At 40.0% G+C, this 60,293-nt stretch overlaps 2 protein-coding genes and 1 long non-coding RNA gene across 3 annotated transcripts; 1 reads left to right on the forward strand and 2 right to left on the reverse strand.

Annotated features, from left to right (window-relative positions):
• Nucleotides 1-4,603: 4,603 nt before the first annotated feature.
• Nucleotides 4,604-7,137, reverse strand: OTUD1 (OTU deubiquitinase 1). Its single transcript, XM_052693997.1, has one exon. The coding sequence runs from the start codon at nt 6,922-6,924 to the stop codon at nt 5,785-5,787; it is 1,140 nt and encodes a 379-aa protein (XP_052549957.1). The 5' UTR covers nt 6,925-7,137; the 3' UTR covers nt 4,604-5,784.
• A 10,394-nt stretch (nt 7,138-17,531) lies between these two features.
• Nucleotides 17,532-52,985, forward strand: CUNH10orf67 (chromosome unknown C10orf67 homolog). Its single transcript, XM_052692304.1, is given in 16 exon segments — nt 17,532-17,724; nt 18,578-18,710; nt 20,125-20,190; nt 20,193-20,282; nt 21,104-21,178; nt 22,770-22,919; nt 29,771-29,915; nt 31,061-31,119; nt 34,523-34,588; nt 45,779-45,819; nt 45,821-45,859; nt 45,953-46,012; nt 49,289-49,376; nt 50,252-50,332; nt 50,894-50,922; nt 50,961-52,985. Coding segments are annotated over 16 exon segments (1,368 nt in total). The 5' UTR covers nt 17,532-17,617; the 3' UTR covers nt 51,100-52,985.
• On the reverse strand, nt 23,270-25,193 carry LOC128085960 (uncharacterized). Its single transcript, XR_008209180.1, has 3 exons — nt 25,139-25,193; nt 24,097-24,142; nt 23,270-23,396 (listed from the first exon to the last, which is right to left on the reverse strand). It is a non-coding gene; the product is annotated as an uncharacterized LOC128085960 (long non-coding RNA).
• Nucleotides 52,986-60,293: the final 7,308 nt, after the last annotated feature.

Consider the following 60,293-nt stretch of genomic DNA (forward strand, 5'->3'; position numbering starts at 1 on the left):
GATCACACAGGTGAATTGCCTTCACCTGTGCTCCAGGACTGACTCATTGCTTGCCTCAGGTGATCAATCAGAGGTTCAGGTCATGATTCAACAGTTCCCATACAGCTATGTGTATGGATGACAATTGTGAGGACTCCTGAAAGAAAATACAACTGGAAAATATCTGGAATGTTGCTATAGAGGATAAAAATGATAGAGAATTACTGTAAGCCTGTCTAGCCGTTTTAGACAACATTTTGCTGTAAAATATGACATTCTTTCATTTTTTTTGCTGAAACAATTTCAGTGTGGCAACAAAATGCCTCAAAGAAGCAGTCCTAGGCTACCCCAGCTGTTTGCTTTGTGATATCAAAGTTCATAATGCTTTTCAGAATAACTATCTTAAGAAAATATATTCTTCAGTTTACCTAGCAGGGCCCACGTTTGTCTGTCTGTCCATTTTAAAATACGTTTGTTTCTCTAGCCAGAACTATATAAAGATCCTCTACAAGGAGAGAAAACCTGCTATGGAACACCAGCTGAAAAGTGGAAATCTACCAGGAATCATAGGCACAAATGTTTTATGCAAGTTGCTGTGAGTTTATACAAAAGGACAGCTATCTAATTGAGAAAGCATCCATAAATATTTACTTCCTGATAATGAAGATAAGCTGCATGCCAAAAATATAAAAAGTATTCCGTTCACTGCAAAGAGTGTGTGCACTGCTTCTCAAGTAAGTTCCAGCTGAGATTACACCCTTCTCATAGCGTTCTGCAGTATAAAACACAATCTGTTAGCCAAGGAAACTTCACTTCTGGGCATATTAATCAGAAGTAAAAGGTTTTATCCTACATTTACTCAACCTATTGGTTCAAATAGGATGCATTTCAAATACAATGGGCACAAACATTCATTACGTAAAGCTAAAGATTTCTTTTCCTTGATGATGGGAAATAAAGGAAAGGAAAAAACAATTTCTTCCTGGCTCCTAAAAGCAGAATATTGTTTTCATTTTCAATCTACCAGTCTCCTGAGTTTTCATTTTTTTTCATTTTTATTCTAACTAACAAACACGAGTGCATTAAAGGCTTCAGATCAGCAGTCACAGTGCTATGCAGGCTGACATAACCATCTTTCAGAGAAAAACAAGTTCTTTCACAATGGCTTCATTTTAGGCACTACCTTTCTCTCCAATTACATACAAGCAGCAAAACAGCTGTCAACTCATAAACTCATTCAGATGTCTTATTTAATTAGGTTTTATTGTACAGCAGAACTAGTTTCTGGGGTTAAACTTGGAAGGGTAAATGATCAGTGATCAACAACAAAATTAAAGAGATTGTAGGTAGGATTTGCAGGAGTCATATCAAATTATGAGGATAATTAATGAGACAATTTTATCATCACTCCTACCTTAAGCTACAGAAAGTAAGGTCAGCCCTGTGAGTAACTTGATCCAGTGGAGCTGAAATTTGCTAAGGAAACAAGACGCATAAATACGTTCCTTAATTGCTTAGTCAAAGCTCAATCTCTAAGTCTAATGACAGATAGATAGAAAATGCATTGTATTGTTTATTTACAAAAGGAGTACATTTTGCTCACAGGCTCTTTCTGAAAAAAATAGCAAAAGAAGCTCTGCTGGAGTTCCAAAGATCCTGTTATTTCTTAACTTGAGCAGAGCATCAACGATGGGAAGAAGCATTGCTCTTAGCCATATTAGGTTAAAGGGACAGAGGTCACCAAGCTCTGGACCTCACCCAGAGATCTGAAACCACGTGTTTTCTTGCCCAGAAATGTTGGTTTGCTGAATAGCCAAAATATGAAAATATAGAAATTTTGTGCAGGAATAATGCTGGGCTCTTGTACATGTGAGAAGAGTATGGTATAGATAATGAAATTAGTCCTGTCCACTAATCCCAGCATAAGAGCAAAACCAGCCAGAAGAAACATTCGGATGCAGAAAATTTTGTATGCTCACAGGGAGTACTGAAATACACCTTCATGTACATGTTTCATTAATGTCACAGATGTATTTTTTACACATTTGGTGTGCTGGCAAAGTACAACGAGACCCTCACACCCAGCACCTGGTGGTAGGCAACCTTTACACATCCTAGGAAGTTACTAAGCATAGGCAAGGATCCACTCAGCTTTCCAAGAGGAAACACTCTGCCTGACATGAAGGACAGCAACATTTGAAAGGTCTTCCCCTTTCAACTTGTACTTTCCCATTTTGGAATGTTCCTTTTACATGCAAACCATTTCCATTCTTACAAACCTTGCTTTGTGTTACAGCACCTGTTCAAGACACAAGAAAATTACAACATGGCTAACCTTCCGTGACAAAATGGCATCCTGCAACCTAAGGAATTCCTGACATGAAGCACTCAACCTGCCATCTAACTCCCACTTCTACTACAGAACACAAGTGAGGATGGCATCACCAAGTTGCTGTGCAGCCTAGAGAAGCACACTCCAGTTCACATTTGCTCAGTTTAGAATTAAAACATATTCTATCTCACTTAACCACACAACTGAACACTGGAAACCAAGATCTCCTTCTCACTTATTGCCAACAATATGAGCCTGTTTCCCACAGTCCCCAGACATGTCTCAGGATTAGCTGGGTTATACAAGTGATTACCCAGGGTTAAAATAATCTGGTGCTGAAATTATGAGCAAGGGCAACATTTGTCCTTCCATAGATACTGAGTTTCCCTTACTAACCACTGAGTAAGGGAAAACTTGCCTCTACTTGTACTTTTGCTGGGAAAGTTTGTCTCAAATGGGGGATGGTAAACAATGCCCACTTTTGGACCACTGTCATTAATAAAACACTCCTGCTCAGGCAAGATGCTTGCAGCTGGACTCTGTCTCTCAGCTGAATTAAAAACAGCAGCATTACAAAAACAATTCAGTTTCCACATGCCTTAAGCACCTAACGTACTATTTATCCATTTTCTTCTGAAATCTACACAGTATGTACTGCAAGCCACTAAAGTACTCGTTACGTGCTTCAACAATACATCCTTAATGGCTTTTAAAATCAGTTCAACAGTTTTAATTCCTTAAAGTCAAATGTGTGCCACTGACATCTGCAATGGCATCAAAACTCCTAGGAACCCTCTGGGAACTCATCCCAGAGTTCAGTGCTGTTCATTTTACTGCTACTTTTTTGTTGATATTTTAACAGGATTTTTTTTTTCTCACACAGTGAACACTTGGCAATGCCAATCCTTCTCTGCTCAGCTTACTCCATCAGTGCTCCTGAGCTTTGAGTACGTGCACAATTCACAGTACAGTTGAAACTAATAACTTTAAAAGACCTAAAGTAAAATCAGTGTTTTAGAAAAAGTATGAGATACTGACAACTTTGAACAAATTCATAGTATCCAACTCAAAGCTATCAGACTGGACGCAGTGTTTTTAACATGAAACACATCCCTGATACTCAGCAATGCTGTATCAGTACTTCCGTGCTCAGTCAGCTGTTTTCCTCATCAGCTCTCTCTCTTCCCCATGAACACAATCGTGTCTGCATCTTTGCCACATTCTCCCCTCAGAGTTCAGCCTTCCAGGGATTTAGTTAAGGTAAGGCACCAGTGGACTAACCGGCAAGACTCCTTCTTCCACCACTGTTTGACTTTTAAAGATAAAGCATGATTGTGTGTGAAAAAAAATGGGGAAAATACACTCTGAATTTAAATCAGGACAGTTTTGGAAATGACATAAGTTTCTGATTTCCTCTTTGCATCACATAAGGCAAACATACATGCAGTCAGTCCTGCAGCTCATTATCAGAACACACGTGCTCAATTAAGACTGCAGCATCTCAGCTACTTATCTTTAATCCTAATTTTAAGCCAGCGCTCTCCTGTTTGTTTAAAGATGACCTTCTATTTTTAGAGACAGGCAAAGATTGGTATGCAAATACACACCATGCTATTTAACAGCTTACAAGGCATTTCACTTTTAAAAGGAAAGGCAAAAAGCTGTTATTTCCTTATGATACGACTTCCATCCAAGTTAACTGAGAGAAGTACAGAGGGAGGGCTAACCTAAAACAAGCCTGGGAACGGCTGCAGAATAAAAGCTACCAGACACAGTCCACAAAATGGCTTGGCTTGGCAAGGACCTTACTACCCACCCAGTCCCATCCCTCTGCCATAGGCAGGGCTGCCACTCATCAGCTTGAGCTGCCCTGGGCCCCATCCAACCTGACCTTGAATGTCTCCTGGGATGGAGCATCCACAGCTTCTTTGTGCAACATGAGACCGAGCGAACGCTTGCACTGCCCAGCAGGGCTCTGTTTCACCACAGTCCATGGTACCATTCCCTGGTACAGACAAGAATCCCTCAGGGCTTTCTCAAGGGCAAATATTTATGCTAAGACCACTTGTAATTACAAAAGAATTGAAATACTTGTCATTAAGTGTTTGCTTTTCTTTCACACCTCCAGACCACCCATAATATCACTTGTTCACATTCATCAAATGTTATGTCCCTGCTTCCCCCCCACTCACTGGGGAAAGTAAGGCAAAGAAGGTAAGTAACGGCTCTTGGGAATGAACTTCCAGTTCCTCATGCCAGGAGCACAAAGCATAGAAAAAAAAAGAGCACAAGTAAAATTATATTCTTTATTCATTCCATTTTAGCTGAGAATATTCCTATTATACAAATACTGTATAAATTCCAAAATCACAATATATTACAAAATAAAAAAGTACAAACTGCAGTACTTAATAAATATATCTAACAAGTTAATCAGAAAGTAGAAGAAACAGAATTTAGGTTGGAAACATTTAAATGTTTGACCCAGCAAACCATACAAATCTCAATTTAAATACTTTTTAACGCAGAATACCATTCCTGATTTCTTATTTAGAAAATAACATCCAATGAATAAAATGTTGTGATCAGATAATGATTTGTTGGTGCAATATAAGCGCCAAAACAGAAGCAGGGCTCATACAAAAGACACCATAACCCCAGAAACAGGAACACAAACACCGAGGTGCAGCCAAGGCAATTACTGCCAAAGCGGTAGGCTATTATCTAGTCACAACATTCTATTGCAAGTTAATGTTCTGTTATTACAGATAAATAACATAAACGGCGCAGAGGGTGAGCCAACCAGGCAACGAGAGGCCAGTTTACTCAAAACAGTAATTAAATACAGAAGAGTCAATTGCTCCCCACGCGGTGCACATGGAGCTGCATTCCAGCCGGCTCAGAGGACCTGTTCTGCACTCAAGGCAGAGAAACCAACTGTTCTGAAAGCAGTCTTCTCCTACTTTGCCGCACTTGAACAAGAACTATTGTTTTGCAAAGAATACCCAAGTTTCTTTCACCAGTTTGGGAGGGTCGCTTGACATTGGCTTCATTTGGTAAAAATATAAGGTTTATGGGTAAAAAACACAGCAAAAAATAGCTGTTACATCATAAGCCTTATTTACAAAAATTGTTACAAATGTTTTTGGCTATGCAGCTCAAAGCCAGATACTAACATGAGATGTAAAAGACGGACGTAACAGTTTAAAAATGTGCAAAAAATACATTCTCATAGAAAATAGAGAAACGGTGAGGAGGGGAGACACAAACATACACAGAGAACCTGCTGGCAAATAATCCGAGGCTAAGTTTCTACAACAGAATACTACAAACACGCCTGGAATTATCCCCCACGATCTACCGCTCGTCTCAGTCCGGGGTGCTGCTGCTTCATTAAGGATTAAGGCATCACCATCACGGCCAGCGCACTTCCATCTGTCCATCTGTCCCTGCAGCCCTGCTCCCGGGCGGCCTCACGAGCAGGCGTTCTGCTCGATGTACATCTTGGAGAGGGACACAGCCATGGACTTGGCCAGCTCCTCGTCCCGCCGGCGCTGCACCTGAGTCTGCCTGCACCAGGCCTCGTACTCGGGGTTGGGGCAGACGCGGTCCAGCACGGCGTCGTAGTGGCCGTTGCTCAGCCAGCTCAGCCAGATGCTGGGCCGCGTCGGGTCCTCGGGCCCCAAGTAGTGAACCATGGTGGAAACGGTGGGGCTCTCGGGCCGCCCGCCCGTCGTCAGGTGGATGTTGACGTTCAGCATCTGCCCCATGGCCAGCAGCTCAGGGTAGCCGGCCCAGGCGCCGTCCTGCGCGGCGGCGATGAGGAACTCCCCGACGTCGCCCTCGATGATGGGGCCGAAGTGGTCCAGGTGGTCGGCGATGTAATGCACCGTCTGCTCGCGGAGCTCGCCGTGCAGCCGCTGGTCCCCGTACACCGCCTTGCAGACGGCGCGGTACAGGCAGTTCCCGTCGGGGATGATGTGGAAGCGGAAGCGGCCCTTCTGCCGCAGGTACCGGTCTTGCTTTTCCACCTCGGCCAGGTACAGCGCCAGCTTCTCGCTGCGCTCCGCCCGTCGCGCCCCGGCCGCGCCGCCGCCCTCCTCGTCCTCCCCGCCGCGCTCGGGCTGCGGGCCGGGCTGGCCGGCGGCGGCGGCCTGCAGCGCCTGGCAGTGCTCGCTGAGCCGCAGGCTGCGGTTGCTGGGCTCCTCGGCGCCGCTCTGCACGACGCCCTCCAGCCAGGCGCGGCCGTGCGGAGCGGGCTCGGGCCGGGGCAGCAGGCGAATGGGCACCACGCGCTCCAGCGGGCGGCGGCGGCTGACGGTGAGCTGCGCGCAGGAGCTGTACTGCGGGCCGGCGGCGGCGGCGGGGCCGCTCGGCATCACCTCCAGGCAGGAGGAGAAGGCGGGCATGGCGGCGGCGGCAGGGCCCCCCGGGCTCGGGCCGTCCTTGGCGGGGCTCTCGGCGGTCGGGCTGGTGCTCGGCCCTGCGGCGTCGCTCGCTGCGTCGGCAGAGGGGGGTCCCGGCGGCACGGAGACCTTGAAAACGGCCGCGGCGCTCGGAGGGGCCGTCCCGCCCGCGGGGTAGTGGGTGATCACGGAGCTGTAGAGCTGCATCCTCGGCTCCCCGCGGGCGGCGCTTTATAGGCAGCGCCGCCGGAGCCGGGGCGGGGAGCGGCGGCGGGGGCCGCGCCGGGGCTGCCGGAGAGGATGAGCCGCCCGGGTAAAAATAACCCGGGGCATCGCCCCCTCCCCGCCGCCCCTCCCCTGCCCCGCGCTGCCCGCTGGGCCCGGCGGCGCCCGCCGCAATTCCGACTGCGCCACAAGCGGCACGGCCCCGCCGCCAGGTCCCGCCCCTCCGCGGGAGCGCGCGGCGAAGCGCTGAGGCGCTTCTGGAAGCTGCTGGGGGCGGGGCGGGGAGGCGCCGTGTTTACCTCGGGGCCCGCGCACGTTGGAATGCGGGGGGCGGGGTTGCGATAGGCCACGCCCATCGGCGGGGGGACGCGCCGCGGTGAGCGACTGTGAGAACGGCCGGAGTTCGGCTTAGGGAAATGTGGTACGAGTACATGTGTACATAAAACTACGATATAAGTCATCAGCTAAAGCGTGGTACATATAGACGTGTACATAAAACTACGATATAAGTCACCAGTTAATAATTGGAGAGGAGAGATTTAAAATACATTCCCAAAGATCATGGGCAATTGGTTTATTGATGTCGGTGGCACCTTAAATCAGCACGTGTCTTTTTGCCTTAGCTGTGATATAAATAAAGTCGCATCTCACCCGTCAGACATGAGCAGTGACGCTATCTGCACACACTGGCTGTGGTTACGTTATGGCAGGCATGTTGAGTAAGAAGTCCCACTTCATGCTGGGTTAACACAGGCATTCAGTCTTACCAGAATGGAAAAGTGGATATTGTGTTTAAACTTCAAAGTGATATAGGGAAAAATAATAGATTTCAGAATAAACCTAGGGATGAAAGGTTTTAGCTTCAGTTCTGCAATCCAACCAGAAGAAAGGAGAAAAAGAGCGGGTGTGGTGGTGAGTAACCAACTCCTTTTTTATCTTCTCATCATTTGTTTTCCTTTGTTCTTGTATTACGCTAAAGAAAAAGACATAACTGACCTCTTGCAGCAGACTACTATGTTAAAAAGAACTGCTTCTCTGGATACGTGTTCTGGGAACTGAGCCCTATCCCCAGTCTCTGCAGCTGGTTCCTTGGCTACCAGCAATACAACACAGTGCCATTCTCTTCCATGTTTTGATCTCTTTGATACCTTGGCTAACCCACGTGTGGAATGAAAAACACTGAAATTCTCAATACTAAAAACTGTGGGTACCTAAGGGAACAGTTTTCGCATTTGCTTTCCTTCTTCATTTTGAATAAAATACAGCATCTAATTCCATGCATTAATGGGAATATTTCAATTGAAATGTAAAGAATCAATACGAATCCAAAATTATTGCCTCCAAAGTTGAAGTGTAAGAGGTACATCAGATATGAATCGGGCTCTACGGTCCTGATTATCCACCACAGCCAGAAAGCTGATACCTGTAGAACAAATGGTGATGTGCATTAGCCAGAAGCATTTCTGGCAGCCTGTTAACAGGCGGATAAAGTATTACAACTGCTCTGAAATTACAGAGTGACTCTCATGTGTCAGAATGTTCAGAACTTTGTTTTAAATATAGTTTATGAGATCAGTCAGTGAATCTTTATTTCTGGACAAATCATTTCTTAGAGAGTAAAATATACCAATCAAGTGGTGCTAAATTGAAATACTTTTCAAGCAAAGGCTTGGGGCAAAAGAAAAATTCCTGCTTGGTTTTACTTGTTAATCAAAACCTTACAAGGTACATTTCCAAGATGAGATGCATTCTAGTATATTCACAGGTGATCTAATGTAAAATCACTGGAAGCTGTCCCTTCCCAGAGGGTTTAAAATGTGCCAATAGCTGTTGTGACCTTTGTCATTATAATAACGATGTATGTTACTTTATTCTCACCAGCTCTTCTGCATACTTTTTTTTTTTTTTAGTTTAAAAAAACAAAAAAACAAAAAAACAAAGATCTGTATATTTTTGCTTAGTGAATTGTTCTGCCTGCAAGTAAATGTCAGAGGTTTATACTGGGTGGTGGGTTTGAAGTCTGAAATAGTCTGGTAACAGGAGGAGGGAGTATAGAGGAAAGAGGCAGCTCTTTCTGTTAGAGAATAGTAAATGGATCCAGCAGAATAAGAGCATTTCTGTTAAAAACGAGTGCTGCTCTTTGAATACTTAATGCCACAATTTTCTTTCTACTAGGATGTTACAGAAACTCCCAGTAATGACTGTTCTGTCCCTCCAAAACCACTGGTTATTTGGAACAGCAGTACAATAACAGATGGGCAGCTGTGTTATTCTGATTATTAGTATTATTAGTATTTGAGAAAAGAAAGAGATTTACTACGTATTCCCAGATTTCCATTGTGTTAGTACTTCAATGCTGTGCTTCAAGATATTTTGGAGGGGGAAAAAGGTTATTTATAGCTGAACAAAAATCCAAGGAGCATCCTGAAATGCACACTAACTACACTTGCAGCTTTTGGTACAGTTACCAGATCATTCTACAAACAGGTATCAGTAACATCATTCCCATGTTTTCACTTAAAATATATGTAACCTTCTTAGTACTGTTAAAATACAATCAAAATCTGTTACTAGGTAACTGAGCAACATAACAAACAGTTCTACCATTGTATGAGAGCTAATTGCATATTGCTTTTAACGTACTAATTATCTCCCATGTGAAGGAAATAGAAAGAAAAGTTCACCTCAGCATATTTTACCTGTGTTATTAAATACTGACAATGTAACATGGCTAACATTTTCTGTGACTGAGCGTCTAGAGTTAGTCACACACATTTGGCCTGGGTGGAATCCAATATTTCTAGAAGTCAACAACAAAAATCCCATTGTACCTCTGCAGCACAAGCATTTCATGGCTAGTTTTCAGCTTTCATTGTAGGAGTTGCCAACAGTCAGCACTTACCTGAAAGGTCATTCAGTAAATGTCTGACATCTGTTTGCAATAATAGTAATATCTTAACCCATGCTTTGATCCAAGATCACTAGGTGAAGAAAAGGGTGGAAATAGAAAGGAATGATCAAGTCCTATGAATAAATTCTTGTGAATATTAAATTTCAGAGAATAATTTGAATTTCCTTAATACAAGACCATCTGTAAAAGGAAGGAGCATATTGTGCTTTTGGTGCCTTTTGCTGCCAGGAGGTGCTTATTTGCTCTGAGTTGCATGTAGAGCAGCCACTGGGGAAAAACTGAACTTTGCTTTACAGCATATAAAAACTGGCTAAAACACAATGCACAGATGGATTGCTTCCATAAATTCCTGTTTTGCCATTTCTGTCACTTCTGCCTGCATACTCTGTCACGTGGGCATTAGAAGGCCTCGCAGAGCAAGCAGAATGTACTATGGAGATGCCTTTCACTGTCTTCTGTAATGTTCCCAGGCCTCTGGTTCATTCAGTGTAGGCAAATGTAAACATTTTGCTAATGCAGAATAGATCTTAAAGCAATCCTTGTGGTAACAAAGCATAAGCATCTCTTGAGGTTAAAATTTCTCCTGACATAATCATTACCACTGGTTACACTGCACATTCCAGGAATGGTTTAGATTGTTTACAAGGCAAACCACAAGCATAGAAACAGCTGTGGAAAAACAGTGGCATTCAGTGACGTAAAACTGGATGCCTAAGAGTGGAACTACTTCTAACTTTAACGAACAAATTAATTACATCAGCAGGATCATTTATTAGTGAAGAAGGAGAGAGAAGGTAGCTGAAGTGACGTATTGAATGACACTGAATAAGCATTTCCACAGCTTTTTATTTATGCTGATGTATCTGTACTTCAGCCAAAGACATTTTCTGTCCGAAGTATTTCATGAATTGATAGCTCTTTGTATATAATTGGATGATGGATTTATTTTATTTTTTAAAATAATTTGAAGTAGTATACCAAGGGAAAAAAAATAGAAAAATCAAAATATCTGTGTGTGTATAATGGATACATACCAAGGATCTTTCAATGCTAGGAAGGAACATCATAGAATGGCTTGGGTTGGATGGGCCCAAGGCTCATCAAGTTCCACCCCCCTGCCACAGGCAGGGCCACCAACCTCCAGATCTGACACTAGACCATGCTGCCCAGGGCCCCATCCAACCTGTTCTTGAACACATCCAGGGATGGAGCATCCACAGCCTCTCTGGGCAGCCTGTTCCAGCACTCACCATTGTAAAGAACTTCACCCTGGCATCCAAAGAAATATTAGCTGGGGAAAAAAAAAAAAAAAAACAACAACAAAAAACTTCTTGAATCATCTATCTTCTCTTTTGTTGCCTGCACGCGATCATATCATTCCTTTCATAAAGTTACCAAGTTATAACCTGAATAATTTACCCTTAGTTAAATGAACCTGTGTAGATAGAATGGGCCAACAGCACTGACAGATTCTGCTGCTTCCACTTCCGGTCTTTTTTCCTACTCCATATGCCAGTTTGGTTTGTTGTTGTTTTTCTTTCAGTAATGATTTTATATTTTGCTCAACCCTTTCTGTATTACTAACATAAAATGGAAAGTAAGCATATCAGCAGCTACTTTTGAGGTAAACATACAGTGCATAAAACAAGAGATGTGTCTCAGACAGTTTTGACTCACAGTTTGTTATTTCGTTTCTGCAATACTCTCAGGTTAAAATCATATCACTGTATGGGTGCACTGGGCATTAGAGATGTAACATACAGTATGACATCACATGGCAAGACTGGAAAAAGTGTTGCTGATGATAAATATAGACTTCCACTCACACCTCAGGGTCTTGGATTCACATCCCATTTGATAAGTGAGCCTCTAAATGTGAGCTGTGACGCAGGTCAAGTCTCTCGTTTCTACTCAGTGTATAGATGGTATTTGTGGTGGTCATTGTGAATAGGGCCCAAAGATGATATCAGAATACAAAAAGGAATCATAAAAGCTATTTCCTCAGAGAAAAAACAATTGTAATAATGCAATAAGCAAGCTCTGTAATGCACACAACATTTAAAATAAGCTATTTTATATATTTTAATAAACCGTAAAGGATATAAAAGTGCTTGCAATACCCATATTTTGTTAGCAGTTATAGGAAGTGAAATAGTTGCCTTCCCTCCCTTCCACGTTGGTTAATGATGATTTTAGCGTTAAGGAAAGTAGTTATTCTAGCTCATACCAAGAGCAGAACAGGGTTCTGACAAGAACAGCCTGTGAAGGAAGTAGAGGAAGTAGGTAATACAGAAATAACAGAAGCCGGATATCATTAATAGGTTACTCTTGATTAAAAAAAGCAAAACAAAACAAATACAAAAAAAAAAACCCACAAACCTTTAAGTATGAAATAACATTAAAAGAAAACGGTGCAGTACTACAGGACTGGTTACTCCCGAAGTAGAAGCATAACTTCAGTGAGGTACCAAGCAGCCAGTATTTCCACAGGTGGCCTTACACCAGAAGGCTTTGAGATTGAGACTAGTTCTAAGAACAGTCTCATCTGCCCTGTCCTCCAAAGCCTTGCAATAGTCAGCTTTTCCTACCACTGGTAAGCAGCAAAAAGAGGCATCACTACTTCACACATGGGTGAACTTAGCAGAAAACCACATTGCATAGTTCATGTTTTCAGAGTCGAGGAATAGCATCTAATTAAATAAAATACCTTTGTTATTCCACTGCTTGATCCATCCTGTGGGAAAGGACTGTGGTTACATGCAGTGTAACCAGCTCAACAAGTACTGTTCCAGCTCCAGTGGAATTTAGGGGAAGAACCTACCTCATCACAATACCAACCTGTTCTATTTCCACCTACACAGCACAGAATTAACTGTTAAGGCAAGGTCAGATTGCAGCTATTTAACTCCACTATCTAATGAGAAAAAATAACACAGGTGGAACCATTACAGAGGAGGGGTGACATCAGTTCATCCTTATTAATGTCCTACTCTGTAAATAATTAAACCTTTCCTAATCTAGTTTGTTATGGCTAAATATACAAACACTATTATTTTTCTGATTCAATATTGCTTCAACATTATGAGATAATTTTAAAAGTGAATTATAGTGAATATTAGTGAATTTGTACCCGTAATTCCCAGCATAATGGTATCTAAACTCAATTCAGTCATACTGAAAAGCGAAGTCATGTTTCTGCTGCTTTGAGTGAATATCTGTAGGAATTTTGAAATGTTTTAGCAATATGATTTTCTGTACTTATTCAGATTATTTGAAACATTAAAAATTGTTACAAAGAAGCACTCGTTAAGAGTTACATCATCCATACATGAAAATATAAGCAATCTGCTCATGATTTCTATGCAAGCACAATTTTATAAAAATTAAACATTAATTACTTAGTAATTCAGAGTGAGAATCCCAATTGAGATTAACTTATATAACAGATCTGGGCCTTTCTGCTGAACAGAAGGGATTGTGCATGTCCCTCTGAATTTGATACAAAATTACTAGAGGAAATTTAGTATGTCTAATCTTGTTGGGCCTCAATAAAATTTCTAGTACTGCTCAGCGTGAGACATTACTAAACCAATGAAAATGGGGATTAGAACAAGAATTGAAAGGTGGCTATGGGACTCATTAAAGGAGAGAAAACTGCAGATAATTTAAAGGAATCATTATGCTGAAAGACATTTGGCAGTGGAGTTCTTTAAAGATCAGTCTTGGGACTGACTTTAATATTTTCATTAATTACCCTGCCATATGGTGTGCAGTTGACTTTCACCAGTGGCAATAGAGCTGAGCAGCATTTTTACAATAAAAATTTTTGAAATACCATATAGGAAACAGTCGGAGACTAGAAATCGAGCTGCTTCCAAGGGTAGATGAAAATCAGAGTTGCAAATGGAAGACATCTACTCAGTGACAGGTGAGTATTTCTGCTATTAGCAGAATATCAGCTGTGGGAAATCATCAGGAGCAGAGACCCAGATTGTGGAACTGTTGTAGCTTCACCACTATCACCTCATCTGGATACCTTATCTATTTCTGATCAATACTGCTGAAGGACGTTACATTTTGACTGCATCATGAGCAGAAGGGAATTAAAATGATTGGAGCACCAGTGACAAGAGACTAACTGTTCTTGAATTGCTTTATCTGGCACAGGTTGAAAATGGCCCTCCATAAATACCTGACAGATGAAATACTAGGGAGTGAGAAGAGCTGATGAAGCTAAAGGACAGCACTAGCCAAAATGAAATGGATACAACTTGGCAATGAATAAATTTAGTCTTGACTCATAGCCTTAGCTTTCAGATATGACATAATTGCAAATACTTTTATGAAAGGATCCTGGTAACAAAATATTTGCAGCAGTATGGGGAAATCAGGAGGGCCTGTGAATGCAAGGACCATTTTGGCTTAATAACAGTGTAGCAATAGTAAAGACTTTGATCTTAACCTGCAGCAAAATATCAGCCTGCTTCTTTGTTCTATTTGTGTTTTGTTGTGTGTTTTTTTTTTTTTTTTCCCAAGGGATTTACAATCTGTCATCCTCTCCACCTGCAAATACATCGCTCTTCTGAAAGTGCTACTACTACTTTATTTTCCCCTCCCCCTAATTTTCTGAGGGATTAACATCATTAGTTTCAACAAAGAGCAACTGTCTTTTATATTTTGTTTGAAGTTCACTGGCCTTTGAAAGGAGCTATGTGCCTGAAGATCAGTTCACTTTTTCCAACACAGACAGAATAAAATGGACTTACTGTATTTTTCTCAGGTCAACAGTGCCTGTTATATTCAGGAAAAAGCAGGAAATGCACATGTTTGAATTGTCGTACTTGTATTGCAGCCATCTCTACTTGTTTTTGTGTAATAAGGGACTAAGATAAATTTTGGATTGTAAGAGAAAATGTCAAGAACTGTTAGCACATAAGCCTGGTTACCTTGGAGACTCCATTAGAAATTATCTATTGATGACTGTCAGTCAAATGAGGCAGAATATGTAAAATTATCACAACTAGAATCTGAAGCAAAATCTGAGGTAGATCAAAGGGGAGAGATTTATTGTCTATTGCCAATTCCATTGTGTCATTGAATCTGGATACTTCCAAGCTATACAGACAGACAGGCATACCATGCACAGACACAAAAGCTTTGCTGTTCCATTCTGACATAACAGACTCCTACCCTGTTTTAGTTAAGTAATAAGCAAGTACCTTGTTTTAAAAAGATGCTATGTGCTACTGTAAACATCAGCTCCTTAGAGGTCACGTTCATCTAAGCTTGGTGAGGTGCAGTTGCAGATGTGAAAGCCCCGCCTCCCATTTGTGAATACACAGAAGGCCGTGAAAGAACAGCTATCCTGGAGAGAGAACCAACTGTGTTTTGCTAAGTTAAAGCCAATATTTTATTATGACATGAATGATACTATTTAAGATTTGTCAACAGCACCATTTCAAATGCATTTTCAGCAGCTTGTAACTAGATTAAAATATCATAGCATCTTTCAGGGAATTGGATTAACAAGACAAAACAAACAAACAAACAAAAAACAAATAACTTGATTATTATCTTAAAAGATTCAATAGTTAGTCTTGTTCAGATTATACAGCAAAGACGTTTCTAAATAAACAAGGTTATCATGACTGCAGTAATTATAGTGTGAAGCATCAAGCTACTAGCATAAACACAGTAGTTGGAACAGTATGACCAGGTTGCAATCAATAATAAGAAAACAACCAAGTCAGGATGAAATACATCACCACAAAAATGTTGGATTTTCTATGTTCACAAATAAACATGATCACCAGTTCCCTGACACTGCTCTTGCATGCATCCAAGCAATATATGGGATTGTGAAAACCAGCTTTCTTGACCTTTAATCTGATTCCTATAGATCAGAAAAACACAGATGTAATTTTTTGATAGTTTCTGTACATACATGCTATAGCCTATATTAATAAACTTTTTGCCTGCTTCCAATGGCAAATTATACTTCTTCCCCAAAGAAAATGCACTTTTCTATACATTATTCATGTTGGAAGGTTTCCCAAAAGTAACTCAAGTTTTACAAATGGGCTTTGAAAGTCCAGTAACAATTTCTGCTTTTCACTCAGTTACCTTCACCATTTTTGCTAAACTGAAAGAAAAAGCCTGAGAATACCAAAGTCAGAAGTATTAGTTTAAAGTACTACTCTGCATGTGGCATAACAATGACATCTCCCTTTTTATATTAACTCAGGTAACATTTCTGAAAGTAGTAAGTGATGACTTATTTTTGGTAGTATAGCTAACTTAGATTTCTTACCAATTACATTTCTTTGATATAGAGATGGCTTTGGTCTCACCTTCACCTTGAGCTTGAGAAAGAGAACAATTCTAAAAATTTAAATTTAACTTGTTAGTTTGTATCCCTTTCCATATTTCTTGTTTATAAAATGAAATGCTGCCCAGAGCTTAAAATAAATAAATAGATAGATAAATAGATAAATAAATAAATAAAGAGAATTTTAATTAAAAATTTATTTTTTAGTTTCTGTAGTTAAAGGCAATTTTTTTTCTATAAGCCAATGAATCCCATATGCTGAGGTTAGGAAGGTTTCACCCACACTAATGACTCCAAATACTAGAAATGATTTATTATTTAAACAATGCCTACAATAATTTCTGGTCCATAAAGTTTATATATCACTGAACTTACATACGGTGTTAATCCTAGCAAAAACTAAAAGGGCTCATCCTGTTTAAAAATCCTTGTGGTTTCTGTTTATGTAGGAGGTTATTTTGCTCCTACATCTAGAGAGCAGAGTGGTATTAATGTTTGCTCTTCAACTCGTGCTTTCAACACGCAGCTTGAGTTTGAGCAAAGTTGAAGTGATTTTTAGTGTAAATGCTAAATTTATTGAGACCAGAACACTACAGTTCATATAGCACATTCAAATATTAGTAACTACATTGTTTTTGCAGATGGCCCATACTCTGATGGACTTCTGTCAAGGGAGAATTATGAGAAAATCACAGTTGCTGTTGATCGTCTCACTGTTGTCTCAACCATTTCAACACTAAAATGTCAACGCCTACATTTGTTACTACAGTGAAAGCAGATCCACTAATAATGTATATGCTCACATTTGACATGATCTTCTATCCTGCAGTCTGAAACGGCATGAAATTGCATTTTCTTCTTCTACCTCTGTCACACAGGCCACTATTCCTTATTTCCTCCACCTTTGGTTCACAGTCTTACGTAGTTCAAAGAGCCCGTTTGGGCTCCTCACCTCCACATTCACACAGGCTGGAGCAAGGAGGGCTGGGTCAAGCCAAAGGCCATGGAGATGCTGAGAGAATTGCTGCACTTGGGTGCAGTGGTACATCGTCCAATCTCCTCTGAAACACGCTCTGATGCCCCTGAGGCAGATGTGTTCCCTGGCCTGGCAATAACTTAAACGTTCAGGTTGAATAGTAGGAAAAGGTTTTTCACCAGAGGGCGGCGGGCATGGAGCAGGCTGCCCTGGGCAGCGGGCGCGGCCCCACGGCGGCACAGTTCAAGGAGCTTTTGGACAGCACTCTCAGACATAGGGTTTGGATGTCGGGAGTTGCAGTCGATGAAAATAAAAGGCAGGACTCTGAGCCTGAGCCTGCCGAGCAGCCGGCTACAGTGACACAACGCACACGGCCATGCGGAGCCCCGCCACTACCGCCACTTCCGCCACTTAGCCCGTCCCACCCCGCTCCGAGCGGCGCGGCGGAGCGCTGGTTGCCATGGCTTCGGTGAGGCGGGGCGGCCCGTTGCGCTGGGCCCGCCTGCTGTCCCCGGCTACGCTGGAGCTGCTGGCGCTGCCCTGCGGCCTGCAGGGGCCCGAGCACAGGTGAGGCCTTCACCAGGCTGCGCTGGTTTCCCTTTGGGCCTCAGCTAGCTGCCCGTCCGGCCCGCTCAGCGCTGTTCCGTGCCTCTTGCCACTGCTCCCCAGCCCAGCTGGGATACGTTGCATCTGACAGCATCACCGCACGGCTGGGGCTCTCTGCAGGTTTCCTGCACAGAACCTGGGGAGATGAAAACAGCCCTTCGTGGCCAGTAGTATTCAACAGTACTTGGAATATTTTGGAATGCTCCTAAAGCAGAACACTTCCGAGGGCAGTTAAGATGTTAAGCTGGCTTGGATCACCTACCCCTGGGCAGGAGTTGTCTGACACCATCTGCTTGTGACAGAGAGGAATTCTGACAGCGCCAGCATTGCTCTGTTTTTAACAATGCATTGTTGTAGGTTTTTATTAAAAATTAATGGTAGGTGTTTTTAGAGTAAATTAGTAATATCAAATAATCAAATTTATCAGTGAAATAGAAAAACAAGCTCCTAACTAAATGCACTGTCCAGGATTCTTGGGCGGCTTTCTCTACAGAACACTGAAAATTGTCTGTTTGCTGTCAGAATGTATTCTGTTCTTTGGCACTTTCTTTTAGGTTCTTTAGTACAACGATTGAGTTGCTTACATTTCAATTGTTATTCAGTATTTTATTGAAAACATTTGCTGTTATGAAACAAACACAAAGAAGCTGCTGGTGTGTTTGTTACACTCTTAAGTTCCTGTCTTTAAAAAATGCAAGTGAAATGATTAAAAAATACTTTATTCCTGAATATCCATTACTAATAAAGACTGATTAATCTGGTTAATGCAACTGCTGTTCTATTTAAGTTGTCTATTCAAATTGATTTTTTACAGGCCTTGCGTTTCAGATGATTTAAAAATAGGATATCACAGCAGAGATCACGCAACACAAACAGATATCAAAGAAATACCAGAATTAAATGAATTAGCAGTTGCTACACAAGCTTTAATCAAGGAAGATATCTGAGTCTTTTTCATGCTATAGAACAGATACTTTTGTCACTGTCACCTGTTTTATGTAATATTTGAGCAATCTGTTTAGACATTTATTCTGTATTCATATACTCTATATATGATTTTTTATTTTCAAAATATACCAACACACAAATATTGATAGGTGAATTAAAGATTGGGTTACTCAGCTAACTGAATCAGAGAAGATTTCATCAAGATTACCATTGTTTAATTTTGAAAATGATCAATTCTAAAGTCTCAAACCCATCTGATCATAGCTAATAGTGTAGCAATAAATGTGGGCCTCATGTCAGTTATGAGCATAGCTAACGTGCCCTGCTGCTTCTGCTTAAATGAAGTAGTGTAGTAGAAAAGCTTCTGCTTTGTGCAAATCATATACAAAGTTAGAAAAAAGATTCAGATGGCATTATCTGCACTTGCTTAGATAGATGTGTAATGTAAGCAGAGCCTTACTGAAAATAAATGCTTAGATTTTGGAGCGAAGATGCAGTCCATAACAAGGAAAAATAAAGCTTTCTCAGTGTAAATGCCTTAACAGTTTGTGAAGATAGATGCCTCCAGGGACCTGTAGAGGGAGAACTGTTACATCAAAATGATATGTTGCTATCTGTCCCTTCACTGCGTTAAGAAATTACAAAAGAAAATGCTTCAGGATATGAAGTAATTATGTGTGCAGAAAGTTTAATTTCCTTGGAAAAACAAACAAACAGACACTTGTCATTCCAGATTATGAGTAATGTATAAACATAGAAGAGCAAAAATTCAATGTTCTTGGTATTGCTTTTAGAAGCAATATTTATTTCTACCTTGTACATCATAAAGATTTCTGAGTGTTTTCCTCATCAAAGTCAGTGGAAAGCCAAATGCATTTCCTTTAACACTTCTTCTGTTACTTCTTGCTAAAATACAGTTATCTTTACTCTTTTACAGTAAAAAACTTCGCAGGCTACTGGTTTAAGTTTTATGAACATGTTCTGACCACTTTCTAGGATTCCATTGTAATATCTGTATTGATAGACCTGTCTGGATCTCTTCTGCAGTATCTAATTACCATCTGGCAGAGACTTGAGTATTCAAAAAATAATTATTTCCTGAGGAAGTTAAATATCTTTACTGCATGAATATTCTCTTCAGAATTGAAAGTTTCTGAGGGGCATTTTTAATTTGGCAGCAAACACTGTAGATGTGGAACAGGGAGCTCCTGCCAGTGTAGAGACACGTGCTCTTCTGAACTGACTGTTGTAGAACAAAGGAGATACCACAAGGTATAGAACTGCATTAGATGCTTGTATTTAGGTGAATAATCAGCATCAACAGCATATTGAACAGGGTAGTTGCACCTTTTTTGCATGTGTGTGTGTCTAGCTTACTTTGTATATAAGTAATAACAGGATCTTTATTTTTAGCTCACCAATTCCCTCCAGAAAGATTTGTTCATCTACAAAAGCGCCATTCAAGCACAATATGAAGAAAAAAAATTGAAGAGCAAGTGTCGAATCTCAATAAATATGTAAATGGTAGACTGACAGACATTGAGACTTTTCATAAACAGATAAAGAGAAAAGTTCTTGTTCCATTAAAGGTCAATCTTCACCTGATGGCAGTTCTCATTTGTACATCATTGTTCTGTAGATCGATGTTTTATTTAATAAAAATAATTCACAGAACTATTGAAAATAAGATAAAGCAAAATATTAATATGATTTTTTTAAAAAATGACTAAGTAGTCTTGGTAAATTTGCAAATAATAAAACACGGATTACATTGTACTCTGCATATTAACAGCCATAGCTGTGAAGATGTCTTACATCCTAGTGCAGTCATTTCTAAAATATATATGTACATACACATCACCTACAGTTCTTTTCCATGTATTTCTTTGAAAATATATATTCACTGATCTTTAGATAGTAAACTACAGCTCACACCAACATTAGTAGTCCTATGCAACTAGTGAGCACTCACCACAAGGGAGAAACAAGATTCAACTTTCAGCCTTCAAGATGTCCAAGCTCCCGATGTGAACGTATGAAAAGTAAAATTTAAAAAAAAAAAAACGCATTAATTCCCATCTTAAACATCTGAGACAACTCTTTAATAAGTGCTTGCCTTTAAGCGGTTTGGAATCTTCAGTTTCTAGAGAAAGAGATACAGTTTCATTAATTAGCCAAAAGCTAAAAAGAGACTGAAGAATGAGGAGAAAAAAAAAAAAAAAGAACACAAATACAGTGTTTTCTCTTTCACAGGAGTTTCAATGGTATTTAATTTCCTTAAATTGAAAGGAAGGCACGGAAGGCAAGTTTTTTGTCTGTTTGTTTTTGTTTATTTGTTTGCTTGCTTATTTTAGTGATTGCCTGCTTCCTTTTTTTGTACATTAAATTCCAGAAAGAAGTCCAAATTCGACAAAGTTACCAACAGCAGTTTCGTGATGCACTGGCTGTTCTCAGGGGAAATATTAAGGTAGGTTTTAATCATTCACAAGGTTAAGGACTGTTGATTGGAGTAGTGATAAGTCATAAGTCAGTTCTGACAATACCTGGAGAAGGATGTGTTTGTATAATCCATGAAGACTAAGCATATAAGCCACATCAAGTAGAATGAAAATAGCACAAAAATATGTTTGCTTGTTTTTTACAAGTCCTGTTTTCCCCCTCCTCTCATGTTGAGCTGTGCAGTTTTGCACACTTGAAAGTTGTTTTATAAGACAGAAGCTATGACTGGCTCTCTTCAGAAGCAGAGACATAGTAATCACATAATGCTGCTTGGTTCAATCAGAAATGAATGTCTCAATAGATTTGGAAATTGAATTCCCAGGCTACAAGAGGAGGATGACCAATCATGTACACTCTTAATGACTTTATACTGTGCTCTAGGAACTGTGCCTTAAGTTTTCAGAGTTCCAGATTTCAGAGTGTAACACAAATACTAAGAATGATCCAATTTAGACAAAATTTAAGTTCCAAACTTTCTTTCACCATAAAAATAAGGTTACTAGCTGAATTGCAGATGAGTACATATGATCAGATCACTGCCACACAAGCCACATAGAAAAATGCGAATGTCACTGTGTTTGAAAAGTTCTCTTCCCCAGCTCCTGTTCATGAATCCTTCTGTAGTAAAAATAAAATGCATATGTATTCCAAGGAGCTTGCAGTAAAATGTTCTCAGTAGGGAACTGCAGGTTTAGGTTCCCTTTATTTGACTTTCCCCTTGTAAGACCTTTTTACTTTTGGATTCTTTTAGTCCAGCTTCAGCAAACAGGTAGAGATTCACCCCATGCCAGATGAGTATAATTCAGTAGGTGGGATGCTCTGAGAAGAAACTGTAATTCTCACTAAGAAGTCGAACAAATATGGATGGATTGCACTAGAGACAAATATTGCTGCTATTTATATTTTAAAGAAGCTAAGCAATATTTAGTCACCTAACCTTGAAAAATGACTTAATCAAGGTACTCGAGAAGGAAGAGCTCACACATACTTTTGAGCGTAGTGTTTCCTAATGGTTACTGCGGGCTGTGCATCACAATGGGCAGGCATTTCAGTATAATATGGGGCTGCACATTCTGTTTTTCTCTGAAAGGCTGATTTTACTGCATTGAAGCAAATCAATCATTGCAGATGCTTTTTTAAAAACCTTTACTGCAATTTGAACACCTTACTGATACAATCAAGATGCAAAAATAAATGTCAGTAATCCAGAAGTTAACATTTCAGTAGTTTATCTTGCTACACTGTACTTACACTGCACTTTCTTATTTTGTTTCTTGTAAGAGTTTTAGATATGTTCTTTAACATATAGAATATGCTTTTCCTTTTTTTTCCTTTCTTTGCCATGATTGAATTCTCTATTACTATAGATTATGTATTAGATCTAACACATTTCTTGATTAAGTATCTGAAATATCAGGTACAATAACATTTTATTTTTGGTACCAGAAACTCTGGAATATGTACTATGATGTGCTCAAATAAAAAAAAAAATTGTAGCATTAAAAAAGGGCTATGTGATTTATGCAAGAATGTCATTAACTAATCTCATCTCCTAATAGAAGTGTTACAACATAGATAGAGAAGATATAGAATGTTCATCAGGAAAACTTTTGAGGTTTTTACGTGACAAACTGTGTGAGAAAGAGTCCATAATTGAAGATCTGAAAAGAAAAATGCAGTAATATCAAGAAAATGAAAGGACTAGAGTGGCATGTTTTTCCAAAAAGATTATAAACTTGTTACTAAACCTGGAAACCATTAAACACTGAAAAATGTGGATGGAGAGTTGGGCAGAGAGAAACTCCCAAGGACAAGTGCAGAGTCCTACACTTGGGGAGGAATAACTGCAAGCATCAGAACAGATTAGAGGCTGACCTGCTGGAGAGGAGCTCTGCAGAGAAGGATCTGGGTGTCCTGGTGGGCAAGAGGTTGGCTGTGAGCAGCAGTGTGCTCCTGTGCCCAAGCAGATCAGTGGTATCCTGGGGTGCATTAAAAATAGAGCAGCCAGCAGGTCAAGGGAGGTGATGCTTCCTCTCTTCTCTGCCCTGGTGAGGTCGTGTCTGGAGTGCTGTATCCAGTTCTGGGCTCCTCAGTTCAAGAAAGACAGGAACTTCTAGAGGGTACAGGAGAGGTCCACAGAGATGAGTGAACTGGAGCATCTCCCATAGGATGAACAGCTTTTCCATCTAGAGAAGAGAAAACTGAAGCAGGATCTTATCAATGCTCATAAATAAAGGGCAGAAGTCAAGTGGGTGGCATCAGGGTTTTTCAGCAGTGCCCTGTGACCAAACAAGGGATAATGCGCACAAACTGGAACACAGGAAATTTCTTGTGTCCATATGAACACAAGAAAGAACTTCATTGTGAGGGTTACAGGGCAGTGGAACAAGCTACCCAAAGATGTTGTGGAGTCTCCTTCTCTACAGATACTGAAAACCTTCCAGGATGACTTCCTGTGCAACCTGCTGCAGGGAGCCTGCTTTAGCAGTGTTGGACTTTGATCTCCAGAGATCCTTCCAAACCCGTACAATTCTGTGATCTCTGGTTTCATTATTTTCCCAGTAAAGACAAAGATAGGAAAATATTAGAACACTTCTTGGGATATCTCTTGCTAAAGATAGGTATTTTGACTGAAGGAGTCTGAAGTGATCTATTTATTTCACTCAATTCAACGTGATATTGTAATCAGTGATAGTTTGACTATAGATACAGTGGGTTTGTTTTTTTTTTTTTTCCTGTTTTTAAGAAAATAAAATATTTTAAGATATTTTTGTAAATCCTGAAGAAAAAAAAAGCTTGTTTAAAAATGTAATACTTGAATAAAATATTGCTCTCAGCGCTATTTTATTCCATTTCAGTTACAGAAAATTTCATCTCTATACTTACATTACTTCTCTTGTTTCTCTTTGTTCCTCCTGTCTCCATGTGACTTCTGAAATAAAATATTTTCTTGTTCAGAATTGTGTCATTGGTCATTTAAGTCAGCATTTCAGGTATCCTAATGAAGATTAAAATCCTTCATGTTTGATTTTTCTTAACTCCTGCAACAGTTCTCAGAGTTCAGCAACCACCCAGGTTAACCATCCACAGACATGAGAAGTCCCTTTGACTAATTTTCCCCACACAAATACAGACAGAAATAGTTAGTTTTAATGGCTAAGAACTGTCTTAAATTATTCATCCTGTAGCCTTCAAATGGGACACTTAATTCAGTCACATATTTCTGTACATCATTTCCTTTTCCTTTCAGTAATATAAACATGTCCTTCCAAAGTTAACAACTCTTGTCAGCAGCTTGCTGAAATGGGAGAAGTTTAAAGAGGCATTGCAGACTTCTCGTGTACTTTAGACTGATAAGAAGCAGTCTCAGTTTCTAAAGAGTTTTTAGCTAAGTCTGGTGATAGATTGCTTTTTGATCTCAGCTCCCTGCGCATCATTAAGATGTACAGTAGTAACAGAAATCTGAAAATGCCATCTTCTACTGGCAGCCACCTAAGTTAGACAGTATTACTCATAAAGGAGAAAGACGGAGTCTCAGATGTATCCTCTGAGGAACATACATATCTCTCTCTGTTTGGAATTGACAGCTATGCAATCTATTCTAGAACAGGATATTTGAGCTGCATCATTAGCCCTATTTAACAGAAGGAAGTGATAGTAATTCATTTTTGTAACAGTCTGTTAGCTACGACAGTCACCAGGAGTACATTTTATTTCTTTGCTACATCATTTGGGTATCTTCTATTGCTTATTGGGCACCTTCTATTAACGGAAGTTTCGCAAGGCTTTAAAATAGATAATGAAGCCAAAAAAAAGGACTATAAATGTGTATAATCAATGAACATACAGATGCTACAATTACAAAATAAACAAGAGAGTTTGGCTAAGCAGGCTATTATACCAAAAAGAGAATAAATAGAGTGCTTACCCTTGTCCTGGGCTCATTGCAAAACTCCAGAGGAGGGATCTCCAGAAGAGCTCCTTCCCCACTGGCAGTCAGCTCTTAAATGGGCCTTAGGAGAGGTGCAGCCAGGCTCCACCCTTCCGGCAGCACAGGAGAATTGCCTTCACCTGTGCTCCATGGCTGACTCAGCGCTCGCCTCAGGTGATCAATCAGAGGTTCAGGCCGTGATCCAGCTGTTCCCATACAAAATGGTAATATGAATGTCAATATTATGAACAAAAAAAAATTCTTAACATATTGGGAGGAAAAAAAGCGGCTGTAATTGTGTGAACATACAAGTAGGTAAAAGTTGTAGAGTGGTTAATAATGTGAAAAAAACTCTGGGAGCAATTTTAAAAAAGATATGTTCTGTATAGGAGGAGGCAGAATCATATGCTTTTATCACAGAGTAGCAGTTACTTTCTGATTCATCAACCACTACAAAGGATTCTGAATGTCTGCAGAGAACACACATTTGTAGACTTGGAAGCCAAGAGAGCTTAGGTTTAGAAGCCCCCCAGAAACAGCTGACCGGTTTGTGGTAGGTGTTTTACATAATGGAAAACTTAGCGTGACTTTTCTTAATCAGCATCACAGATTACATAAAACCTATTTTCCAACAAAGCTGATTTTGCTATTTTGGAAGAATATACATTTAGTTGAGTGGTACCTGTGAACACAAGATCTTTGCAAGTTGTTTGATTTAGTAGCACTGCTTAAAAGAGAGCGTGCTGCGGTAAGATGTGTCCTGCCTTAAAATTTAGTGATGTGACCTTCCACTAAGTTGTGGAAAAAACTGTAAGTCTCTAGTTTCAGACCTCACGAAGAGGAAGGTAGACACAGATGAGGCCCTTTGCCTACCAGGAAAACTAGGAGGCATATTGGTGAAGTTTTCTCTTATAAGAAGTTCATTCTATGTTAGTAACACGGACTGTGGAGCTTGTAGGGTAAATATCTACAGTTCTATTTGTCACTCTGATAAGATGGGGTGCTGTGCAGCTCCTGACCTTTGTGTAATCTGTGAAAGACATAAAATATTCTTCAGGCAAAGCCCTCATTACCCAGTGAAAGAACTCAAAAAATACATGGAAATGAGGAATTAACTCCATCTGTTCTCTGAGAATTCTGCTTTTATGCAAAAGGAAACATTCTCTGTTTTCCCCTGTCAAGGAATTTGCACTGAAATGCCTATTCTCATTCCAAAGTTATGCTATCTGAACTTCTTTTCTGTCTCTGACATGCCTTAAAGAATGAAAGGGGTTATCTGGGCCAGTAGTAATTTGTTAGTCCTATCCTTTCTGATGCCTCCATTTTGTTACATTTAAAAGACCTACATAGATGATATAATAAAATTCAGTGTCCAGAGGATGAAAATACACAGGAAAATGATAGCCAGTTGAAGTATGTTATCAGAGGAGTGGTAGAATCTTGATCCCCTGAATGATCCTGGAGGACTGGAAGCCCTTTTAGAGTATACCCATTAGCTGAATTGAAGATAAGAGTGCAATAGCAGAGTGATTGCCTGAAAAGTAATGGCTTTGTGCAAGCAGTGGCCGTACTAGAACCTTCCACTTTCAACCTTGACATTTTAAGCATGAAAATGAAACAATTATTGTTATAAATGTACTCTTGTTGCGGATGTATGATTTTCCAACAATAAATGTAAATAAACACTGGAATGATCATTTCCCCTGCAACTCAAAACTGGTGTATTGTGGATGTTTTTCATGACGACTTGTACCATTGCACCCTCTTGTGGTGTAAATAATAGACTTTAAATTTATAGCTTTGGAAGGAAAAGGGAGATGATAACTTAAATGACAGATTTTCTACAGTTACTTTTTTACCAAGGCAAGTTCATAAAAAACTAACAGCAATAACAACTGCAGTTTATAGTTTTATCTGAAACATGCTCAAGTGTTGTCTTTTTTGGTATCATATTATAGCACCAGTAATTTTTGTTGTATATTTTTACATTAAAAGGGCAAAAATCCTACCTGTTTTTCAAGTGTCCCTTTAGTTATCTTGTGTGCATATTAAATACTTTGAGATGCCAAAGGGAAATGTGAATTTCACAACTACATAATAAATAGCTGTATTCTCTCACTTTTACCTCAAGGCCATTTGCCTTTAATATTGTCATTATAGGTGGATAAATCTAATTTAAGTTCTTTTACTGCCCAAAATTATGAATGCATATTTATTTAATATAATTAGAAATGCCTAATGCAGGTAACAACCTGCATTATATCACTTTAATAAAAGTGTAATTGGATTTATTTAGACTTAGGATATACTTCTTTTTTTTTTTTTTTTAAATCTTAAAGTATTAAAACTGTTAGAATGGAGATAATGAAATAGATAAGGTGAGAAATGCTGAAGTCTCTTGGCTAAGCCGTGTCATAATTGCCTTCCAGCCCTCCAGCCCTTTTTTCTTGCATCTTGAAAGTTCCCCAGTTTAAGCAAGCCAAACGCTACCGCTGTGGGCAGATGGTAGAGAGAACATTGCTACAAAACCTGCCACTCAAAGTGTAACAGATGACTGTAGCTACAGAAAATTGTCCCTTTGTTCGTTTTGCTAATGAGTGTCCTCATTGCAGCAGGAGCCTGAATAGTTAATGACGTGCAGTTCTGGTCCCTGGCAGGCGGTGGGGCTACAGCTAAAGGCTGCCTCGGTAATGTGCAAAGTCCAGGCGGAGAAAGTGTTGTATCCTTTCATGAAAGCACTAAAGGACTGCGGATACGCTTGTAGTTGTGGCACCGTTTAAAACTTATTCACGGGATTCATTCAATCGTTTGGGCTTACTTTACGATAAACTCAAGGTTCTTCTGCGAGCATCGGCTGTTGCTCGAATACTGCCTGAAGAAAAGAACAAATGGACCTCAGCCTATGAAGAGCTCTAACAGCTTCTTAGAAGCTCGGAGATCCGGAGTTGGTTTTGCAGTGGGCTGAGCTGACTACAGCCTGAGCAGAGTTGGTTAGCACTCCAATATTGCACGTGCTGTTCTCCTAGCATTGCTGTTTCCTGAGCTTGATACAGCTTCTCAAAACAAACATGCCATCTAGCAAATTTTTTGCTGCACAAGGATTGTTTAAGGTGAAATACTGTTGAAACATTTTTCACAACTTTATGAAGACACCTTGCATTCTTAGAAGTAACGTGTTTGCTAAGAAAACTTGCTCTTTAAGTAAAATTTCTTTAGTAAATGATGGAGAAGCACAAGCTTGCATGAATTACTTTTCAGAATGCTTTGCATTTTATTTACACGATTTCTTATAAAATCAATGGAAACATTGTGGCCAAAACTTTATATAATACAGTGATAATCTGTTCTGGTTAGTTTGAGATCAAAAATGTTTTTCTGAGGCAAAACAGAAAGTTCTGGGCTAAATGTTACCCCTAAGTACCTTACAGATCAAGTTTCTATGTCATTTGAAAACCTCAGGGTTTTATTTTCAAGTAATTTTTTTTTAAACAGAGTTCATATTTATACCAAGCAGAGCAAACAGCATCCTAAATTTTCCTTAGTAAGCAAAGTAGCTGCTGTCTGAATCTTCTCTTTTGTGTTAATATTTTAAAGAGATCCAGGAGTTAGTTAATATTCCGGTATTACTATAAAGATCCGTGCCAGCTCTGAAAGCTTTTCTATAATTTTAAAAGAAATATGTGGCAGTAAAATCTAGACAGCCATAAGACAATATATTCAAATGTTTTCAATAGCTTTGAGACCAACAAGAAAAAAAGAGTAGCTGTCCCAATAAGCTCCAGTTGCATAAGAAGTCTTTTCCATAATGGACGTGGCAAGATTTAAACAAAGGACACGCATAATAAAAATGTAAATGAGTTTGCTTTACTAAAACTATAACTTTAAAGTCTTTTGTTGTATGTTATCCTGGAACCTTCTTACAAGGTAATCACTGTTTGCATAGAGATTTAAACCGTAGTCTTCAATAGCATTAAACCCCTGCACGGTCTATGTGTGACAGGCATGCAAAGCCATGTTAATGTTCAGAATATGAATTGCCTCTGGGTGGCTCCGACACCAAGTAGCAAACCAACTGTGTTGATATCAGAAGGCCTGATGGACTCCATGCGGCTCCCAGCCTGAAAACTTCACCGCTTTGACATGTGATGTGCTCCTCATGACACTGGCAGCACTGTCACTGAGAAATGGCACAAAGGCAACAAGCCCCCCTCCTTAGCCATGCACTTTGCAACCCCCTGGTGTTGCCTGTCCGCAGCCTCTCCTGCCTGCCTAGTTACGGACAGCACTTCAGAAACACGGGGGGAAGTGTGGGTGGATAGGCCCCAGCTGCCTTCCTGGACTCAGCCTCCATAATAAATTGACCTGAATGATGAGGGCACACAAACAGTATGATATGCATTATTCCTGTCAATAAAATGTCCCCATGTGTTATAGTCTTTGTATATAATGTACTGCAGCCTTTCTTCTTGCAGGAACCTATTTAGAGCCTCAACTTTTTTCTATTCATATTATGACTCTGTAATAGAATTCAGAAATTATATGATACTGTGTTGTATAATATTATAGCAGTGCAGCATATTGAAACCCCCGATTCCTCACTTATAAATTCAAGGCACTGCAATCTTTTAGGTTGTCTTTGAAGAGGATGACCGTGGAAACAAAAAGCTTGAAAAAGAGAATGAAGAGTTCAAAGAAGAGGTTTTCAAACTACGCAACGACATTGCTCGTCTTGAGAATTGTCTGCAACACTCTGAAAAAGAAAAGCATGCATTAGGTAAAACTTTAAGCTGATGTGGTTCAAGATGTTCAGCTGAAATGTTGCTGAAGTAGGAATTAATTGTTACTGCACTTCAGAAGTATTGTAACTTCTTTCCGGGCTGTTGTCTTTTTTTGGTATTGAATGCTAATTTTGTGTGTATTTGTACAGAAAGTCATACACATTTATTCTAATTTTAATGCATATATTTACATATTTTTATTTTATGACAAAGGAATATTTGCTGTGGCTTTTGAGACTTGTAATGTTGCCTAGCAATGCAGTTGAGTTTATATTTTTGGCAGATAAGTGCTGTAAAGTTACTGAAGTAGAACAGCATTATACATCAGTATTTTTGCTTTTAAATGACAATCTGCTATGTTATCTTCATTACATGAAATTCTCTCGGGGGTAGATTTTGAGCTTCTGCAAAATATCCAAGCGTACATTTTGTTATCTGATTATGTACTTCAGTGTTTCTGAGGAAGTTTTCTAACAGAAATTGTTTCTTTGAAATAATCTATGCTTCCGATATTTTTGCTTTATTACAGTTCTTAAAAGGAGATTTAAAAAAAAAAAAAAAAAAAAAAAAAACCAACCTACAATGTGCAATCTTTACCAACAGGTTGCTTCTTGTATATTTCCTTTATAAAATATTTAATGGAGAACTGGAAACTGTAGCAATAGATTAGAATTTGGCTGTTTAATTTTGTTACATCCATGTGGTTTAGACCCAGTATTGTCTTTAATAGTAGCAAGATGAATGTGACGTAGAAAATATTCCTGATTCCTGCTTATCATCTGATTCAGTCGTGCTTCTTATCTTTTGGAAGTTTTGCATGAACAATGAAGAACCACCTGCTAAAACACTTTGTTCTGGCTGTGACTAACAGCAAGGATGTCCATAAATAGTATTAATGAAAAGCTATGGGTTCTCAGTCACACTTGGCTCTTGAACTTACTTCTCAATCTCAATCTGACCAGCCGGCCAAACAGCAGGAAGAAGGCTGTGAATGTCAAGGGCAGTGATGAAGGTCACCGTTCTGCCAGGACTGCTCCACTGTGCATTCCACCAGGTTTATAGACTGACCTGAAGCAAACATTTTGCATACATTAATGGAGGCGTATAATTTCATGCTTTCTCTTTCTCCTCTTGTTTTCAGATAGGCAAGTTCAAAGAATGCAATTAAAAATAGAAAGTGATGAGCAAACTATTCAACAGGTATGGTAATTTTTACATTTGTTAGCTACACTCCTGGAGGACCATTAACAGGCTTGGACTGTTAGCAGTGTATAGACCAAACAATGCTAGGAAGCTGAAAAATAGTCTCAGACTTGAATAATGTTACATTATGTTTTATGGTAGTATAACTCATTGTAGAGTAATAGGTAGCTGGTGTTCCTTTAATGAGTATGGTTGCTTCTTGACCCATCATATTGTATAATTTTGTTGAAATACAGTGAAAGTTCTGAACCTCAGTATACTACACTAAAATGATGGACTACTTTAGTATAGAAAGAAATGCATTCAGTAAGATTTTGAAGGCAGGATAAGAGCAAATAGCAAGTTACATCCAACAAAAGCCTTTCTAGTAACATACAATTTGTAAAATATTCCATTACCCATGGATAGACCTATAATTATTTGTGATTTATTATTTATGTGTTATCTGAGCAACACAGTAGCTAGGCAAGGCATAAAACACAACTTTCTAAAAGACGTTTCCAACACTAATATCCGTTTGGTAACAAATGATAAAACATGGACAGGTCTCAGAGTTTACTTGTTATAACTTCTACATATCCTCCCAGTGCCTTTCTGTCTTGTGATAGTTCTCAAATGACTTTTTCTGCAAGGCATATATTTCATTCCTGAGATTTATTCATTTTTAATAGAAAACTTTAAAACAGTCACAAATCTTCTTTCGATAGAGAACATTCCTTCTGTGAAAAAATCCCAAGAGATTCTGTAGAAAACTCACTTACCTGTGGTAAATCTTAAGGGAAATAATGACATTTTTTTGTGCATATTAAGGATTACAAAATTCTCACAAAACTTACTGCTAAAAACACAAATTGATGGTGAGCTAAGGCATTGGAATTCTAAAGTCATTCCTTTCATTGGCTTTCCTTGTGACCGTAGATGAATCTGCCTTCTATGACCAAGTTTCCCACTCTAAAATACAGAAACCTACTTATCCCTAAAGGACTATTGAAAGGTTATATTCATTAAAGTTTAAAAAAAGGATACTATGCATGAAATCTAAAATTGGAATTGGAGAACTAGTTGGTCAGCCTACTACACTGCATTGTCAAGGAAGGGATGCTTCTGTTAGTGTTTTGGCTGTTAAGGTCTGACAGTGTTCAGGAATCCCCCTCAGGTTTGAAATCTCACTATGCTGAAAGTGCCAGTCATCAGAACAGAGTTTTTTCTCCTCTAGCTTACTTTTTATTTTCCTTTTCTTCACTTCATCTCAGTGCAATAGAGGCTTTTGCCTCACATTTTCTTGCAGATTCTCCCTCAGCTGGAAGATTTGAGCAGCAGTGTAGGAACTCTTCTACCTATCTCTCATGTGATTTCAAAGCACTACATTTGTGTACATATGGATCACATTCTTTAATCCCAAACTTCCTCCAATTCCACTATCCACACAGGTAGCCCTTCATGACTGCTGTACTTTCTGCCAAGTAGATAAGACTGGAGTGCTGTCAGAAGCCTTTGGAGAAGCCCTTCTCATTATAGTTCTGATAAGTGTAATTCTGTTCCCAAAAGAAAAAAAATACAATTCTAAAACATAAACTACATTATTGACGTTTCTGATTTTTTTTTTTCCCTTTTCTGCATATCCCACTGGAAGCTATTCTCTCGATAACCAGAATATGGTTAAATTCTTCTTACATTAGAAAGCCTTTATTTTTAATACGAGGAGTTTGACCAGAAGGCACGCACTGCTGTAGTGCTCAGCAGCTGGACTTCTCGCTCCAGAAGTGGAGTTCACAAAACTGGTACAGATGCCAGCCAGTTTCTTATACACACTACACAAGAAAAAGTCAAGGCTTAAAGATGAAATTCAAAGCACACTCTGTGTTGAAACAGTAAATGATGGTGAAACAGGCTCAGAGCACTGTCTTTTACTTGGCCTAATTAGAAAATATTGTTATATGTCTTGTAGTTAGGAATTGGAGTCTGACAGGATTCCCTGTGCCCAGACAGCCCAGCTGAGCCCAGCTGTGCCCCAGCTCTCCAGTCTCCTCTCAAAGCATCATGAGAGATGGCAAGCACTGACTTTCTCCCAAGGACTGGAGTGCCTGCCTAGCATTCTGCTAATTGGTGAACTCAAGGATGTTTGAGTAGATAGCTCTGTATAGCAGTGATTTAACTGCTCATTTACACTGTGTTCTGATTGGAAAATATTCTCTTAAAACAAGAGCCATAATCTCTGGAGTACTGGCAGGGATACATGGAGGAAGGAATTTTCCCCTAAGTTTGTTCTTTGAATTATTACTGAGTATCTGTGTTTGGTTTTTATGTGTCCGTGTGCAGTGTGTGAGATTGTCTGGTGTTTTTTTCTTGTAGTCTAATGTAAAATTCATAAATGATCCAGCAAGTCAGAACACAGCATTCCCCTTTCTCATGCAGTCACAGCTCTGCTATGTGGTGAAGCTCATGTGTGAGCATTCTGTATCTAGTCTCATGAATTTCATATTCTTTGAGTCCAATGGCACAGCTTGAACAGAACTGGTGGCTTATTCTCATCACAGAGTGGTAGTTAAGGCACTTTTCCATGACTTGGGATATTGTAATCAAGCCCCATAAAACTCCCAGAGGCACACAATGTGAGCTGCCCTGATTTGCGGCTGAGCATTCCAGCTTCTGGGTTATTGTGCTGAAGGGGAGCGTTTCTCCATTTTTATGAAAGAAAATGAATGACAGTGTTGTGTTCAACATTGTCTGGTTTTAATAATGTTCTAAATGCAAATTCAGTAAGCAACAAACTCTGTTCCTCATCACACTGGGAAATATAGATGTTTAACTTGCCGGTCCCAACTGACAGCAACTGTGACAGCTCCAACCCAGCAGAACTCAAGGACACTGCTGTACAGTGTAATGTTTAAGCATGTTTTGATTCTGAAACTGCTGGAGAATCCCTGAGAAATCCTTCTTTCACTCTTCTGTAGTCACATCTCTTTGTCATTGGTGAGACCCATGTATCATTTGCTGACAAATCTTATCTCACACAGATCTTTTAGAACTCTGCTGATTATTTGCAATCCTGCAATTTTTCTACACGTGTGTACATGTCTACAAGCCATATTTCTGAGAGTTCAAATCAATGAACTCTCTGTTTCTGATGTTTTTGTCATCTTCCTGCCTCCTGTGACATCACGCTCTGTTTTACTGACGTTGGAAGACTTTTATGCATGTGACTCATGGCGCTATTAAATCCCAAAGGAAAGTGGCTAGCAGTAAATCAAGATCCCTATCTACTACCAGTACTAATAAAGAAATGTTTGTCCATGTGTTGTCTCTTGATAAGGGAACTGTCTCTAGAAATAATTTTTAGAGAATTATGCCTGTCTGGAATACAAAATCCAACACTAATCCTTGTGTGCTTGTATTTTAGTTGATTGAATTTCAAGAAGAGATGAAGGCAGAACTTGAAAACAGAAGATCATTATATAAAAATCTGGTAAGATATTTGTGTAAACATTTTCATGAACTGTCATTTATTGCAAATATAATAAAATACACAAAACTTTTGCAATATCCTATAGATTGAATGTGGTTGCTTTTCAGGTCAGGAAGTTGCTTTACAGGTGAAAAAGCCGTTGCAAAACTATGTTAGGGTTTTGTTTTTTGTGCGTGGTATTTTGAGAGGAATAGATACAAACAATGCTACTAGAAATGTTTAGAAGAAAAATATACTAATATTTTGTTTTAGATGGGCTTGGAAAATGTTTAATAAATGTGACATTATTTGTAAGGTTTATGGCTGCTGTTAACAAATGTTGTAGGCAACGACAGAGAGTTTTGTCTTTAAATATTTTTGTATTCTGCATTAGTCTCATAAGAACACAGCCTTTTATTTTCTTTTTACATGATCCAGGAACTTTCCAGACGGCTGGTCCTTTATTTTGCCATTTGACTTTTTTTTTCCTAGCCTGATTTCGTACTGGCTTTCACACTGATCACCACTAGTATGTCTTTGTTACAGTAAACTGACTGGGTTTATTATAATAAAAAATAAAACACAGCTTGACTTGCGATCTAAATGTGCTGGAAAAGAATATGATACTGTTTAGAAGAGAAAAGGTTGTGAATAGAAAATCAGTACCACTTCAGTTATTTAAACATTTGCTTTTCTGCAGCTTGTCAAACTTTGTGCCAAGTCATAGCTGCTGTACTTTGTTTTGTTAATCTCAGCACCATGTGTCGTGGGCTTTACAGCGAGGGGCCAATCCTGCGCTCCTTCCTCAGTTTTCAGTTTCAGTGAGCCTGGGTGAGTATTGTAGGACTGCATTTTGTTAAACTAGAGGAAAACAAAACACAATGTTATAGAACAGGGCTTTCAAATCAGTTTACGAAGGTGAGTAGCCACCAAAAAAATTCCCTGTTAGATTAATCCACATAAGAATCTTCGTAATGAAAATAATTTTCATTATGAAAACAAGATGCATGCACAATTCTCTTGAAATTAGGAAGTCATGAATGAAATAATTTGAAATCTGCCTTTCTAAACTTAGCCTGCAAAAGGGCAAGCTGCTCCTTTAAAAAAAATTATCTTTTGGGATAGAAAAGCACAGTAGAGAATCCTGGTTGATGCTAGGAACTGCAGTCTGATTTGCGGATTTGTTAAATTCCATGTTTATCGGAAACGCTTAAACGCATTGCTGTTACACGGTAAAGCTGAGGATTCATTTGGATTCCTAGTGTGTTTCTGAACTGATTTATAACACAAGAAGAGCTCAGACAGACTTCTGGATCTGAAATCATAACTGAGGTACCTGGAGGAATCATTTTCAGTTACAAATTGAATTGTGGTAGTCCTAGAAATCCCTGAGGAACCTCTAGCACTAAAATTTAGGCAGTCAGGATTGATCTATACTTTATATATATTAAAAGACAAAACAAAACAGAGATTGAAGTTTTTAATAATTCAGGAGTAAAATAAAATAGTTTTTAAAATGAATAAATATTGATTCTCAGACATTCAATTCTATTTTCACCCCAGAGTTAGCTGCAATTTTTACCTAGAAAATATTTCATCTTACTGAAAGAACTGCGAAAACCTTCCTAGTTCAGAAATGGCCCGAGTTCCAAACAAAGGAGTGCATGGCAACTCAAACTTTGCAAAGGATGTTGAGCAAGACTTGGTCTCATTCTTCCCTCTCCTCCCAATTCTCTTTGAAGTCAAGCACACAGTTACCAAATATCTAGGACACGCATTGTGAGGATGGCTCTAAGGTCTCATGGTACCCCAACATAAACGTGGAATGTATGCGCTGTGATGGCTTATGGACCATACTGAAGATACCTTGACTACCCTGCAATACTTACTGTAATTTAGAGTATAGCTTTTTGTGGCCTTATCTTTTCATTATATGCCATCAAACAAATCATCAAGAAATATGAAAGAAATACAGCAGTAATACAGTAAGGCAGACAGTTTGGAGCAGTAAAGTTCACGGTTAAGTGGAACCCTATCTTATGGGAAACAGCAAGGAAGAAGTAGGCTCAGTGCAAACTTGCACACTTTGCTCACTGAGACTTCTTCTTTGTACTCTATTTGCATACAAATGTGGGAATGAAAGATGGACAAGCGAGAGAATAAAAACTGGCTCAGGACACATTGATCTCATGAGGAAGAGAAATGAGTGCTGAATGTCAGAAGTGCATTGTATGTAAGGTTGAAATGTAATGATCCTGGAAATATAAATCCTATGACATATGTTGGAATAAAGCATTGGTACTCCCAAAAGGTCTCTAAGTACTAACAAGTTTTTAAAGGATTGTCATGAAGATTATTATGTGAATTAATTAATTTCTGTATTACCATGCACATCTGCATATTTTGACTTTATAACAATAAATGTTGGAAAGTGATGCAGAATGACTTATTCTAATAGTATAAATATTGGAAAATGTAATAATTTAGATTAAATTACTTGACAGCATCAGTAAGGTACACAAACTTGAAACAATAGTAGGATTCTAGATCAAATCCTAGGGGGAAAATGTTCATTTAAATGTTTTTCCCTTTTTGCCTACTTCAATGATTCTTTCAATATTTGGAAAGGGATCATCATTTCTAAATAATATTTTCACTTTCCTGCCATGTGAGTAATACAGCCTCATAATCAGCATTGAGCAGTAACGCAGAAATGATTGGCTTTGTCACAGCTAAGTGCCAGCCAAGGAGTTGCTGTTACTTTCTGATGCTGTGAACAGTTCCAGTTCATATCCAGTGAAGATTTCAAAGGAAAAGTGTTTTTCTAATTATCATGTCCTCTGTCTGTGAACTGAAAAATAATTTTCCCTTGTCATAGATCAAAATTCAAATACATATTTATACAACTTTGTGTCAATAAAAAGCCCTTTGCCTCTTGAGTATACTATTTGTAAAATACTTCTTGTTTTCTCATTTTAATAACAATTTTCAAGAAATTATAACAGGGAGTTAATATTAGATTTTTTCCAAAAATCTGTGCCTATGATTTTATCCGTATTTCTCAGTGGTTCATTGTAGCAACAGAAGGAGAAGAGACACTGAAATAAAAATGCCAATCGTCCTGGGTGGTGCACAAAAAGAAGTATACAAGTTGTTTTTTTTTTTAAGTAAAATGTAAGTCGATGTTATTAGCCAATATTTCAATGTTCTGCTTGTGTCATGCCTCTTTTTTAATCATCTTTATCTAGTTTTCTCTTTTTACACTGGTTTCCCCATAAACCTGTATTTGTGTTTTAGTTGAGTAAAAGAATACTTTCCTTGCCCTGCACTAGTAGCACTTTACTCTCATTACAACTTCTTTAGTCTCGTTTTCCATTGCTTCCAGATGGAGTCAAGTCACATCGCTCCTAGACTTTATCCTTATCTCACTAGCCCTTTGAATCTAGATGTTCCTCACTGTTCCTTGCTCTTTAATCTAAGCAAAGATGGCAGACCAGAGGGCATGATGTTTGACAACTGTGGTTAGCTGGTAAGCATAGTCGAAGGTTTGTCCACAAAAATGAAAATCTGTTCAATAAATTACAACAGAAGTATCTTATGGAGCAAATCCATTTGTTATTATCTTACCTCATAAATAGCTGAAAATACTGAACCTATAGCACCAGTCTGCTAATCCAACTTTCGTGCAGAAGTAGTGGTATTTCACCTAAAAACCAATGCTATGAAGCAGAGACAGAAAAGTAGGATGTTGTTTGACATAATATCTTCGTATTTCAAGACCAAAGCAGTACAAAGTGAGCTCTAAGTTCATGCCATAGTGCTTCAGTAGGCCAATATCTTACTGTGCTGTACAGCACTGCAACTTCCTAAAAAGATGGTCTAGATATTGGGTAGACTTTTATTTCTGAATTTGTTAAGCTGTGAATCAATTGTATCCACATGATGGAAACATTTCCTCTTCTTCATCAAGCTTAACAGTAGGATATGATCCTGAAGGGATTGTGAAAATAAAAAAGCAAAGATTACTGCGAAACAAGAAACATCACTGAGTTATAGAGAAGCCTGCAAATACAGAATTCATGGCTACCAAACTACAGTTAAAAAAGGGTTTTAATACTCAGCGCAATTTTCGAAGGCCTGTAGCCATCTATCTCCTGAACACTGTCGTGGTCAAACAAGTGTACTGATTCCACAGCATGATTCACTCACTCTTTCATGAGAATCTTGTTTCATTTGAGAGTACATGGGAGGAGATACCAGCAGCACAGAACTAAATGATTTTGTAAGAAAATTGCATGTCTTTGTATTCCGGTCAATATTGAGGGAGTTATCCTCCATTTATTATTCCCTTCTTTTCATGCTTAATGATCAAAAACATTTATCTGATTTACAGAGAGAGAGAAAGGGTGGTCTGTTTTACTTAAGTTGTCCTCCCCTCCCAAAGACAGGGAAGTCCTTATAAGATTTATAAGTTCCAAAAAGTCCTTCTCCTTACTTGCCAAGTTTGGAATTCTTTAGATAGATGAATTTGTGTGAACAAGGTATAATCTTGAAATATTTCAATAGAATTTGAATGCTTTCCTTTAAAATTTACATTTCCCTCCTTGTGAGATTAGCCCTTTTGAACCTAAAGCCTAAGTCAGGTTATTTGAACTATTAAAGCCATCACTCTACCGTGAGCTTTATGATTATGATCACAATCAAATAGGAATGTTATTTATCATTTGTACCTACTGCTACCTACATGAAAAGCGAGAGTAGTTAAAGTGTTTGTATTTCTCTTTTGCTTTGAATTATATTGTAAATGTTTTAGAAAAATAATTGGCTGAAAAGTGCATTTGTATTTGAGGATGTTCTTTAACTTTTGTGGGATCTATTCATAGTATCAAAATAAACACAGAGAAGCACTGTAAGAAGGAAGGACTTTTGGATTATTTATTTTCCCTAAAGTAAGATTGAATTTAAATTTCATACTGCACTAATTTCAGTAGAGGACTGCTGAAATCCCTCGTCTCAGTCTGAATAATTAAAAAAAAAAAAAAAAAAAGCCAGTGCTCAGAAGATAATATCTAAATTTTTCTAATCAGCCTGACATTTGAAGAGAATTTCCTTCAACAGTTTGACATATACCATTAATCAGAGCTACACTTGGAAATCTATGGCATGTGGTGAGAATAAGCCATATGCTGAGATAAATTGAACATCTTGGATGGTTGAAATACTTGTAATATTTGAAAGCAACATGTGATTGCCTTAAAATAAACAAACACACAAACAGGAAAGTATGGCATACTAGTAGTAATTATCTATCTGTTTGATTTCTCGTAGCTCAAAACACTGTAGCAGGAGGAGATTTTTGTCCACAGTCAAACAAAGATGGTTAGATACCATGAGAACATTCTCGCTACAGAATTTCCCTGGTCTTGCATAGGTACACATCCTAAAAAAGCAGGGGTTGAAAATTAGGTCTTCACCAGAAACATGGCTGACGTAGCTGTGACGTTGAAAGATGGGGGCATAAGGAGCACTAGGTAATAGTTACGATGTTTCCATACTCAAAAAGCCCTTGGTTAAAATGTTTCTGCCAGTTTGGACTCAGAGCAGAGGGCTGTTAGAGTTGACAGTAAGCCTTGTCCACTGTTGGTCTCCTGTTTGGAGAGTAGAGCTTCAAGCTCAAGGTAACATAGCCAGCTGGAGAGAAGGAAAGGTATAAAACTAAAAAGTTAAAAGAAAATTCTATGTTATATAAAGAAATAGCACTTAACGTGTACGTGTGAATCATTCTTCAGATCTCATCTCTTATCCCGCAACAATTTGATTGAATAATAAGGTTGGTTTCTTCAGTATTTCATTGACACAATTTTTGTTGTTACAAATGCTCTTTTCCTCTTGCTTCTTCTTGTTGTTCATGAATTTTCCTGTTAGAACTGTGTAAAAAAAAAATACTGAGGAACTAAGGAGCACTGGATTAGTTTCACCTTCACAGTGTATCTCTGCAGCCCTGACTACTCCTCAGCAGCCACCCCAAAGGCCACTGTGTGAATGCCAGGCCTAACCAGACATACTGCCCACGTAGGACAGAGTTTGTTAGAAAATGCAGAGAGTTCTACATGGCCTCAGGTGTTTTCAAGATACAGTCTGTCAGTAATGAATAAAACACTACATGATTCAGATGATTCTGATGTATAAAGTTATTAAATTTTTGAGTGTGGGTTGCAAGGATCATGATAGTACATTCAATAAGTAAAATTACTCTGCAATTACTACTAAGTACACATACAGTGTTAGCTGATATTTTGTTCAGTGTTTGTACTGTAGCAGATCTGGTTGTACAATTTTGTTTTGTGGACAGAGCAAGCGGACACCTGCATTCACCTTAAATTTTTATGTATCTAGGTAGGGATTTTATTTACATAAGAAAATCCATTTTGTTATAGATTAAGACATTGAAAATAATAGGATATCAGCTTATACTGCTTCTGTGGTAGCTGACTGCATAACGTACTACTGAGCAAAGAGGAGATGGATGTAAGTTTATTAGGGAAACAGTAGTTTGGAGATGGAAAAGTACATTATTCTACTACTTTCATCAAACAGATTTAAAATATTTTTTTCAATATTTTTTCTATTTAGAGCAAATCATTCATGTTCATCAAACTTAATAATGAGAACAGTATAGGGGTAGAACAGAAAAAGTGTCGAAGTCTTGCCATAGTTCTCCTGAAATCTGTTTCACAGCTTCATTACTTTCAGTTCTATTTCTTGGTTCCATTTTATTCTCTAGCTTCCCTCAATTTGCCCCTTAACTTGAGGTATTTAATACAGACTAAATGGTTTTCTTTCTCCGTATTTTGATTTTATACATACTCATTATTACTGTAAAATCCTGTAATCATAGTTATTGGGGGAAAAAAATACTGGTGTTAAAATCTGTTTCAGATTTCAAAATAGTATTGAGGTTCACTCAAGTTTTCTGAATTTTTTTGAGCTTAAGTAGACTAGAAGGAGGCTGTAGTACACCCTATAATCAGTAATTTCAGCCTAGATTTTTCTTAATTTCTCAAGTAGTTGTAATTTCAGAACTTATGAAAAAAAGAGAAATTGTACTTCTGAAGCTCCTCAATAGAGAAGATTCCCAGTCAGGTCACTATGTCTGATATTACACTCACACTGCATTATGTAGAAAGTGAAGCCTATACATCCACTGCATTTTCATCCATCTCTGGGCCTTCATGGGTGTTCAGCCCACAATGATCACATTTAGAAACCTTCAGGCAATTAGCAGTCTTCCCAAGGTGAATTTCTCTCTGTAATGTAATATTTTTTGTTCTAAGTAGGGTACACTGAATTTCACCTTTCACCTTCTAAGACGAAAATGAGACTTGGAGGAAGGGGACATTCTATCAAAATAATGACTGCAAAGTGCTCTTTCCCAGCTGTCTTTCTTCCTACTTAGCAAGTTGCAATTCCAGTATCTGAAAGCCAAGTCTATTTGAACAGTGGATGGAAAGCATAGTAGGCATGTTAAACTTAAGTTATTAGATTCTGGCTATGCTTCATTTTCTGGAAATTAATCTTTTATTACAGGCAGAAATACATGAAATGTCTTCCCCGTAATATGGTCCTTATACCAACAAGTTAATATGCTACAGAAGAGCAGCACTTCCCTGCCAAAGTTAAATTTTTGAATCCTTTGATCAGATTCATATTTTGTTCTTCAGAAGACAGTAGACTTTTTAAGCAAGGTTTAGATTAATGTTCAGTTCTTTTAGATTGCCTGAGGTTCTGAGGTGTTATAACCCTGCTGAAACCATAGCTAATTAACCACTTCCACTGCTAAATATGTAATTGATTTTCATCTCTACTAACCTGTAACAGGTAAACATGATATATATAACAAAGTTTGGTATTTTTGAAGACTATTTTGTTCAGTTGCAAACAACATGTCCTCACAATTCCTGTTACCTAAAAGCTTACACAAGTAGACAAATACATAGTTATGTGCTGCAAATACTTCATTAATGACACAGAGAAAGGATTTCCTGTAGAACAGATGGCCCTTGTAGTGTTAACCAAACTGCTCATCTAAACCAGCATTGTCTGGAACGTAATGCCCTCAGGCAAGGGTCCGACCCAGTTGTGGAGAGGCACCATGCAATGATGACAGATGGTCATGTGTTGAGGCAGTCCAAAGACCATGCATATGTACCATGGGTGGCTGTTGAAAGCTCAGGTTCTCAGTGGAGATTATTCAGGAGGCTTATGGATGGGGTGTCCTAATCTGAGCAACATTAATCTAACATGGGAACAAAAATCAGATGGAAAGAAGTAAGCAATAGTTTCTCAGCCCTTCAGCAGTGTTTCATTGGATAGATCAATAGGGGGCAGAAATTTGTTTCATTAGCTTCAATCTGCTTAAAGGGTATATAACATTTAGTCAATCACTCTGCACTAGACTGAGAGACTGACAAAAATAAGCACCTAGAATGATACAATCCTAATTTTGAGAAGCAAAAATGAAAATGAACTAATATCTCAAATGATGGGAAAAGGCAAAAAAACATTTACTGTTTATATCAATTTCATATTTAATTCTGAATAAAATCTTGATTTGCCTGTCTGAGGTTTTAAAACTGAAAGACAAGAAACATACCATAAATAGCAAAGATTTTTTGTTACTAAAAGTTTAAGATTTATTCTGTATTAAGAATGTGTTTCTGTGATCTGGAGATGCTCTTGAAATGGTACAGGAGTTTCACTCACCTCCAAAAGTTGATCTTTTATCCGGTTTATGGTTGCTTTTGCAAAGATCTTTGTTCTTCTTTTCAGACATGAAGTGCATCATTTTGAGAGGTGTACTTGATGACAAAGATTCAAGAAGTTCAGCTTATTTTTTTATTTTCAGTAGAAACATTACAAACTTTAATCCCTACAGGGATTAAAGTTAACTATTTTTTAATCCTTTTTTTTTTTCCCCACATAAGCTCTTAAATGAAGAACAGGTACAAGTCTCATTTTCTTTTTGACTGTCATCCTGAACTAGAGTTCAGAACAGCTACTGCTTCCTCAGGGGACCATTCCAAGAGCTATGGATCTTCAAACTATGGAAAGTCTTTAAATGTGGTCTTTTCTACCCTAACCTGACCCAGCAGTCAGAGAGCAGATCAGTCAAGGTTACACCCTATTAGCCTTCTATTTCAAGCATCTGTAATTCTTAAAAAGAATCAGCTGGAAATGAAATCTGAGGAGTTCTGAGCTGCTTTGCACCATTAAGCACATGGTTTGATATTTTGTGTGCAGTTATATTGGGCCTAATTCTGTTTTTACAGCTCTGCATTTACTTAGGTGTATTGCTATTGAAATCTGGAGTGTTATCAGTGAAAATCAGTGTTGGAAGATGAATTTGGTCATGCAATTTTTTTTGAAGTCTTTTAATAATAATTGATAATTATTTTGCAATTTGCAATTAATTTGATTTTTAATAGTCAGTAAAATGGCTTTCCTTTATTTAAAAGGCTTGGTACTGCCATGTATCTACAATACTATCTATTCTTTAACTCTGATGTTTGCACCTCTGAACTAACTAGCCACACAGCCACCAGCATGTGTATTTGAGAGAAAATAGAATGCATCTGCAGCTGAAAAAACAAAATGACGACTTGATGTAGAAAGGGCAAGGGTTTAATACAAAACACTACCGACAGCTTGAAATCTCTGTTCAAACAGATGAGTGTATAAGGTACCAGATTCATGTCCAGTGTGCCTGTAGAGAACTGTGGAAATATAATAGGGATTGAATGTTTCTCTAGGAGGAGGAAATGCATATTTAGATGAAGTGTGTGGAAGTAGGAAATGACTGAGGCTTCATATCTTTATTGTTGGTTTTTTCATTTGATTTTTTATTTTCTCTGTGTAGTGTAGGCTATAACTTACAGTTGGAGAAAGTAATACATATGGCATCTTGCTGAGAGAGAACAGTGTATTTGAGGTGGGTTAGCAGGTTACAGATTCCTGACATGTCATGCCCAATTAATGGCACTCCAATTTCATGAGGGATAAAAATATTATAGGATACTAAAGTTTTTCACAGCCATGGTCAGATTTCAGCACTGCAAGTAGAAGAAAAAGAAATTGCAGTGACTAATCTGCCAATGTAAGGTGAAACTGAAACAGTGCTGCCTGAGGAGAAAACAATTTCAAAGGGAACTTATAGAAGAGAAATTGTAGAACCACTCAAGTTTGGAAAAAAACCTTCAAGATCATCAAGTCCAACCCTAACATGACCTCTCGAGTCCCGTGGCCTTTAGTGCCATGCGCTCATGTCTATTAAATACCTCAAGGGATAGGGACTTCACCATTCCAATGTTTGATCACTCTTTCATTGAAAAGAATTCTTCCTAGTATCCAATCTAAGACTCCCATAGGACAACTTGAGACTTTTTCTTTGTGTCCTATTAGCTGTCACACAAGAGAAGAAGCCAACACTCTCCTTGCTGCAACCTCCTTTCAAGTTCTTGCAAGAGCAAGGAGGTTTCTCCTATGCATGCTCCATCAGCACCTGCATATGTCCTTCCATCCAGCTTTCCATGCTGGAAAAACAGCTTCCTTTTAAGTCTGTGCACCTGGCATTTCCTGCCCTTATACCTGGTGTGGGACTGATTAGTGGCAGGTCATCCATACAGAATCAAAGATCAGGAGGTATCCCTGGGCCCAAAGAATAGACACAATTGTGCAAATCAGGTCTAGATCTGAGTCAACTTTTTTTTCTAATTTCTTTACTGTATACTTTCTACATACTGCAGGTTTTGTTTGGGGAATTTACAGTGATCAGTCTCGAGTCCTCTTAAATTTAAGGCAATGGTAATTTTCCCACTTATAGCATTAAGATGAGGTTCAGACACATATACAGCACTAAGGTGAGGTTCAGACACATAAGACTAGGACAAATGCATCTAATTGTCAACCGTGCTCCTTTTGTTACAATTGCCAAAACATTGCCTAACTGCCACCATTCTTAGAAACAAAGGAAAAGATGAACCGACTTTGAACTGCTGGCTTAGGCTGCATAATCTTTCAATTATTAGCAGAGTACTGGAAATATTTAATAGACCAAAATAGGAGAACTTGACACAGGAATACCACTGCATATGAGCAAAACCTGTATTTGTTTTTGCAAGATGATTAAGAAAATAATGTTTTACTTACTTTTAGATAACAAGTGTAGCTGCTGAAAGTTCCCTGACTGCTGAAAACTGAAGAAATGTGAAGTCAAGAGAGGCAAACCATAGCAAGGTAGTGGTCAGTATTTCTAAGATGTGCTTTGAAGACACTTGAGAAGCTCCTACACAATTTTAACCACTTTTTCTATTTTTTCCCCCTCTGTAGAAAGAAAGCTGAGCAAAGTAATGCAATATGGAAAAAGAGATTCCAGATTGTACAAAACAGGTGTAGTATTATAATAACTTCGGTTGCATTGATAAAATACTAAAAATCAGACTTTGCAAATCAGTTCTTCAAGATAAAACCCTAGGGCTGCTCTGGTTCTTGTGTGTGCTCCATAGGCAGCACAGATCAGATGGCATTAGGTTTAGCTCCCTCTGCACTATGCAGTCCTCTGCTGCTATCTCTAGAAACCTTGAATTTTCAAACACTCATAACTTTAGTCTGCATCTTAGAATGAGCAACATACGTATTTGGTGTCATGCTGTAAAAACAGCATTCTCGTAGGCCATGATATCTCCAAGATAGCTTTTAGGTAGAAAGCATCAGATCAAGAATATCTAAAATCCATATGCAGTAGAATATAGAATCACAGAATCATTAAGATTGTAAAAGATCATCTAGTCCAACCCCAACCCACCCCCACCATGCCCACTAACCATGTCCCTCCGCTCCACACATCCATGGTTCTTCAACACCTCCAGGGACCGACTGTTTTCTGAGAATTTCTAGAGTTTCAAATCCAGCTGGGCTGGAACCGTATTTTAGAAAGACAAACTCCCCTCCAACTGCACACTCTACTGTACTTCAGATGGTTATTTTACTTTTTATCTCCCCAACACCTCTCAACAGTGTGAGAATGGTGTAATTCCCATCCTACAAATGGTGAACTGTAATGAAAGTACATCCATTCACAGCAAACACTTTGTGCTTATACAGTTTGATACAATATCCCTAAGGTCAATGGAGAGCTTCTTGTTAAGTTTGTTATTCATTGAGATTGGCCTCAAGTTATCCTCTCATCTGAAAATTGTGGGAATACATTATGTTGATACAGTGATAACATAATGACAGTCTTATCAGTGTTCTTAGCAATCATGCAAGACTCAGTAGAAAAATAAAATTATATTATTGTTATCTACTCAGCTCTATCTTAATGAGTATTTACTGTGTTACCTGAATGGGCAGGGACTGGAGCATTTTTAACAGAGAACATTAGAATTAGTTGCTGAAAAAAGAGATTAATTTCTAATTTTATATGCAGCAAAGAACTCTCACATCATGGAAACAGATTAATTTAGATAAAAAGGCAATTAATGATAAGATACAAATAGTCCATAGGAAGGAAAATCATTATCTCTTGCTTCTTTTTTCTTCCTGACAGTGTATTAAAGGACTGTGCAATTTATTTTTACAATACAGTAGGATTACCTGGTCAGCATATTTACCTTGAATTTTATGCTGTACATTGCTATAAATTATTATTCTATTATGTGTATAGTTTAAAATTTTAACTATAAAATATATGAGCCTCCTTGTGATCAGAAAAACTTCAGTGTGTTTATGAATATCATCAGACTGCAGTCTGGCGCATGAAATGCCTGAAAAATATCTAGAGAGCATTGAATGCTGGTTGCTCTAAAAGTAATGCCTCCTGTTTATTTCCAGTGAAATGACAACTGATACAAAGAGCCCAATAATAACATTTGATAGAGCAAATTCACGCCTACAAAATATTCTTTTTCAACACAGACACCACCATTGGCTATGCGTTTCCTCCAGCAAAGAAAAAGAGCCTGCATTCTATGTTTGTAAAAATCTGCATGAGTGGAGACAGCCCTCTGTCACTGCCTCCACTATTGAATCACACCACCCACCACCTCATTGCTTCTCCAGAAGCATTCAACAAGCATCGATGAATATCAGTGGGTGCCATTTTATCCATATGGAGCAATTCAGTTACACTCCTTTACTTCCTATGCTATATAATCAAAGAATATTAGGCTGTTATAATTACAAAATAAACAAGAGAGTTAGGCAAAGTAGACTACGATGACAAAAGAGAATAAATGGAAGGCTTACCCTTATACTGGGCTCACCACAAAACACCAGTAGAGGTGATCTCCAGAAAAGAACCTTCCCCACTGGTAGCCAGCTCTTAAATAGGTCTAGGAGGAGCCCGGCTCCACCCTTCCGGCAGCACAGGAGAATTGCCTTCACCTGTGCTCCCATGGCTGACTCAGCGCTCGCCTCAGGTGATCAATCAGAGGTTCAGGCTGTGACTCAGCAGTTCCCACACATATGCTCTCGCATGTCATGTGTCAGTCAGACTGCCCCTCTGATGCCATCCCTCACACAGAAGCAAAATGTACCAGAATATTGTCAGGAAGGTTCAAGCCCTACTGCTGTACCACCAACACCTGCCTCTGACAGTGTGGCCAACACAATAAAACAGGAAGCATTGTTTTTGGAGGAGCTTTCATGTGTCTGATTGCCTCTTCTCTTTCATTTTTCATAAAAATTAAATCCATTTAAGTGTTCCTTTACTTCTTTCTTAATTTGCTATTTGCCACTAAAAGATCTGTTAAGTTCTAATCTTGTAACCACACACAAACAGGGCAGAGAAATCAAACTTTATCATCTCTGCCCACTCAAGTATAACAGCTGTGACAGGTGCTAGTTAATGTGAAATGGTTTTTATTGTTTTGCTTTGTTTTTTTGTTTTTTTGTTTTTTTTTAAACAGACTTTTTTTTACTTTAAAATCTTTGTGTCAAAGACTTGAGTCACATCAAGCCATGTTGTCTTCTAGTATTACTTAACTGCAACTGAGCTCTGGTTATTTTGTGGCACAGGAGACTATTTAAACGCCAGTTATCAAACTTTCATGGCAAATACAGGAAAAATAATTCAAACCATCCAAACTATTAGCCTTACTTAAGAAAAAAACTTACCACCTGGAACAATTTTCATCTTATTTTTTTCCCTTTGCTTACCTTATTTTAGAAGTTCAGTTTCAGTATTGTAATACCTTTCTTTGTTCACAAAGAGAAAAAAAACATACAGCTGTTCAAATTACCTCATGAGCTGGACCTTGAGAAATTAGGTAGCAATTTTCAATGATTAGATAAAGTATCAGCACTCAGAGGTTAAAGATACAGTAAATTTACAGAAAGAAAAAATGACAGTATTTAGAATTCCAGTTCTGTTTCTATTCCTCACAGATTTTTTCCACTGCATAGGATCTGTTACTTTACTCATGTATTTAATATACTATACTTAATATAATATATTAATGGCATTTTAATGTCTATGGATTACTGAATTCTTACTGATTATTGCTCTACTTTTGCTGATCAATAGTGTTTACCTAAGTATTTCCCCTGTAAAAGATACGAAAAGTAAATTTTCTCTAACTGGCAATTTTAAACTTTAATGTTATGTATGGTATTGTTCAGAATGGCAGCATAATATAAGTTCATTCAATATGAGATTTTTTTCAGTCTGCATGCAATTAAGGACGAGATGTTTCTTAGACAAACACTGCAACGCCAGTTTCTAGCATTTAGATATACATTTGCTGGTGAAACAGTAAGCAGAGACGCAGCAACTGGACTGCTTTTTTAACTGTTATGTTTTTATTGGAAGTCATGCTGAGCTTTCTAATGTAACAAGTCATAGAAGCCAGCCTATAGCATAAAGTCAAACAAATTTGATAGCGAAAATTGTGAAATGGTAAATCCAACAAAGGCAGATTGTCAAGGCCGGATATGCTCAGCTGCACACAGCACAGTCTTGTGTACGTAGTATGTGTACAAATATCACACATGGTAGAGCCTTAATTATAGCTTTTGCAGACTCCAGATTTGAACTAAAACTACAGACTTCCCCTTGCTTCACCTGACAGAAAGTAGAGGGATTAGGAACTATAAGACTTAGTGTATTTCTTGCTCTGAGGACTACTCACATTGTATGTCTTAACGCAGCAGGGAGTGCAGCCCCTGAAAACTATCCATCTTCCTCCTATGCAAGTGTGTGCAAACGTCAAGAGTGGCATTTTGACCTTTTTTCTGGATAAGTTTAATAGGGTGAAGTATGTTCTAGATTAAGATACAGGACGTGCACAGACTTGTTACTTCAGTTACTTCTACTGATTTTTTTTCCTAATAAAGGAAGTATATCTGATATATTCATACATATACAGGATATTAATATATCAAATTTAGTCTCAAATATATTCAACTCTTCTTGTAAAAAATGGACAATTCAGGAACAGATAAGTTAAAAGATTTCCCTCTGATTTATAAAAGATTATGCATTGCAAATCCATATTCAATAAGTGTAAAAAAAATGTTGCATCCTTTTCAAAATCTTTTATTAATGTTGATTTCTTGCTTATCAGCTCATATGCTTAAACAACACTGTCTTAAAATGTGTTTAATATATGTCTGGTCTGTCATTTACAGATGGTTTGCCCATTTTGTATTGAAAATGACATAAAAGGCACAGACAGATTCAAAGATGGCTCACATTTACCTTCAAATTTGGTAAGCGTTTTTCTTTTTCAGAACATAAAAGCTCAGATATGCTCAGCAGTAAATAGGGGTAGCATTTCTGACAATTCTGTGAAGCACAGGACTGTGACATATCCAGGAATCAACATTCATCATTTTCATAATGGACAGTTGTCTCAGTGAAAGAATTTCTCAATGTGAGACAATGATTTGTTGCTGAGACAGAGATATTTTTCTTTACAACATGAATTGTGATTATTTAAATGCATTTCGTGATTGAAATATTTTACATATTCATATCTTCCAAGTGTTGGTTGCCACATGCATGCAGTAACAAACATTCGGGTAAAGCAATCCACATTCAGTTTTAAAGCTAATGTAACTTGAAATAATAAATAGATATTTGTGGCTGCAACTGTAACTACCTGACTATGAACCAAAATAGTATTTCTCTGTGAGTAACAAGGCTGATATAAGCTTGATTCATCTAGTACTAAAATAAATGGGAAGACCAGAGTGAGAAATGAAATGGTATTCTAAAGTTCTGGATAGCACGGTTGCCTAAAACAATAACATTTCATTTTGTCTTTTAAGCCTAATGCCTCAAGCTCAGTGAATGGATTATCAGACTCTTTCAGGGGAGGGATCCAAGTTATAGCAGACTAATCGCTTCTCATGATCTTCAACAAGAAAATATTTCTCATCTAGCCCCATTATATTCCCAGTCTACTGGAAAGCAGAAAGAAGACGCAGGTGAATTTCCTAGGCTTCTAAACACACCAAAAATGGCCAGTGTTTGAAGATGGTGCTTTTGAAATCTTTGATGCAACGTAGCCTATTCTGCAATTTAAGTATTTGTTTCTAACTCTTTAGTATATACTTGAACATAATCATATTTCTCCAGATACATTTTCCTGCAAACCTTCAATGTACACAGAGCTTTTGGGGTCTCCTTCTTTGGAGATACTCAAAACCTGCCTGGATGCTTTCCTGTGCAATTTACTCTGGGGAATCTGTGTTAGATGGGGTGTTGGAGTAGATGATCTCCAGAGGTCCCTTCCAGCATAGTTCTGTGTGACTGTGAATAGTCCTCTCTTCCCATGAGAAAAGAGATGAATGTAATGCCATTTCAATGCTGAATTCCAATATCACCACTAAACTTTATTTGAAGAACATTATGAGATATTTACCTTTTCTTTTAGCATCTATCAAAAATACACTACAACAACAAAGATGCATGAGTATAATACTAAACCCTCTTCTTTTCAGTATCTCTACTATTAAATAATTTTTAAAATGTAATTGCAATTAAGCACAATATTGTTCACTCTATCTCTTAGGAATGTTAGTTTATGGTTTATTTAAAAAGCAGGATTGTTCTGAGGGCTTTTTGTTTATTTGATATGTGGTATAACAATTTATTTACCAGTACCTTATGGTTCCTTCTCTGGCAAGATGCTGAGTATCAATACCAATATGTGGATAGCAGTGTTTAATTCAAGTGGCTGTGCTTATGTCTAGAACAAACTACACATATCTAAATGATTTGTTGTAATTTTCATATGTATTTCTGACTATGTAAATATAGAGAATTGCTACCTTTTCTACATTTTTATCTGTAAATGTGTGAACATCATTTAAACATTTCCCCTTGGTTTAGTTATACACTCCAGTATACAAGTTTTTACTTTGAACATCGCTGTACTCTTTGCATTCTGCTTATGTAGCTCTTCTTCAGCTATTCTGATTCCGTACGTACAAACTGCTTTTATTTTGGGATGAGTTAGAGGTATCACAAGTGTGGAGATCATTCTGATAGCCTTGATCCCTTGGACAGTCCTAATTCTGGAAACATTTAGTTGCCTCTACTGTTTTGCAATTAGCATTGGCTGTGTTGTGATCAGTAAATAACAGTGATAAGGGCAACCACGAAGAATATATTGTATGTCACAGTATTTTGTGAACAATCAGATTTTTCCTTCTTCCTGTTGGCTGTTTGCTTAAACTATGAAAAGAGAGCTAAGTTAGCCTGTATGCTTTTGGAGCATTAACTCAGTGTCAGTTCCCCCACATGTGGAAGGCTACATTCAAAAGGACTCAGATCTATTACATTCTTGCTGGAGAGGACTGCCCAGTATACAAGTGGAGGATTCTTTGGGATTTGAGGCAAAAAGTTCTTTAATAGCAAATTTACACTTATCTCAAAAACACAAATATCTTACTCAAGACTCAAGAACAGAGGACTTGCAGGAATCCTCTAATATATATATTTTAAGCAAGTAGGGATGTTTTGGATGTTTGAGTGTTTATGGCTCTTCTAGTTCCACATGAGAGACTGTGCATTCTTGATAAACAGATGAAAGTACAGTAACTTTAGAGTCTGGATGCTTCACACAATGACATTAACACTAGTTACCTTTACTCTTTGAAGTCTATCTAACAAATGCATAACCCTTTTAAATACCTACCAAGCAGGAACTTGTCCAGACAGGCACTGTTATTAGCAACTCTTGGTAATTGCCAGCGTTTTATGAGTTTGAACCAAATGTTTTATCATTCAAAATAAGAGCACCCTTATTATGCAAGTCTCTTCATAAATCACAGATAAAACACATTACATAGAACTATGTGAACTATATGAAGCTGTATTTGTTATATTCAACAGATAATACTAAGTACAATTAAACAGTTATGCAGTTAAACAATATACAAATAAATAGACTCGAAATTCAGGTTATAAACTATTGTCTGTTTTTCTATTTTGTTTTTGTTATTGTTATTTTGTTCTTGTTTTGTTTTGTTTTGTTTTGTTTTTAACTAAGGACTAAGATTAAAAACATTGCTGTGCTGTACTGCTTTTTCATACTGTTTGTTGATTGCTGGTAGAAGCCACACAGTAATTCAGTTTGATTCTTTCAGCGCAAGAAGAGTGCAATCTTCTAGCAGTTTTGCCTACACGAAGTCCTTCTCTTAGTAGATCTCCCAAACAGATCTGTGCAAATACAGGCAGTTTGGATGTTTCTTTTGCGGCAAACTCTATCTATTGCCTGTCACTTTGCCCGAGAAGAATTGCTGCTAGCATTTTAACAAGTGTCGATCTCTGCGAAGAAGAGACACGCGAGAAATTGAACCCACGTCCTAGAGCGTTGCCAGCGCCCCTGGTCCGCAACTACCTGAGGCCGTTCCCTCCCCCCGCGCCGCGCTTCAGCACCACCGACAGCTCCACGCCCGCACACGGCCGCGTATCGGCGGCCCCGCCGTAGAAGCGCTGGCTGGGTGCAGCACCGGCCCCGGGGGTGGCTTCCAGATCAGCCGTGGAAGCCGTGGCCTTGCTGTCCTTCTGTCCTTCCTTTCCAGCCATCAGCCCGCCTCTCAACCCTGATGAGTGCCTGTTATCAGAGACCCGTCTGCGCACAGCCAGGGGATAGTATCTCTGATGTAGTTTTGTTGGAAGGTAGAATGGCATTCCACAAAGATTGCGTGAGTTCTAGCCAGTGGGAAGTTATTAAATGATTTTAGCTACCTTTTGTTGTTGTTGTTGTTTTAAAAGTGCGTGATAAACATGAATTTAAGTGTGTGACAGGATTGCTTAAATGTCCTTCTTAGGCCTGTACCTCACTTATTTCTTGGCTATTCCTCTTAAAGGCATGTGCTCGAACAACTCCCTGGGCGCGAGCAACTGGGCCTTTCACAGACAGCAGTGGCACCCGTGAAGAATTCAGACTGCTCTTGAATAGCTTTCCACTACCAACCTCCAGGTATGCACATGAATATTTTGGAAATGCTTATGCTTTTATTTATTTTTTTTTTTTCTCCCAAAACTTAGAGATGATACAACTTAATTCTTGCAGAAGTTTAAAACAACATTATTCAAATGAATAAATGACTTTTTAAAGTTTGGTACCATTCATTCAGTTGTGCACTTCAGCCTACTCATGCATAAATGCCCTCTACTATGGATTGGGTGGGTTGGATACTGTGGGTTGGAGCTGAGGTTTTGTCTAGTTTTTGTTTTAATCTCTATTTAATGTACAAGCACAGATGAAAGAATACTGGCAATGTATATATTTAAGTATTAACAAGATGTGCATATAACTCCAATGCATTAGGGCATAAAACATTAGAAGTCCACACCTAAAGGCACTTCTTAACAACTCAAACCTGCTCAGGGCCCAGGATCCTTCGGAGTGTTTTAATGAACTGAATGAGCCCCAGTGAGGTCAGTCATCCCTTTAGAGGATGACCCAAAAACGTAGCTATAGAGTCATCCCATCCAGGCCCTCTGCATTGCAGCTGGACTGATAATTAGTGTTGGTGCTTTGTGTAAGAAACTCAAAATACCTGTAAACCGTCGTTCAATTAAACTGATTACTAAATTTGCCATTAAGAACGGGTGATAACTAAAGATCAGCCTTTGGGAATGACAAAAGGAAGTGCACAACACTGGAAGGCGAAGTTTTGCCACAGTGTTTACTCCCATTACTCTTGTTTGAAGATGATAAAACTGAACACCTACAAATATCTATGCTTTCCATTGTACAGCGTCCACCGCTGTTGCTTTTTATGTACTCAGGGAGATTTTTCTCACAGTCTGGTGTTTGCGTCTATTGACTTTGTAATCTGTAGACAGACTCTTAATGAGCAGAAAAGACAAGAACCACGGAGATAAACCCTTAGAATAACAGTGAGCCTTTACAGCTTGTCAGCAAGAGAAAGCTCAAACATAAATATCTGGTTTACAGAAGTAACACAACTTATTTTGATAGATTACATTGTTTCTGTTTCAAATTACTCTGTCAAAAGGGGAAGAAAAGGTTAAAAGGTCATATTTTTTAAAATGCTTGAAAGGGCTCTTTCAAGGGTTTGGTTGGTTTTTGGTGTTTTTTCCACAAATACCAACCCTATGTTTAATCAATTATTCGTGGTGGTGCATAAGCTCTACTTCGCCTGCCTGTCAAAGGTGCTGATTTTGTTACATTCAGTTCTAGAAGCCCCCTCAAATGGGCAGGAACAGGATCTAAAGACTCCAGAGGTGGGCTGCAGATCGGAGGCATTATTCCATGGTTTCCTGTTGAGCGAGGTTTTCTTTGCTGTTTTGAGTCCCTTTTCGAGAGTAGGGGACTTGTAAGCAGAAGGGAGTCAAAGTTTGTTTTTGTTGTTGTTGGAAAAAGCTTTAAACAACGAGTATCCATCCCGACAAGAGGTAATCGAAGACATCATATTCACACAGTTTAACACGCGTCAAAAGAACAGAAAAGATCCTCCTGGCCGCGCGGGGCTGAATCAGCTGTCTTGGCCATCAGTGCAGCATCCCCCGCGTGCCCGCACACCGCAGGCAAACCCCTCTGCTGCTCCCACACCTGGAGCCGGTACACGGCAGACAGCGGGGCCGGCTGCGGCCGGGGCCCGACGGGGACGGGGTGAAGGCGCTGCGCGGGTCTCGGCGCCGCCGATGCGCGGTGCGCGGTACGGGCGGAGCGCGGGCACGGCCCTGCCCCGGGCGCTCGGTTCACCGGCAGCCGGGAGCCGGAATAAATCACAAAGGCACGTTTAACGTTAGTGACTCTTTAAATGGAATTTTTCATTCAAACTTTGTCATTAAAATAGAAAGGCCTTTTGGCCGTGACCATACGAGCATAATAAATCGTATATGTTTGCGATACTGAATGAATCTCGCCCATATGCTGCGCTGCAAGGCTACATGAATGAAGCATTTACCAAATCAGGCCCACCACATTAAACAGAAAAACAATCTTTATTCATGGTAACTTATCAGTTACAATTAATCAACCTCGACAATAGAAATTCTGATGTGTTCAAGCAACTTGAAAGCAATAGGTCATCTCCAGGGCAGCCATGTTGTGTCTTTGTGCCTATGGCTTCGAACAAAGCAACATCTCCGATAAATGTACATCCCCACACACATGTGTGCGCCTCCGTGGATAAATATCTCTGCACGCCGAGGGCCGCGGCGTACGCGCACGGCTGCGCGGAGAGTGTTTATCTTTTTGTCGTACAAAAAGTAATTGTTTTCTAGTATTTTTTGAGCTCCGCAAGTTTAAACAAAAGCAAAGAAATTTCCATTGGATGACCATCCTTTCAGTTTCTCTGCTGCTATGTGAATAGCATTGTGCAAACCATTCCAACGGTATTGAAAAGGGGTAACCATTGGTTTGATTTGGTTACACGGTTTCGTAAAGAGCTCCCTCCCACTGCCTTAGGGTCTGTGAAAGGTCCGTGACCTGTTTAGAACTGCCGAGGGAAATGTCATGTCGCCCCTCCCAAATGGGAGTATCTGCATTCATTTGATCAGTATAAAAAATGATTGGGGATGGCGAGATCAGGGCTTTTGAATCGCAATTTATAGCAGTTTACAAAAATGCACATTGTTGGAAAAGAAAACATGGAAGTGTTGCTTTCTAAATTGCATTACCTGTGAAATGTCATTAGTCTTTTTAGGATATCGCGTCCTATTTTTTATGATCTCAGAGAGAGATTAAACGCACAAGTTCGGTGTTCGCCCGGGATAGGAGCGCATACGGCGCTACCGGCGCTGCGCGGCGACTTTCGCCGTCACGGAACGTCCCCGGTTCTGCCCCGGGCTCCGCCCGCGGGTCCGCTGCCACCGCGTCGCGGGACCGAATCGCTTCCTAAGACCCCTCCGCCCCCGGGGGCGTCCGGCCGTGCGCGCGGCTCAGCCCCCACCTCCCCGCCCGGCCTCGGAGTCCCTGAGCGCTGAGTTTGTTATCCTCCCGATTGCCCTCGCAGCCCCACACCTCGCAAAAACCAAACGCGGGGGAACTTGGACGCTTCGTTTAAACCATCCGCCCTTGAACGCGTCAGCTCTCTCACGCGGAGGTGGCCGTCGGGGGGTCCCTGCTCTCCAGTTCCCTGCCTCTGCCGGGCGGTACCGAGGGGGTCCGACGTGGAAACGGGAGCGGGGGTGAGCGGCGGGAGGGGGCAGATGGGGCCCCGGCGGCACCCTCCTCCCTCCATTCAACGTGGGGTCCTCAGGAGCTGCGGGACTCCCCCTCCTGCTCTCGGGGTGCCTGGCCTCGGCTGGTCCTCCTGGGGCCCCCTCCCGGGCCTTTGCTCTTCGGGAGCCAAATGTTGCTCTCCGAAAGAGGAGCCTCACCGAGAGCGGCCACCTTCCCCCTCCAGAGCCTCCAGACCCGGACGTGTCATCCCTGACACCGGGAAAAAATTTGGAGATGCCTCCGCTCCGGTAGTTTTTGGGTCCCGTAGCGGTCGCCCACGGCCGAAGCGCTTCAACGGGGCGGATAAATTATCGGAGGAATCAAAGCCTTGAAGGGCTTAATTGGGAAACGCGGCCCCGGTTCCAACCAACTTCCGTACAATTGCACACTGCGGTCCACCATTATTCGAGCTTCATCTACTATGCACTATATACCACCGCCTCCAAAGGATTGTTGCCCTAGAAACTTGTTTTAAATCTCCAGCTATATATCAACACCTCGTTTTAGCAGTCCTTGGCTGAATTACAGTTACACAGTTTGGCGCTTCTTTCAAATTTCCTCCCATCACTTTGGCCAAAGAAAGGAATTTTTCTCCTTTAGAAATGAATTGGCTTAATTAGTAAGTAGATTAATGGCAATTGCTGGTGAGTTGGTTTCCAGCAGAGTTTCACCAGAGAGGGTTAATCGGAGTCAGGTCTGGAATCTTTCCCAGAACTGGCTGCCAGCCATTTCCGTCAACCAATCAGCCCCTAAACAAACGCCATCCGCCGAAATGGGGCTTCTTTCTGACTGTCACCCGCCGGAGCCGCTGCCCCGAGCGGACCTCGCGGAGGTTCCGAGCGGAGCGCCCTGCGCAGGGACCGCCGACCGCGGCCGCTTCCCCGGACGCTCGGGAGGAAGCGAGGGAAGGCGCGCTGTGCGCACGGGCGTCCAGCGAGCGCATAACCCGCGCTCGGCACCCTCCTTGCTTTTCCGTGCTGAGATTTTCCCCTCTGAGGAGCTGCGAAATCGAGGCAGAACCCATTAGTAACAGCTCGGCGCGGTTCGCAGCGCTTTCCCAAAGCCCAGCGAACTCAGACAGGGGCGGGCGAGAAAACCGCCGCCGCGGACTTTGACATCTTTTTCAGCCTTTCCGCCGATCTTTTTCTATACCGATAAAGTGCATTCATACTTCGGCTCGCAGCTGCATTAGTCTTGCAAAAAAAAAAAAAAAAAAAAAAAAAAAAAAAAAAAAAAATCCCCGCTGAGAAATGCATATAATAGGAAAAACAGATCGGTTGGACAGCGGCGTAATTAATGCCAGAAGGGCCGAGGCCGGTTTCATAGCTTGTCTTTTGAGGATATCGAGACGAGACCTGGTGAAAAATGACGCATGCTTTAACATTTCAGAGAGCTGGCAACGGGCAGCTCCCCCCGCGCCCCCTCCTCCTTTTTTAACTTTATGCCTCGGAACAAAGGGGTCGGCAGAACTAGCTAGGTTGTAATGAGTCCTGTGTCCTTCGCACATTGAGTGCATCATGGAAACATATTGTATCGAAATAGTTCGGAGGAGAATACTGGGGATGAAAGAGAAAGGGTGCTTTGATCAGCTCCCTGGGGTCCTGAGTGCGCGCAGACCGACTGCAAGGCCGCATTCAGCTCCAGCGAGACACACTTACAACGCCATTCAAAGAAATTTGCATATCTGTAATTTATCACATTGGTCCCGAACATTTTTGCAAGGTAAATAAAAGTTGGCTGAATAAAAAATATCAATCATCACGGAGCGGAGCAAGCGGGCGAGAGAGGAGGGCCGAGAGTTTATTCAGCCCCGCTCCGATTGGAAAACTTTGGCGGAACGCGGAGCAAAGCGGCCGCAGAGCTCTACGCGCGGGGCGATGCGCAGCTCTGCGCAACCTTCCCTGCCCAGAGCCGCCCCCCCCACACCTCCCCCGCGACCCCGCGCCCGCACTCCCCGCCCCTCGAGCCGTGCCACCGAGCCCCTCGCGGAGCCATTCGGCACAGACGAGGGAAAGAACGGGAAAAGGGAGGCGAGAGTGTAAAAACCAACTCCGGGGAGCCCCCCCGAGGGCCCCGCGCCGGCCATTGTTCGGCAGCGAAACCGCCACCGGGATCTTCAACTTGACCTTGGAGAGGGCTCCGCTCCTTCTCCTCATCAGTCACCCGGCGCGCTGACAGCGACGCATTCGCTGCATTGTAGCAGCGGGGCACGGGCAGAGCCGTCGGGGCCGGGCCGGGACTCGGAGCCGCGGCTGCCGAGCGGCCGTCCCTCCTCAGTGCTCTGTGCCGAGAGGTGGCGGGCAGCAAAAGACGTGGCAAGTCGCCTTCGTGGTTAATTGCGGAGCAGGCTCGTCTCCGTGCCTCCGAGGACAGCTCGGGGCAGCCTACCGAGGTGCTACAGACACCGCGGAGCCTCCCGGCCCAGCCGCCCGCCCCGTCGGGGAGCGCCTGTCGCTTCCCGCCTGCTGCCACTCGGCCTTGCCCCGTGTCTCCGTGCTCCCCCACTCCACCACGTTCTTTTTCACCCAAACTCTGCCGGCCTCGGCCTGGCACCTGCAGGGCTGCCCGAGAAGCGCTGAGCACCGACGGACGGCCTCACTGCCCTCCTCCGGGACGCGAGGCATCCCCTGGGGCTGTCAGGGGAACACCGCCGTACGCCGGGAAGCCCCGAGGTCGGGCGGCAGATTTCCCTCGTCCGTGGCTCCGACCGGGGCTGGAGAGCGACAACTGCAGCGCCGAGTGGCCGTTCTCGGTCCCTGCGGGTTCAGGAGACGAGGAGGGAGACGGTGGGGGAGCCCACCGACGCGTCCGAAGAAGACATTTCCCAACACCGCCTCCGTCCGCCGGGCGCGGAGTTCCTCCACCCGGAGCTCGCATCCGCCCGGCGCGCACCGGGGAGGCACGGGGCTCGGGATCCCCGTCGGGGCGCGAGGTGGCGGCGGCGTGAGCCCGCCTGTGCGATCTCGGGGCGCTGCCTCGCCGTGGGGGCGGGGAGGCTCCGCCCGTCGGGGCTGCAG

The sequence above is a fragment of the Tympanuchus pallidicinctus genome, unplaced genomic scaffold (assembly GCF_026119805.1).
Source record: "Tympanuchus pallidicinctus isolate F22 unplaced genomic scaffold, pur_lepc_1.0 scaffold3, whole genome shotgun sequence".
Lineage (NCBI taxonomy): Eukaryota > Metazoa > Chordata > Aves > Galliformes > Phasianidae > Tympanuchus > Tympanuchus pallidicinctus.

Bases quoted from the DNA above. Each gene is read 5' to 3' on its own strand.
- OTUD1 (XM_052693997.1), bottom strand. From the start codon at position 6,924: ATGCAGCTCTACAGCTCCGTGATCACCCACTACCCCGCGGGCGGGACG.